The sequence below is a fragment of the Acinonyx jubatus genome, chromosome C1 (assembly GCF_027475565.1).
Source record: "Acinonyx jubatus isolate Ajub_Pintada_27869175 chromosome C1, VMU_Ajub_asm_v1.0, whole genome shotgun sequence".
NCBI classification, from domain to species: Eukaryota; Metazoa; Chordata; class Mammalia; order Carnivora; family Felidae; genus Acinonyx; species Acinonyx jubatus.
In genome coordinates, this window is record NC_069381.1 from 33,322,140 (window position 1) to 33,383,087 (window position 60,948).

Here is a 60,948-nt window from a genome sequence, read left to right on the forward strand (position 1 = left end):
TTATTTTGTGAGAGAGAAGGAGGGACAGTGTCAGCAGGGGAGATGCAGAGAGAGACAGGGACAGAGGATCCAAAGCAGGCTTCATGCTGACAGCAGAGAGCTTGATGTGGGGCTCAAACTCACAAACTGTGAGATCATGACCTGAGCCAAAGTCTGGTGCTTAACCGACTGAGCCATCCAGGTGCCCCAAACTTTATTCCTTATTATAAAATGAATTCATGTTTGTTGTGAAGACTTTATAAAGTTCAAAGAACTTTAACAAATAATATCAGCTATAAATCTAAGCACGAGAAATGACCAGTTAACATTTTGGTACATTCCTTTCCAATTTTTTGTGTATGCCTGTAAATCTTTACACTATTAGGATTGGGTCATATAGTTTCACATTCTGTTTCCTTAACTTAACAATCTATTGGAGCATTTCCCTACAACATGAAGTAGTCTCCAAACTATGATTTTAAAGGCTGTACAGTATTCAATCATATCAATGTACCATAATTTATTTAGCCCAGTCCCTTATTATAGGACATTTATGTTTCCAGTTTTCGCTGTTAGAAATAATATTGCAGTGAACACCCTTGATGAAATCTCTCCCCACATCCCTGATGTTTTTCCCTATGTGAAATTCTTAAAAGTGAAATTGCATACTGTCACATCATCCTGCAGAAAGAAAGGTATAGTAATTTATTTCCCATAACAATACATTATGAGAATTCCTGTTTTATTGTAAACTGGCCAGTGCCAGGCGTTATCATTTTAAAGTAGTTTTTGCCAATTTTATGGGTTGAAAATGTACTTCATTGAGGTCTTAAGGTGTGATCTTTAACCATTAACAACAGTTAAACTTTTCTGTGGGTTCATTGGCCACTTGATCTCTTCTTTTGTGAATTAATTTTTCACATTTCATTCTCAGTTGCTAGAGTTTTTCTTTATGTTTTAGAAGATATATTCTAATGACACTTGTTTTCCACATATATCACAAATATCATTAGTGTTTTTAACTTAAAGAAAATTATATCACCAAAAATATTTGTCTTTTCCTTTACCATTTTGTTTTTGTGTTTATGTGAAAGGAAAAAATACTGGCATTTAGGCAGGGGGAATGTGAGTAGATTGGGCATAATATGGACACAGGGAAATTGAAAGAAAGAGAGTCAACTTTCTCTGCACAGTTAGGTGGATCAGTGGTTCTCAAAGTGTGGCCGCACCAGCAGGCAGTGTGAGCATTCCCTGGGAGCTTGTTACAAATGCAAATTTTGGGGCCCCACTCCAGACCTACTGAATTTTGGGGAAACTCTGGGTGTGAAGCACAGTAGTGTGTAACAAGCCTTCCAGATGCTTCTGATACACGAAGCAGGGAGATAGGGAAGTGGGGTTTATGGCTGGCTGCTCAGGTGACAGGAATAAGGAGTCCTAGAAGGGAGACAAGGGGAGATGAGACAAGGTTCCAAGAAGGAACCCAGACCCCCGTATGACATAATGGTTGTCTCGGGACTAGAGGAAGAAAAACTGTTGCATGGAGGGTCTAGGGACTTTATGGAATTAAATATTCAATTTTAAATTGTGCTTCCTTATAACACATCTTTGTCTTACAACACCTTCAGAACAAGTCTGAGGACAACCTTGTGTTGGGGAGGTTTGGGGCATAAAGGTGAAAGAGAATAGGGATGAGCCATGGAAGAGGTCCATCCCAACCTGAGGAAGGCAGGGGGCCAAGGGTTCAGTGAGAGGAGAAATTTTGAGAACAAAGTAACCAGGGATACACAAGGAACCCTCAAAACTACTAAAAAAATAAGAAGGGGAAAGAATCTGGCTTCTCACAGCAGGTGGGATGAGGAGCTTGTTGCCTTGTGTACTTATAAAAGGAAGAGTTATCACCACGAGGCTGAACGACTCCGAACATTCAGGTTATGCTATAAAAGTCTCTCTTTGTCTCATCATAAAATAAACATTCACCCATATATTTTCCCCTAGGATGCTTTATAGTTTTTGCTTTTTGCATTTAACTGTTTCACATAGTTAGAATTTATCTTGGTAGGCGGCATAAAAGAACTTTCTCTACCCAGATCATCAACTGGTTGAGCAACATTTGTTAAATAACTTCCTGACCTCTGATTTATAATCACCTCTTCATCCCTGGCTGAGGTCCATTTCCAGGCTCTCTGTTCTGTCCCATCCATCTGTGTAGCTGTCTCTGAGCTCACACTACATTTTTGTGGTATATATACCACACACACACACACACATATACATACATACATAAATATATGGTATTATGTTTACTCCTTTGGAAGAGGGTCACAAATAAAATCCAGGATAACCAGTTAAATTTGAATTTCAGATTTATTTTTATTTGCTAAATCTGACAACTTGACTCCCTCTTCATTGTCCCTTTTTTCCTTCAGTATTTCCTTGACTATTCCCACCTATTTATTATTTTTTTGTATTTTTTAATTTATTTTTTAGTTTACATCCAAGTTAGCATATAGTGCAACAATGATTTCAGGAGAGGATTCCTTAATGCCCCTTACCCATTTAGCCCATCCCCCCTCCCAAAACCCATCCAGTAACCCTCTGTTCTCTATATTTAAGAGTCTCTTATGTTTTGTCCCCCTTCCTGTTTTTATATTATTTTTCTTCCCTTCCTTTATGTTCATCTGTTTTGTCTCTTAAATTCCTCATATGAGTGAAGTCATATGATATTTGTCTTCTTCTGACTGGCTAATTTCACTTAGCATAATACCATCTAGTGCCAGCCACGTAGTTACAAATGGCAAGATTTCATTCTTTTTGATTGCCGAGTAATACTCCATTGTATATATATACCACATCTTCTTTATCCATTCATCCATCGATGGACATTTGGGCTCTTTCCATACTTTGGCTATTGTCGATAGCACTGCTAGAAACACTGGGGTGCATATGTTCCTTCGAAACAGCATACCTGTATCCCTTGGATAGGTACCTAGTAGTGCAATTTCTGGGTCATAGGGTAGTTCTATTTTTAGTGTTTTGAGGACCTCCATACTGTTTTCCAGAGTGGCTGCACCAGTTTGCGTTCCCACTAGCAATGCAAAAGGGATCTTCTTTCTCTGCATCCTCGCCAACATCTGTTGTTGCCTGAGTTGTTAATGTCAGCCTTTCTGACACCCACCTATTTATTCTTTCATGAGCTTCTGAATCACATTATCAAGTTCTTATAAAATCATTCTATTGGTTTTAATTAGATTTGCATAACAAAATAAATTTGGAGATAAAGGTTTGGTTTTGGTTTTTGTGGTTTTGGGGGAGGTTTGTTTTGTTTTGTTTTGTTTTGTTTTGTTTTGTTTTGTTTTTAGCCAAGTTTAGTTTTTCTGTGCAGAAATATGGTATATCCCTGAACTTAATCGAAGCTTCCTTTATGTCTTTCAGAAAAGTTCTAAGGAATCTTCTGTTTGTTTTGTCATCATTCATATTGCTCTCATAGGTCCTGAACATTTCTTGTGAGGCTCATCCTTAGGTATTTGTATATTTTTGTTTATTTGCTGCTTTTATAAATCTTTTTTTCCAATATGTTTCTAAATTTTTTTCCGGTATAAAACATTTCTACGTTTTGGGGTATTTCTTAGTTTTTTAATGATTAAAAAAAATACACATACTCATTGTAGAAAAATAGCAAATAGGACAGAAATGGAAAAATAAAAAGAAAAGGAACTTCATTCATCGCTAGCTGCTCACTCACCACTATGGTAAATCTTAGTCCTCAATGATAAAAAAATCTGACAAGTCTGTGTATAACGAGCCGGCATTTTCTATGCATCTGATATGTGATGTAAAATACATTTTTTAAAAATGTGTGTGCATGCGCATCTCTGTACACATGAGATCTTACTATGCATATAGTTCTTCAAATCTTTTTTTCCCTTTTTTAAAAAATTTAATTCAGTTCCCCGGGGCTATGCCAGGACGCAGGGAGGAACTGGGCCTGGGGAGACCCACTGGGCAGCTGGCTGCTGGGCAGGGTCAGTGCCTGGGGAGACCCAGCAGGAGAGGTGTCAGGGCCCAGCTGCTGGTGTTGCACAGGCTCCAGGGTCCCCAATTTTTTTCATATTAAGCCAAATCAACCAAACTCTTTAATTAGCTCTAGAACTGTATCAGTTGGTTGTCTTGGGTTTCTACCAGAGACAAATATGATATTTCCAAATCATTATAATTTTCTGATCTTTATAATATTATTTCCTCGCCGTAAACTATTTCTTTGGCTACACCTTTCTGAATAATCTTACACACTAGCAGTAATAGTAGCAAACACTTTGCACACCACCAGAACAGGGATCATAAATTCAAATGCATGGCTGGGGTGTGGCAAGCAGGCAGTGTAACTGAGTAAAACTAGTCTATGAAAAATAATAAGGAAGGACAAGGAATATGGTGAACTGGTGGGTTCACACTCCATCCAAAGGGAAACCACATGCTCACCTCCTGCTGGTTGGAGGAACATGGGCCCATTATTGCCAAGTCTAGCTTTTGATGCTAAAAATCTACTTTTTTTATGTGTAAGCTCAACTTTTAAAAATATTGACAATTAATTCAACTTTTAAAAACTATACAAGCCAAACAAAATATATCTGTGGGTTATACTTGGCCTTCAGGTGACCATTAAGTGACCTCTATGCTATAGTTTTAGCAGTAAGCATGATGCTGGCTCTTTGTAACACATATTCTTTATAATATCAAAGGAGTTTTTGGAGAGGCCATATTAAATGTCTCTGTGAGAGTTCACAAAACAGAAAGTTGAGAGCAATCTACGAAGCCATAGGAACAAAGGGTGTACAAGTCAGAAATGGATAAGGAGGTGGGCTGGGGTACCCACGTGGGCAGAGTGCATGTGCTTAGTAAACCCTTCTCAACAAATTGTAACCACTCTCAACAAATTTCTCTTTCACAAAACTCTGGGTTTTGTGGATTTACTTCTGAACATTTTCTTATAATCACTAGAATTTTTAATATATTCAGAATAAAATAAAAGTTTTTCTGAATCATAAGACCAAACAGACAATGAATATTGAAAGATGGACCAGCCACAGGGAAAATTTTTAAATCTCAGTATGTTCACTGTCTCCAACAAAGCAAAACCAATTTATTGGCACCATATGGACAGTGTGAAGGAAGGCATCTTTGAAGAGTTTCCAATTAAGGAGGTATGATAAATGAAGAGTAATTGTACAATATACACATTGTTAAGATTATATCCTCTTTGCATGATGTGTTGGTGTTATTCTTTTTATTTTAGTAACTCTAAAAATTGTTTATGGAACTATACTCACTTTACTCATGACCTTTCCTTAACTATAAAATATCCCTTATATTTTGGAAGACAATGTTTCAGTAAGCATTTGGTAAAAATTTGTTGAATGAATGACATAATTAATGAACACTGGTGAAGTCTTATTCACCAGAAAAGGCTATATCTTAAATATTAACTCTAATTTTTATTGTGCATAGTATTGGTTTTAATCCCCAATTCTAACCCTAGTCCCAATCCTAATAGTGATTTTTTAAAAAGATAAACCTTAACCCAAATAATGAGTATAATAGTCCTACCTTGATCCTAATCTGAAACCAAGTATTAGCAACCCCTGTAGTTCCAAGAGAAAACAGAAAATAAGATGAATAGAAAAGCAAGGCTCTGGGGCACCTGCGTGGTTCAGTTGGTTAAGCATCTGACTTTGGCTCAAGTCATGATCTCAGAGTTCACGAGTTCAAGTCCCACGTTGGGCTCTGTGCTGACAGCTCAGAGCCTGGAGCCTTCTTCAGATTCTGTGTCTCCCTCTCTCTCTGCCCCTCCCCTGCTTGCACTCTCTCTCTCTCTCTCTCTCTCTCTCTCTCTCTCTCTCTCTCTCCCTCTCTCTCTCTCTCTCTTTCTCTCTCTCAAAAATAAATAAACATTAAAAAAGAAAGAAAGAAAGCAAGGCTGTGTCAGAAGGAAAAACAGATACCTATAGGCCAGAATGGAAACAGCATATAACGCTTCCCTGATTTGGTGTTCACCATTTTCATCCCCATATTCCTCAACTAAATCCTGAACCCAACCCCAATACCACCCAAGCTACTATGGGGACATATCTCACAGTGCTTCCATCTGCCAATCCAAACTGCCCATTAAGAAACATAAATGAAACAATGAGTGTGAAAATTCTTTACACACCCTTGGCATAGACACTCAATAAATTACATACCCTCAAAACTCTTTAAACAGGCAGATCACAATGCAAGAACTCAACCAGTCCTCCGTGACAGAATTCATTCTATTGGGTTTTGCTCCCAACCCTAGGACCAACCCTCTGCTCTTCACCTTCTTTCTCACCCTTTACCTGCTAATCCTCATAAGCAACAGCCTCCTCATCACCCTTATTCACCAGGATTCTCGCCTCCACACACCCATGTACTTTTTCATCAGTGTCCTCTCCACGCTGGACGTGTGCTACACAACCACTACCATGCCCCAGATGCTTGTGCATATTCTCAGTGAGAAGAGGACCATCTCTTTTGCTAGATGTGTGGCCCAGATGTACATCTTCCTCCTCTTTGGGGTCACTGAGTCCTGGCTTTTCTCTATCATGTCTGTGGACAGGTACGTGGCCATCTGCCATCCTCTCCGGTATAAGATCATCATGAGCCATTGGATGTGCCTCCTCATGGTGGGCATCTGTGCAGCCTATGGTGTGGTGGGTGGCCTGTGCTATACCTTCTTTGCTATGAATCTGCCCTACTGTGGCCCTAATGAAATTGACCACTACTTCTGTGAGTCCCTGCTGTCCTAAAGCTGGCCTGTGCAGACGCATCCCTCAATGACTTGGTGGACTTCATCACGGGCTTCAATGTCATTGTGGTCCCACTGTCCCTGGTTGTCATAGTCTATGCCAACATCTTTGCTACCATCATGAAGATCCGCTCAGCCCAGGGACGGGTCAAAGCCTTCTCCACCTGTGCCTCCCACATCACTGTGGTCACCATGTTCGCCATTCCATGCATCATTATGTACATGAGCCCTGGCTCTGACTCTTTGTCAAACAATGGCAAGAAAATGGCCCTTTTTTATAACATTGCCACAGCCTTCCTCAACCCTGTCATCTACAGTCTGAGGAACAAGGACGTGAAAAAGGCTTTCCTCAAATTGATGGGACGGAGCAGGGCCCCACAGTGAGGCCTTAAAGCTGAAGACCTGGGGAGCCAAACAAAACAGGACTCACACCCACAACCCCTCAAAGACTCTTCCATGAGACCTGGGAGGGCTGTACTCCATAAAACTAACCCTTCACCCTGGCCTAGGGAGAAGGAACTGAGTACTCAGACAACCACAGCATCTGTGGTGACCTGGTTTGGGACAGAGGTGATTGTGAAGGTAGAGCACAGTGGTCAAGAGCCAGGATGACAGACTTGATTTTAGTCATTAGCAGGACATATGAATTTTTGCAAGCCATTTAACTTCTCTAAGGTTTATATCTATCTCTTCCTCACAGGGAGGTTGTAATGATGATGTGAGATTCTATGTGAAAAGTATTTAGTACGAGACTAGCAATAGTCAGCTTTCAACAGATACTAGTTTTAATGTTTAAAATTTATTTCTTAGGGATGAACTGTCAACCTTGAACTAGCCAATGATCTTCTTCTGGGCTGTGGAAGTAACTGGAGCCCTAGAGAGTAAAGGGAAAAAGGCAGGGAGTGGGAGTATTAAAAACTCAAAAACTGAGAAGTGAAGAATCTTAGGGTGAGAGACTTGAGAATGAGGAAGTGAGCCCTTATCTCCCATCCACAAATTGTGCACCTTGAACTCATCTTCTACCTTTGTATTGTAGCCATTCGTTCTTATGCTTTTGTATCTTTACACCTCTTGATTTTCCTTTGCCCTTGTTCTAATAAAGTCCATTTTGGAAAACTACAGCCTGTCTTGGGTGATCTCAAGGAAGAGAGACTCTGTCCACTTGAGGGTGAGAGCAAAATTAGGGAGGGAGTGGGTATAATGTTCCCCCCAGATGCAAAAGTTAGGCAGTCCAGGAGAGGTTAAAATCTCCAGGGGAGTTTCTCTTCTGCTCCCTCTTGCTTAGAGAGACCTTCCCTGAAACTCTTCCTATGCCTCATAGAATCTTTACAAACATAAATTGTTTTTCCCCAAATTTCATTAATCTGCAGGGTCATGTTACTGGGCATCACTGTATTTATGGTTTTGCCTCTGTTTGCTGCTACAGGAACTCCAGCACCCAACAAAGCAATACATGTTCCATAGGCTAACAGGCAACACCTTCAGGTTGTTCTTTCCTACCCCCTTGCTGATGTACAGTGACTATGAAACTCCTTGCAAAAAAAAAAATCAGCTGGACTGGCCGGAAAATTCAACATGAATGCCTATGTCCTCCATGGGTTACCAGGGTCCATGCCAAAGGTGTAGGTCTCTATGTCCTCAAAAATATTGCCCTATGCCACCACACAGGAGCCAGAGTGTCACATAAATACTGAATCAAAATTAAAAGGCAGATAACAAAACAGGGCATATCATTGCAACATACTTACAGACATATTGATAATGACATGAACATAGAAAGCGCTCTTACAAATTGGTAAGAAAAATACAAACACCCCAGGAAACTGGCAACAGATCTGAACAGTTCATAAAAAAAGACATTCAAATCATCAATAGATGTGTGGGAAAATCCTATCACAGTAGGCACCAAAGAAATGCAAATTTAAGTATCAATGAGATATCACTTTTTCACCTTTGAAATGGCGAAGAGTTTTTAAACAATGGAGTCAGAGGTGGCTCCATTGAAACATGGACTCTCGTACATGGCCAGTGTACCCATCTTTTTGCAAGGTGATTTGGCTTTATGTATCAAGAGCCTTACATATGTCCATAATTTCCTACCCAATACTTCTATTTTCAGGACATTTTAGGAAATAGACATCAAAAGGGCAGGAAAAGTAACATAACCATTTTCATTGTGTTACTTACATAGGAAAAAATTGGAACCAACAGAATACATCTGTCATCGTGAGTGATTTAAATATATTATGGTATAATGGTGTACTCCATAGTCATTGAAAATGTATTTTATAAGAATATTCAATGATATGACTGCTCACAAGATGCTAAGTGAATAAAAGCAAGAAACAGCTGGTGAACAGCATGTTATGATCACACTGTTAATAGTCGTAAATACCCTTTCACCCTTGAAGTCACACATTAAAGCTTAGAATAGGAGAGAGTACCACTGAGTCATACTTTTGTACACACTTGTGCACGCCCACACACACACACAGCCACACTCCCCACCTTTTCAAATTAATGAATTAATAAACTGATTAAGGCAGCTTACCTTATCTGTGTTTTCACATTCGTTCTCATGCTCCTCTCTCACCCCAATTTAATTTCACCCCCAATCACAGTATGTCCAGACATCTGGCAAGTAGAGGCTTTCAATGGCCCAATCCACTCTATGAGCCTCTTCTCTTAAATTCACACAGCAGGGATGAAATCACGGACTCTCAGGAAATTCCAGTGAACACAGACACACAGTTTGCCTTGATAGAGTCTCTGACATTGTTACAGACACTTTATTTTTTTTTCCAAATAGGGCAAATCTCTTCCATTTCTGGAACAAGCTTTCCCACTGAGCCATCCCAGCTAGTTCCATTGAGAATATCTCAAACTTCTCTAACCAGAGTTCTGACCATGTCTGTCCCCTGTAGCATGTAAACTAACCCCTCTTCCAAAGAGCTTCTGGTGATTTACTATTTCCATTTCCTCCTCCTGCTTCAATCAATGTTGGCAATTTAAATTTTTCTTGAAAATTGTCCATTTTATCTTGGTGTTCAAGTTTACCGGCATCAAACTTTTTTTTTAAGTTTGTTGTATGTGTAGCTCTGTATCCCCCTTTTTAAATTCTTAATATGTATCTTAATATGTACAAATTCTTAATATGTATCCCTTTATTCTTTGATCAATCTTGCCAGAGGAGCATCTATTTTGTATTTTCAAAGAAACAGATTTTGGCTTTGTTAATTAACCTTCTACAAATTGATTTCTGCTTTTGTTTTTATTATCTCCCTCCTGCTCTCTTTATATTTACTCTAGTAAACAGAATGGGAATGACTAGCTCAGTATTTTCAGTCTTTCTTGTTTTGTAATAAATACCTATAGAGCTATAAATGTCCATCTAAACACTGCCTTCACTGCTTCCTACAAAGTTTTGTATGTGATGGTTCTTTCAGTCCTAATCTTGATCTTTTCTGCTACAGTGCACATTATCATGAGTGGGATACCTCAAATCAATCAACAAATAGGGGAGTAATGTCATTATAGTGAAAAATCCCATTGGTTCATACCCACTTTTTTTTTCCAAACACATTCATATTTTGCACAACCAAGTACTAGCGATCAGTCCTGATCCTGATTGTATGGCAGCCAGAACTTTCTCAAAGTCCATGCTGTGGCCAGAGCATTGCAGAAAAAAAAAATCTTTATTTCTATGCAGCCAGCCATGTTGATACTCTATGTTTTAACAGCTCAGTATGAACATGTGGTCAAACAGAATGTGAGTCAAGTACTCATGTTCAGAAGCAGGCTGCCAAATGAGGTAGTAGAAGTGGTCGCTTACTCTGAGCCTGGTCAGAAAGACCACAGAGATGAGGCTTGCAGAGGCCAGGAGGCCAACCCGGGTAACCTCTGACATCGCTTCCTGTTCTGAGATTTGTGATTACTAGAGATTTGCAGAGCAGGGGTGCCAGGCACATTACTCCTTCCTGCATTACTTTCCTCTTACAAGGGATCCTGATGAAATGTTCTGTCCCAGCCTGTTCCCAGAGTGGTACCTATCAGACTTGGGTTGCAGTGACAGATTCCTTGGTGTCTCTACTGGGGCTCATTTGGCTCTCCTGGCTGCTACAGCTGATGGGATGGTGACCAGAGAAGCACAAAGGTCTTTTTCTGATAGACACAAAGGATGCTGTGTCCATGCCAAAGTGCCACTAGTACTAAGTGGTGTTTCATGGCCAGTCTTTTGTGGCCTGCAGGGTCCAGCCCCAACCAGCTCCTTCATCTAATGGTCAAAGTCATTTTGCAGGATCAGAGGCATTACCGTTTTGATTAAATGTTAAATGTAAAGCTATGAAACTTATTTTAAAAAATAGGAGAAAATCTTTATGACCTAGATTTAGGCAACAATTTCTTAGATGTTTATACCAAAATGTAATCCATAAATTCAAAAACTGATAAACTGGACTTCACCAAAATGGAAAACTTTTGCTCTGCAAAAGATCCTGTTAAAAGATGAAAAGACAGGCCATATACTGGGAGAAAATATTCTCAAGTCCCATATCTGACAAAGAACTTGTATCTAGAATATATATAATACTCTCTAAGCTTGACTGTAAGAAAATAAAGAATCCTGTTAGAAAACGGACAAGATTTTGAACAAACACTTCAACAGAGGTTATACAGGTGGCAAATAAATGCAATTAAGCACATGAAAAGATTTTCAATATCATGAACTGTTAGTCAAATACAGACAACAGCCATGAGGAGGTGTCACTATACTCTCACACTATTTAGCCTGTTATACTGGCTTACATGAAAAATACTGACAACACTCAAGGCTAGGAAGCATGCAGAGCAACAGGATCATAGCTAGTGGGAATGCAAAATTGTATAGCCTCTCTGTAGAACAGTTTGGTGTATGCTTTTGTAAAACAGCTGCATTGAGATATAACTTATATACCATAAAACTCACCCACTGGCCCTGTGCAAATTCAATGGTTTTTATTATATTCACAGAATCATATAACTAACACCACAATCTAATTCTGGAACATTTCATCACCCCAAAAGGAAATTCCATACCGATTAGCAATCACTCCTTCTCCCCCACTCTTATCCCCAGGTCTACCCAACTACTACTAATTTACTTTCTGCCTATAGATTTACCTATTCTAGACATTTTCTATAAATGAAACCCTACAAAATGCAGACTTTTCTGACTGGCTTTTTTTCACTGATTTCAAGGGTCATCATTTAGCATGTATTATTACTTCATTCCTTTTTATTGCAAAGTAGCATTTCGTTGTATGGATATACCATATTTTTTTATCCATTTAGTTGATGGACATTTGAATTGATTCCACTTCTTGGCTATTATGAATAATGATGCTAGGAATATTGATATACAAGCTTTTGTGTAAACATATGTCTTCATTTCTCTTATATATCTAGGACTGAAATTGATGGCTCATATGATAACTCTATGTTTAACATTTTGAGGAACTATTATTTCCCAAAGCAGCAGTACCATTTTATGTTCTTACCACCGATGTGTAAGAGTTCCAATTTCTCCACATCCTCACCAATACTTGTTAATGTAGTATTTTAAGCTATAGCCTTCCAAGTAGGTAAAGTGGTATCTCATTGTGGTTTGGGTTAGAATATTACTATAAGCATACACATATCATACAACCCCAGCAAACACATTCCTGAGAATTTGTTCTAGAAAAAAAATAACTTGTTTTTTATCTTTACACAAATATTCATAGCAGATTTATTCATAAAAGTCAAGAACTAAAAACAATCTGAATGTACTTCAACAGGTGAATGGATAAACTGTGGTACCTTCATACAAGAGAATACTATTCAGCAATACAAAGGAACAAACCATTGATATGTACAACAATCTAGATGGATCTCAAAGACATTAGGCTGGGTTTTTTGGGGTTTTTTTTATTAGTCTCAAAAAGTTACATACTGTATGATTCCATTTATGTAACATTTTATTTTTTAATGTTTGTTTATTTTATAGAGAGAGCACAGGTCAGGGAGGAGGGGCAGAGGGGGTGAGAGAGAGAGAGAGACAAAAAGCGAGAGCGAGAGCGAGAGAGAGAGAGAGAGAGAGAGAGAGAGAGCCTTAAGTAGGCTCCATGCTCAGCGCAGAGCCCTGGGCAGGGCTTGATCCTTCAACCATGAGATCATGACCCGAGTCAGCTAAAATCAAGAGTCGGATGTTTAACCAACTAAGTTACCCACTCCTGTTTGTGTAACATTTTCAGTTAAAGTGACAAAATAGATCATAGACAATCAGTGCCAGCCCTCTTTGTGGTAATAGAACAATGTTGTATCCTTATTGTGGTTACATGAAGCTATGAATGTAAAAATTTTTCTTAAAACCATATATCCCCCCAAATGGGTACATGTAATACAGGGTGAAATTGTAATAACATCTGTAGTTTCATTAGTAGTGGTATACTGATGTCAGTTTACTGGATATGATAATGCAGGGAAGCTGGATAAAGGATACACAAGAGCTCAATTCACTATTTTTGCAACTTCTTGTGAATCGTAAATTATTTCAAAATACAATGTTTTTTTTTTTTTTCATAGATCTCATGCCCTGGTAGAAGCTGAAAATCTTACTGTGGGTCACCCACCACATGACTAGGCAAATAAAATAGCCCATCATAAACTGTGTTATCATATCCACTGAACCATCAAGTCAGACACACACAGAAATAGCTTTCAAGAGAAGTTTGCTTCCTGTCCCTACAACTTTGAGTTTGTGCTCAAAGGAGGAATTCATTCATTAGGAATGAGATCTATGGTTCTATTAGATGCTGAGATTGCCTGCTGGCCACTCTTGTAAACCAAATGGAGGAGAGGGGCACTATATTGCCTGGTTCCTGTTACCAGGGGAAATTGGTTTGCAAGGAGGGCAAGGGAATATATATCTTGTACTCCCTTGGGCAGTAGGAATTGTCACTGACAAGTGTGGTGACCCAATCAAGAAACTTGCAATGAGTAAATAGAGATCTAATGCACAGTATAGTGAATATGGACAACAGTGTTGCATTATAATAACTAAACTTACTAAGAGTCTAGATCTTAGTTATGCTAATCACAAAAAAGAAATGATAATTATGTGGTGTGATAATGGTGCAAACTATCATTACAATGGTAATCATATTACCATATATAAATATCTCAAATCAACAAGTTGCATATCTTGAATGTATACAGTATTATATGTCAAATATATTTCAATAGAAAAATAAAGTTTTTAAAACCTCTCTTTAAAAAAAGGTGTCCAGCAGTCAGGCCCTACAGGAATGCAGGCTTGAGACACCTCCCCAAGTGAAGCATCCTATCCAGATGAGGTGTTGGTCAAGGATAATAATATGGAATGGGGACACCTGGGTGTCTCAGTCAGTTAAGCATCTGACTTTGCATAAGGTCATGATCTCATGGTTTGTGAGTTCAAGCCTGGCATCAGGCTCTGCACTGACAGTGCAGAGTCTGCCTGGGATTCTCTCTCTCTCCCTCTCTCTCTCTGCCCCTCCCCTGATCATTCATTCCCTCTCTCTCTCCCTCTCTCTCTCAAAATAAATAGATAAGTTTAAAAACAAAAGATTCCACTTTAAAAAACAAAAAACAAAAAAAAGAACATGGAGGGGCGCCTGAATGGCTCAGTCAGTTAAGTATCTGACTTCAGCTCAGGTCATGATTTCGCCATTTGTGAGTTCGAGCCCCATGTGGCTCTGTGCTGACAGCTCGGAGCCTGGGGCCTGCTTCAGACTCTGTGTTTCCTTCTCTCTCTGCCCCTTCCCCACTTGTGCTCGGTCTCTCTCTATCAAAAATAAATAAACATTAAAAAATTAAAAAAAATTAAAAGGTCAAGAAGAAGAGAAACTAGAAAAAGGAGACTAAGAAGTACTGGCCATTAAATAAGGGGTGTGGAGTTCTGGAAGCAAGTCAAGTAAGTGCTTCAAGTAGGAAAGAGAGATCAAATATGTCAAATGATGCTGAAGGTTCTATACAAGGACTGAGAAGTGACCAGTGCAGTGAACAATGTGAGGGTCAACAGTTACCTTCACATAAGTGGTGGTGGAGGAAATATTAGTAGTGTCACAAGAGTGAAACCTGACAGGTGTGTTTCAGAGAAAATTGTAAGACAAGAGTTAGAGACAGAACTGTAGACAGCTTTTTCCTGGAAATTTTCTCCAAAAGCAAAGAAAGGACTGATGGCTGGCAAGGAAAATCAGGACTGAAAAAAAGGTTATTTTTCTTTGAGATTAAATAATAATAAAATATTAGTACTCTATTCCCTTTTCCTTTCTTCCAATTCAAGAGGACTGTATTGTCCTCCTTTTCATTCTCAACAAAAATAAGGTGAGAGCCTGCATATAAGGAAGCCAAGAGCTGAGTTCAGGTTTTCTTCAAGATAAGCACAGTGTTAGGAGGCTCACTAGAGATGGGAAAGGAGCTCATGATGAAGCCACAGAGCCAAGAGAATGTTATGTCAATCTTACCAGAAACCTGGAGCCACACCTGTGTCAAGGAAATTTCAGTTTCTCCCCTTGAGTTTTCCAAAAGCTTCATTCACTATTGAGCTTAACTTTTTTAAAAATTTAATTTAAAAATGCTGTAGTTTATACTACACAGGTGGTGTGATATGGTCCTTGCAGTGTTGGCTAAATTGTTGTTCTCAAACTTAGAAGTGTGTAGGAATCACCTGTAGAATCTTTTAAAATGCAAATGTTGATTCCTTAGGTGTGGAAATACCAAAATTCTGCATTTCTTAACAACTCCTGAATGATGTTGGTGATGCTAATCCCCAGACCACTCCTTGATCAGTAAGAGTCTAAGTAGTTTTGCATGAATCAATAACCCCTGCACTCAGGTATTCACACTCTTGAGTCATCCCCTCCTCTTGAGTCTGGGCAGGACCTAGTAGTTTGCTTCTCATGAATATCCCACAAGTGATGGGAAATCACTTTCAAGAGTAGGTTACAGAAGAACCTGGCTCCACCCTGCTCACAATCTCTCTGATGAAGCCAGCTGCCAGGTGGAGAGCTGCTCCGAGGAGAGGCCTACATGGAAGAAACTGATGGATGCTCTGTACAGCTGTCAGGAAAGACCCTCAGTCTAAAAGCCCACCAGAAACTGAACCCTGGTGACAATCAAGTGAGCTTGGAAGCAGATCCTTCCCCAGTCAAGTGGTAGGATTTCTGTAGCTGATTCCTTGATTACAGCCTTCTGAGACTCCCTAATCTGAGGATCCAGCTGAACTTTGCTCAGATTCCTAACCCACAGAAAAAATAAATGTTTATTGTTTTAAACCACAAAATTTGGGGGTAATTTGTCACACACCAATAGATAACTAACACAGAGGAACTGCAAAGAGTCACAAGGAAACTTTGGGCGTTGATGATAATGATCTTGATTATGGTGGTGTTTTCATAAGTATATATACACATTTCAAAACTCATCAAATTGTATACTTTCAATATCTACAGTTCCCCATATGTCAATGTATTTCAATAAAGTTAAAAATGCATTATGAAAGTGTCTGGGTGGGAGGAGATTTTCCCAATTGCTAGGAGATTCTGCTCTCCCTTGAAAATATCACTTCACTAAGACAGAGCTCCTTACTTTAGATACATGAGGGTTTATGTGCCCTAAATGAATAGTCTCCTAATAGTATTGAATGAGAAATGACCTGTGACCTATATTGCTTTCCTGAACCCTATTTTATATGATTACAATAGATTTTCTTAAATTGTTCTGTGGTTCAGACCTTGTCAAATCCCTGACTGAGCTTTAATGGTGTTACTGACCATTAGTCAGTAACTAGTAACTGACCATTAGTCAGTCACTGACCAGAAGTCATCTTATGCCCATCAATTTGAACTTATTTCATGAATCCAGAGATCAAGCACTCAGGTGCATGTTCACTCGGTAATAGGAAACATGAATATTGGTGCCAATTCTATGCCAGGTCTTGTAAACTGGTGGTACAGAAATGAATCAAATATAGGCGTGCCTTCATGGAGTTCCCTGTCAGGTGTCTTTATGCTTGAGGGACACCTATTGCCATAACCTCATGGGTGTTCTGAGATATGATCTTACTGAGACTAACCCATTAATACGTCATGTGTGCCCATTGGATGTTGGAAAGAATTTAGATGGAGAAGCCATGTAGGATGTGTCCCGGGTTTGTTGCTGGTACCCATGCTTCTGTGACTTCATTCTGTTGCTTTACCCCAGCCTGTCACTTTGAGGAAAGCTCTCTTCACATCTTTGTTCCTAAGACTATAGATGATAGGATTGAGGAAGGCAGAGATGATGTTGTAGAATAAAGCCAACTTCTTATCTTCTTCTGGGGAAGATTCAGAACCAGGTCTCATGTACATAACCATACATGGTATAGAGAACATAGTGACAACAGTAATGTGGGAGGCACAGGTGGAAAAGGCCTTGAGCTGCCCTTGGGCTGAGCGAATTCTCAAGATGGCAGCAAAAATATTGATATAGACAATGATGATGAGGGAGAGTGGGACCAACAGAAGAATGAAGCCCAAGATGAAGTCCACCTGATCATTGAGAGATGTGTCTGCACAGGCCAACTTCAAGACTGCAGGTACTTCACAGAAGAAGTGATTGATCTCATTAGGACCACAATAGGGAAGAATCATAGTAGAGACAGTGTATATCAGGGCACAGCTGATACCCCAGAATCCACAGAAGGCCACCATTGACCCACATAGCAAAGGGCTCATAATGACTTTATACCTCAGGGGATGGCAAATGGCCACATACCTGTCATAAGCCATGATTGCAAAAAGCCAAGACTCAGTGATTCCTAGCATCAGGAAGATGTACATCTGCGCCACACATCCAATGTAGGAGATGGTCTTCTCCTTGCAAACCAGGTGTACCAGCATCTGGGGCACTGTGGTGGTGACATAGCCCATATCCATAATAGATAGGACACTGAGGAAAAAGTACATGGGTGTGTGGAGGCGGGAGTCCATGCGTATCAAGGTGATAATAAGCCCATTGCCCAGAAGAGTGATGAGGTAGAGGAAGAGGAAGACACTGAATAGAATAACATTTATCTCTGTGTTACGAGAGAATCCTAAAAGAATAAACTCAGTAAGAGAGCTATGGTTTCCCCAGCGTAAGTCTTGCATCCTTCTCCTGGTATAGAGAAAGAACAGAGCCATAATCATTCATAAAATGAAGTCTTCAGATTCAAACCCTGATGCTACTCTTTTATTAGGAGGGCCAAATATAAGTAGCAAAGTACGTTCTCATTAGGACACCCACAAAGCTGGGAACCAAATTTTTTAAAAAAGAATTTCCATTTTATATGAAACAGCATGTTAATATTGTATTACTTAATCATAGTTTATTCTGAGACTACAGATAATAAATTTCACATTTCAAAATGTAGAACTTGCAAAAAGGAGTGTCCAAAACTGTGTCCTGCACTTCCTGAACTCGCCATAGTTCATGGAGCTTATAAAAGATTTCAAAGCAGTCAAAAAAATAATTGGATATTTGAGATTACAGCATCTGTTGTGAGTGTCATACCAAATGGAGATTTCTACCCCTCCTGGGAAGCTTTTATCAAAATGGGCTTCAGTGGGACTACTTGAGTAGCTTAACAGGTACTCTGGAATTTTAGAGACATAGTTATTGGATATATGACTTACTCCAGAAGACAACTATCATTTGGAAATAAATTCAGCTTCATGACAAGTCAAAGTCATGTATTTCCATGGACCAGAGGTGGGTAATACATGAGAGAGAGAGAGACAGAGAGAAAGAGAGAGAGAGAGAGAGAGAGAGAGAGAGAGAGAGAGAGAGAAGGAAGGAAGGAAGGAAGGAAGGAAGGAAGGAAGGAAGGAAGGAAGGAAGGAAGGAAGGAAGGAAGGAACAAGAGACGGAGGGAAAGAAACTACCATGCTAGGATACTATACTCAACAAATATATCCATAAGGAATGAAAGCTGTTTGCTCTCCAAAAACCTGATAATCAATTACCAAAAGACTCACAGTAAAAGAAATATTAAAGAGCTTCTTTAGGCTAAAGGCAAATGGTCCCTGATGGAAGTATGCAATTGAAAGAGAAAATTAACACCAGAAATCATAAATGTGTGTGTAAATATCATAGAATATTAATTGTTTAAAGCAACAAAAATAGCGACACCTTGTTGGAGCTTTATATATACACATAGAAGTTGAATATGTGACAAAAATGGTCTAACAAGCAGGAGGAGGAAATGGACTTAAACTGTTGTTAGATTTTGCATTGTTTGGAAAATGGCACTTTAAGTGAGACTATAAGCCAAAGATGCATATTTTAGTCTCTAGATCAGGTGTCAAGACACTTTTTCACGTAAGGAGTCAGACAATTAATAGTTTAGGCTTTGCACAGAATATACAGTCACTGTAGTATATTTTTATTTGTTTTTTAAAAACCCTTTTAAAAATATAAGGTTTACCAATCCCTGTTGTAGAATAACAAAAGAATAATTTTAAAAAATAGTAAAACTCAAAATACAGTACAGAATGTAAAGGGAATAATTAAAAGTTTTTGATTAATTCAAAAGAAGGCAGGAAAAGTGGAATAAAGAAAAAAAGAACACTTGGAACAAGTAGGAAACAAGTATTAAAATGATAGACTCAAACCTAATTAGTAACTACATTAAATGTATATTAGTAAGCAAGCCTACTGAAAGACAAAGATTATCAGACTGGATTTTCAAAAACTGATAGCAATGCTGGGGCACTTGGGCGGCTCAGTTGGTTGAGTGTCCAACTCTTGATTTTGGTTCAGGTCATTATCCCAGGGTTATGGGATTGAGCCCCATGTTGGGCTCTGTGCTGAGAGTGGAACCCGCTCAAGATCCTCTTTCCCTCTCTCTCTCTGTCTAGTCTAGTCCCTACCAGACTAAAAATAGTCTTCCCTCTCTCTAAACTAAAAATAAAAAAAATTTTTAAATAAAAAAATAAAATAGAATAAAATAAAATAAAATAAAATAAAATAAAAACTAGTGGCAATGAAAGAATTCCATAAAGAAAGGAATAATCTTTAAAAACCAGAGAAGAACAAGAATAGAATTTTTAGATTATCAAGATAGTACCAGTCAACTCAGGACTGTCTTGCCCCTCACCTCATCTCTCTCTTACTGCAAGCCTGGCAGTGGCTAAAGCCACTGGGAATTGGGATGAGGAATTGACAAACTAAAAGGTAAAGAAACATAACATACTTCCTCCTTGCTACTTGCAACTTGCTACAGCAAGCCTAACTCAATCTGAAGAATTATAGAAGACATCCTGCAGGAGGTAAGAGTCAAGCTGGTCGTTGAAGAGTGGGTAGACGCTAACTACAGGGAAAGTGCAGGAAAGAATATACCAGGGAGAGAAAGTCATCTGTGTGAAGTCATGAAGCATTAGCTAGCCAGAGAGTGATGGGAGATAGGGTAAAGAGGTAGGCAAGGACAGACCATGGAGGACCTATAAAGCCCTACAAAATGGTCTAATGAGGGTGGATTTTATAGAAAGGAACATAAGGATCCACCAAATAGGCATGACATCAGGCTTATGTCTGGCAACAATCACACTGGCTGCAGTGTGGAGACTGCAGCAATTCAGGGAGGAAAGGATGAGAGTGGGAGCAAATATTGATATGAAAGGTAGGTATTCAACAAGAGTCTTTAGGAGGTGAGTCTATGGATGTAGGTAAGTGATTAAGGAGTGGTGAGAAAGAAAGATGGGTCAAGGATGGATTCCAAGTTTGAGTAAATGGATGGGGGTGATGGTGTCATTCACTGAGGTTGGGTACATGGGAGTGGAAAGTTTGGGAAGGAGGGAAGAAGGACACATGATGAGTCTAGTTTTGGAGTCGGGGAGTTTGTGGGACTCCCAGTATCTGTTTGGCTGATGGTTGAGAGCTGAAAAGAAAGCTCTAGAGACAGGAATCTGAGCGTCCTCAGCACTTCTATAGGAACTGAAGCCATCGGAAGAGATGAGATCACCTGGGGAGAGCGTGTAGAGGGAGAAGACAGCTGAAAGTAGCACTCTGAGAAGCCACACTCTAAGGGTTGGCTTCAAGGAGAGAATCCAGAGAAGATGGTGTCAAGAGGCCAAAGATGGATGACATGTGACACAGAAACCCAAGGAGAGACAAGGTCTACAAGGAGAGGATGGTCTTTGTGGTCAAATATGGATAGATACCAAGTGAAATGAGAACCAAAAGTGTCTGAAGCCAGCCCATCTCCTGCCTTAAATACATCTCCATATTTATATCTCTTGCCTGGATGGTCCCCCTATATTCCTTGTGTCCAACTGCCTACTTGAACTCTGCCTGTTGATGTTTAACTTCTCAAACTTCTCACATCCAAGACTGAACTCCTAATTTTTACTACATGCTCTAGCTCTTGGATCTCATCTCCCATTACTGTCCCCTTGTCTCATTCCACAAAAACCACACTGTCACTGTTACCCTTTCGAGTCCAACAACTGCCAACTAGACTTTCACCTAAAGACTTTTGCCACAACATCCAGTACTTATGCTCTCTTCTACCAGATCTCTTTAGGGGGGAGTTCTTCTACTTCCTTCAGTTCCCTGCCCAACTGTCACTCATCAGAGAGCCCCTTCTTCACCATCCTGTCTGAAATGCAGCCATCCTTCACTGTCTCCTTAGTTAGCTTTACTTTCTTTATTGTACTTCTCACTTCTTAAAAAACTTACCTATTTATCTGATTATTGTCTGTTGTCCCCAAGTAGGTTGTAAAAGCAGAAACTTTGTTTTGTTCACTAGTATATCTCTAGTGTCAATCATTGTGCTGGGCACATGGTAGCAACTCAATTAATATTTATTAAATTGTTAAAGCAGGAATGCCAGTCTTAGATTCCATCCTAGAAGCTATATTGGCAGGATAAATAAAGGTGATTGGTACCTGCCCTCTCCAGTGGGGCAAACATATTTGGAATGTAGAATTTACACCTGTGACCCAAGTCTTAAGGAGATACATGGACGAGTTGTGGCTTGTAGAAAGATATATTATGATGGTACAAAAACAAATCTAAGCAACTGGTGATTTTTCTCTGCAGAAATTTAAGCTAGGGAGGATGCTGAGGTCTGTCTACAGAAGTATCTAAAGGGCTGCATTAAGGAAGATGAATAAGAATTGCCCTGCATAGTCCCAAATTTAGAATTAGTATAAATTTTACTAGGACACCAAGCTTCAGATTGACTACAGAAAAGTTCCAACATCCAGAGATATTCATAGACAGAAAAGACTGTCCTGAGAAGCAATGAGCTCCCTGTTTCTGTTGAGAGGTTCAGGCTGAATCTAGCTGACCATATGTCAGGGACACAGTGGGATCAACCCGGACTTAGAGGTGGAGCAGGAGGACTGCTGAGGTCCATTCCATCTGGAGGAGTTAAGGTCTTTTCCATCTTCTCTGTCCTCTTTACTATCTATCTTCACCTGTTTCCCAATGCCTAATACCTGGAGCACTGTAGCAGCCTCTCACTGTGACTCTCATCCCCCAGTCCCACCCACTCACTCAGTCCTACAGCATTTTCTAGGAGCATTCTAATTAAAAGAGCATTTTCAGTGTGGCCTTTGTCCGCTCATTCTACTGGTACAGAATGTATGGGGGAAGGAGCATTGGGTGGGTAGAAGAGAAGAAGAGGGAATAGAGATGGGGGACAGCTCCAGAACTCCAGAAGCACTCTCAGTCCCACAATTTTGGACAACAGTGACAGGGAGCATCACTGAACTATAAGTATCTTGGCGGGAGGCATCTGCCTTGCTCCCTGCTCCTCAACAAGAGATCCTTAGAGCAATTTCCAATGTCAGAGTGGTCCTCCAAATCCTTGCCTCCCCTGAGATCTCCTTGCAGCCTCCCTCCTCCTCTCCCATATCCTAGTGCTGTCCTGTCAACCTTCCCCACCTCTCACCTGCATCCCTTGACTTGCCCACTTCCAAGGGTCCCCCTGATTGGGACAGACACATGGGAGAGCCCCGCTGCCTCAGCCTCCCCAGCAACAGCCCCTCCTCCTTCTCTTTGTCTTCATTGGCAACTGAAGGCCAAATGTCTTAAGGGAGATGTGCATACTCAGTCAGAGGGAAAAGAAAGGTAGTTGGATAGAGAGCAAGTCAGAGTTGGGGAAGAAGAAGTGGACAAAGGATAGGACAGAGCAAAGAGCATAGGCATGAAGGGACCTGCAGATGTGCAGATTTGTAGAAAGTCGAGAGAACCAGAGCAAGCAGAGAAAGGATGCCTCAGAGGAGCAGACACCCAAGCCATGGGCCACCGTCCCCACTCCCACTGCTCTTTACCTGCTCTCAGGCTCTGTGTGAGGGATGGGCCAGAAGCCTGAGGAGCTCTCCTTTGAAACTGTGCTCACGGGGGCCCCAGTTCCCAGGAGGACAAATCCAATGACTTCCAACGAACTCTCTGTGCCTTAAATCCCCCAGGGACTGAGTATCAAGTCTGCACTCCCATCACCTAGTACTCAAGACCCCCTGACTGGAGCCCCAACTACTCCCCAGAGGTCCATGCCCTCCTGTGCCACATATTTTCTCTGGGTTAGCGCTAGACTGCATATGTTCAATCCCTAGTGTCACAGTTACCAGCTGTGACTTTGGGCAAGTTTCAGAAACCTTTCCAGGCCTCCAGGCCTTTTATCAGGAAACTAGAACCTGCTCCATAGAGTTGTAGGGAGGGTAAAAGGAGTTCACAAATAGAAAGATTTTAAGACTGTGCCAAGTGTATAGGAAGTAAGTCACCTGTACATTTATTATTCTCCCTCATTTGCACCTTCTATGCTTTCCACCTGAAGACCCTCTTCCCTTGTGTCTTTAAGTCTGCCCTAAATTTCAGGTCCACCCCCTCAGGAAGGCAGCCATGACTGACCTCCTGTTACTCTCACTCTCCATTATTGTTCCTGGGAGTCCTGCGTGATCTGTGAGGGCCCTGAGGAGGGAAGGAAGGCAGAGCAAGTGCAAAGGTTTTGTCTACTATTGGAATTAAGTTTCAACATGTGGAAATTAAATAATACACTCTAATGCAACCAATAGGTCAAAGGAGAAATCACAGGGGAAAACAGAAGATACTTGAGAGGAATGAACACAAAAAACAGAGCACTTCAAAATTCACAGAACGCAAAAAAAAAAGTTTATTTAAAAATAAGAAAGATCTCAAATCACCTCATTCACCGTAAGTTACAGAAGAGGGGGGCATCTGGCTGGCCTAGCCCAGTGGGTACAGCATGCAACTCTTGATCTCAGGGTGTGAGTTCGAACCCCACATTGGGTGTGGAGCCTACTTAAAAAGAATAAATAAAATAAAAATTAAAAAATTAAAAAGAAACTAGAAGACCTTGGTTGAACTAGAAGAGAACTAGCTTGACAGTAGTAACCACTATCAGAACATCACATTGTAGACCTTAAATATATGCAATGTTTATTTGTCAACCATACTTCAATAAAGCTGGGAGAAAAGGGGTGCCTGGGTGGCTCAGTGAGTTAAGTGTCTGACTTAGGTTCAGATCATAATTTCACGGTTTGTGGGTTCAAGCCCCGTGTGGGGCTCTGTGCTGACAGCTCAGAGTCTGGAGCCTGCTTCAGATTCTGTGTCTCCTTCTCTTTCTCTCCCTTCCCCACTCATGCTCTGTCTCTCTGTCTCTCAAAAAACTTTAAAAAATATTTTTAAAAAATTGTTTTAAATTAAAAAGCCAGGAGAAAAGAAATATTATATTAGCTTTTAGTAAATGTTTTTTCTGCAACTATTCAAGTGGCCATATATTTTTTTTTCTTTCTTCCTTTAGGGCATTTTTCAGTTCATTTACCCAATTTCCCCAAATTGTCAAAAGTCATATGATGAAATTGTTAACAATATATCTTTACCATGTATTTTGATTTTTGCAGATTTAAGGGGACTAGTCTTGAAGAGAGAATCAAAGGGAACTTCTCTTTATCTGTATTGTTTAAATGTTTATAATGAATATATCGATGTTCACTTGTATAATTAAAGTAAAAAGAAATTACAAACAGTAGCAGTAAAAGTACTTGAGAGATTCCTGATGCAATTGGGCTATCACTGTCCCCCGTAAGGCTAACAGCAGTGATCTTCGGTGACTGACTTATATGTCAAGGCTAGTTCAAGGTGGAGAGAAGCTTCTTAGGCAGCGTATGCCCGCTGAGTCTGGAGGCCTGCTTTGGGACTGTGTGTGTGACTTCCCAAACGTAATCATAGGCTCCAGACATTGAGCTACTGAGAATTCCCCACCAGCTCTGCATTAGCCTGACGTTTCCCAGGAGGATATAAGAACTGTTGGTTATACAGAGTTAAACTTTTCTCATCTCAATTAAGCCAAAAGTAATGTCTTGATTGCTCTTCCTCTTTCCCCCTCCTGCTGTGAGTCTCCAACTTTGTTCCCCAGTTCCTGGGAGCCACCCCTGGGTCCCTCTGCCCCAGGAGTCCTCCTTCCTGGTTGTGGTCTGGCTAAGCCACAGCGGAGTTGCTCTGACGTGAGAAGTCCTGGGGGAGCTTGTTAAATTCAGTGTTTACGAACATGGAAGGAACACCATTAAGAACTTCAGCTCATTAGACAGCTGGGCCAGCCACAGCAGCTACGCAGCAAGATCAGAGGTGACCCAGTGTCCCTCAGAGGCATCTGAAGAAACCTGCTTTAACTTCAACCTGACTTTATCCTGAGCGTGTACACCAGCCATCAAGCACCTGCCCAAATCACCTTCCCCTCCACCACCACCATCACCTGTTTTTTTCATCAGACATTACCTTACCACAGCCACATCGCCCTGTTAGTATTCACCTCCACATTCATTTGGCATCCCTCCCAAAATGTCACCCTTTCCCCAGTGCATCATTGCCCTCAGCATTATCACCCAACTCATCATCTCCCCACCACCAACATCAGGGTTATCATCATCCTGTTGTGGTGCAAACACCCTCATTAACTCTGCCACTCTGTCAAGTGTCAAGTCCATGAAGGCCAGCACTTTCAGGGCCAGCGCCCCAATGTGTATCTGCAGCTCATGAGAAGAGAGCAGTGGCCCAGAGCTTCAGAGGAAAAGCCTGTATTTGGAAAGGCAAATATTTTTAAATAGCTGTTCTGTGATTTCAGTCAAGTACAAAAGGACAAAGCAGACCATGTGACGATAACAGACTGAGGGAAGAATGCATTTAAGCCAACAAAGTACATTTACCACAGTAGTCAAATATAGCCTGAAGTAGAGACAGTAAATGGCACAATGGGCCTTGCATAAAAATTAAAGTATTCGCGGGACACAGGGAAGAAGAAAGAAAATTAGGATAATTACGGAATGAAGATGAGTTACAAAGATCTGTCTGCAAGTATTAAAGAGTTTCTACAGAAGAAACAGTAAAACAGAGGCAATATCCAGAAGTACAATATAAGAAACCTTTCTGGATCTCAAAAAGAAACACCCTGAAGATCAACATGCCCCCACTATATTCCAGGGAAAATTCATGAAGGAGGCCTACACCTGCACACATCCACCTGACAATTTGCTCTCCACACCACAGCCAGAATGATCCATTCAACAACCAAGGAGCAAAGTCAAGTTTCATTGCATTATCTGAATCGGTAGGATGTACATGCAGCATCCACACATATCTTTGCAACACCAAATGGGAATGCAGGCCTCGCCGCTACCCTGTCTGCTCTCCCTGCCTTCAGGGGCCTCTCTGGCCAGCCTCTTGCCTTAAGTATTCCCCAGGTGGGAAGGAGACACTAGTCTCACTCATCCCCCAAACTTGAGGGACACATGTCAATCTCCCAGTCGCTCCTGGAGCGCCTGATTGCATCCTCGGGCCAGGGCAGGGAGGCCTAGAATTGCTTCAGCTCAGCACAAATCTCTCTGTGTGGCCTCTCTGACTGTTCTCCTAGAGCTTCTTCCACTTGACAGGTGAGGGGCTAGGGAGAACCCATTCCTCTCTCCCACTGAGAGGGGAAGAGCACATTACTCTCTCCTGGCATGAAGCCTACACTAAACAATGAACTCTCCAATGTAATGAACGTCCTTTCCATGTCTCAATTCTTTTCAAACAGTCTACAAGTGCATGGTGATGGAGTGATGAACACAGGACTGGGTTGTGTCTGGCAACTCATTGAGGCTCTTGCAGAAAGTGGAGCTTTTCGCCAAACTTTTGATACAACAGGAAAAGCCTCAGTCAACATTGTGTTATGACTACATTCCTGAAAAGTTGGGAGAATATGAGAAGGGAATCAACCATAATCCCACTTCTCTAAAACCAAAGCCATCTTTTGTTAGTGTTTTTTTCTCCATTATCTTATCAACTACAAGGTTTTGTGTAAATTTGTATTTATCGTATGCTGGTCCTTTTGTAGACTGCTTTTATTGACTTCATGTTATTTTTTTAAGTTTAAAAAAATTTTTTTAAGTTTATTTGTTTCCTTTGAGAGAGAGACAGAGATAGCAAGTGGGGGAGGGGTAGTGAGAGAGGGAGAGAGAGAATCTCAAGATTCTCAGATCGTGACCTGAGCCAAAACCAAGAGTTGGACGCTTAACTGACTGAGCCACCCAGGCGCCCCATCCACTTCATGTTATAGCACATGCATTGTCCCAAGTTGTGCTACATTCAACATATCATCTTAAGTGAATGCATAATGACATACACATTTTCACAAATCCTTTTATAAGCAATACTGAAATGAATATCTTTACACATGTAGACTTCATTCTTGGACTGATTCCTTAGGAGTGATAGCTAAAATCGGTGTCATAGACTACGCTGGCACCTGATTTTTCTGGCCAGTATCCATTCTCATTGCTTCTACTGATAGTTCCCTGAAGCTTTTCTCCATAAAAGAGAAAATTTGGGTATGTTGTGTTTTCATATTCATCCAGTTCAAAATACTTTCTAATTTTCCTTGTTCATTTCTTCTTTGGTCCATGGGTTATTTAGAAGCCTGCTATTTAGTTTCCAGATATTTGTAGATTTTTTAGAAATCTTTGTTACAGGTTCCTAATTTAATTTCACTGTGACCAGAGAACACACTCTCCATGACTTGAATACTTTCTAGTTTATTGAGACTTGTTTAATAGCCCAGAACATTGACGGTATGGATCAAATAACCCCTGTAATTGAAAGAAATGTTTATTCTGCTGTCATTGGATGGAGTGTTTTATAAATGCCAATTAGGTCAAGTTGTTTGCTAGTGTTGTTGAAGTCTGCTATATCTCTGTGGATTTTGTATGTACTTGTCTTATTGATTATTGAGAAAGGGGTCTTGAGATTTCCAAAAATAATTGTGAATCTGTCTATTTCTCCTTGGAGATCTCTACATTTTTGCTTCACATATGGTGAACTCTTACCAGGATAGCTTTCCTGGCCCCTCCTAGAACAACTTCATCACCAACCCACCCACCCCTACCCCAAAACCAACAGGGGAGAGGAAGATCCAGAGTGCAGCAGGCACTCTGTGTGTACAGTTAGGAGCACTGGTAGACCAGCCTGCCAGACTCACCCTATAGCCCCAAAATTAGTAGTTTCTATTATTATTTTAGTCACATGGTGCTTGTTTAGATTTACCTATGTTTACCAGTTTCTTTGTTCATTCATTGCCATGCCAGTTACCAATTCATTGCCTGTTGCCCCAAACCCACCGAGCGCATTGTCTCATTTTGTGCTCCTGGAGCTGGACCCTGAAACATTTTTTCCTTTACCCGCTGACATGTTGTAATGTTAAACTGTGTCAAGTAGAGAGCACCAGAGATTCACTGCAGGAGGAAGGGGCTTTTCTTTCTGTTTCCAGTGTGTTTGACTTCTTGTCACTTCTACAGCCAAGGGAACTGCCAGCAATGTGCATTCAGCCTGCAACAAGTTTTGCTGTCGCTGGTGGAAAGGCTTCCTATTTACCAATCCTAGCTCATAGTCCTCTACTCTGGTGTTACTTCTTGCATTTCCTACTTCCTGGGATCAAATTTTCTTCTTATCCTTTGGCTTTTCTTTGAATAAGAGCTTATTAGTGGTAAATTCTCCTTGTTCAGCACTTGGTCTTATATGATGGACATGTCTTATATGTCTTATATGTCAGTCATGAATGATAATTTGGCTGGGTATGAAATTCTAGATTCATAGTTGTTTTCTTTTGACACTTAGAAAGTAACAACAACTTAGAAAATTCACAACATACTCAGGTAAGGAAAAAACCATGAAAGCAGCAAGGGAAAAAGTCCTTAACCTACAAGGGAAGAGAGATCAGGTGTGCAGCAGACCTATCCACAGAAACTTGGCAGGCCAGAAAAGAGTGGCAGGATATATTCAATGTGCTGAAGTGGAACAATATGCAGACAAGATGTCTTTATCCAGCAAGGCTGTCATTCAAAATTGAAGGAGAGATTAAAAGTTTCCCAGACAAACAAAAATTAAGGGAGTTAATAACCACTAAACCAGCCCTGCAAGGAATTTTAAGGAGGACTCTCTGAGGAGAGAAAAGACAAAAAATAAATAAATAAAAACCAAAAGCAGCAAAGACTACAAAGGACCAGAGAACATCACTACACATTCCAACTCTACAAGAAACATAATGACAATAAATTCATATCTTTCAGTACTCACTCTAAACGTCAATGGACTCAGTCCTCCAATCAAAAGACATACAGTAACATAAAGGATAAGAAAACAAGATCCATTTTTATGCTGTTCACAAGAGACCCACTTTGGACCTAGAGACACCTTCAGATTGAAAGTAAGGGAATGGAGAATCATCTATCATGCTAATGGTCGACAAAAGAAAGCTGGAGTAGCCATAATTATACCAGGCAATCTAGATTTTAAAATAAAGACTGTAACAAGAGATGAATAAGGGCATTATATCATAATTAAGGGGTCTATCCACCAAGAAGACCTAACAACTGTAAACATTTATGTTGAAAATGTGGTAGCACCCAAATATATAAATCAATTAATCACAAACATACAGAAACTCATTGATAATAATACCATAATACTAGGAGACTTCAATTTTTTCACCCCACTTACAGCAATGGACAGGTCATCTGATCAGAAAATCAACAAGGAAACAATGGCTTTGAATGACACACTGGACCAGATGGACTTAACAGATATATTCAGAACATTTCATCCTAAAGCAGTGGAATATACATTCTTCTCCAGTACACATGGAACATCCTCCAGAATAGATCATTTACTGGAACACAAATTAGCCCTCAACAAGTACAAAAAGATTGAGATCAGGGGTGCCTGGGTGGCTCAGTCGGTTGAATGTCTGACTTCGGCTCAGGTCATGATCTCATGGTTTGTGGTTTCAGCCCCGCATCAGGCTCTGTGCTGATAGCTCGGAGCCTGCTTCTGATTCTGTGTCTCCCTCTCTCTCTGCCCCTCCCCTGCTCACACTCTGTCTCACTCTCTCTCAAAAATAAATAAACATTAAAAAAAATTAATTAAAAAAAAGATCGAGATCATACTGTGCATATTTTCAGACCACAACTCTATGAAACTCGAAATCAACCAACCACAAGAAAAAATTTGGAAGGGTAACAAATACTTGGACACTAAAGAACATCCTACTAAAGGATGAATGGGCTAACAAATAAGTTAAAGAGGAAATTACAAAGTACATGGAAGCCAATGAAAATGATAATACCACAGCCCCAGACCTCTGGGACACAGCAAAGGTGGTCATAAGAGTAAAGAATATAGCAATCTAGGCCTTCCTAAAGAAGGAAGAAAGGTCTCAGATACACACCTACCCTTTCACCTTAAAGAGCTGATAAAAGAACAGTAAATAAAACCCTAAACCAGCAGAAGAAAGGAAATAATAAAGATTAGAGCATAAATCAATGCTATCAAAATAAAAAAAAAAAAAAACCAATAGAACAGATCAATGAAACCAGAAGCTGGTTCTTTGAAAGAATTAAAAAAATTGATAAACCACTGGCCAGTGTGATCAAAAAAAAAAAAAAAAAAAGGAAAGGACCCAAATAAATAAAATCAAGAATGAAAGAGGAGAAATCACAACCAACACAGCAGAAATACAAACAATAATAAGAGAATATTATGAGAAATTATATACCAATAAAATGTGCAATCTGGAAGAAATGGACAAATTCCTAGAAACATAAACCACCAAAACTGAAACAGAAAGGAATAGAAAATTTTAACAGACCCATACCCAGTAAAGAAATCGAATTAGTAATCAAAAATCTCCCAAAAAACAAGCGTCTAGGGCCAGATGGTTTTCCAGGGGAATTCTACCAAACATTTAAGGAAAAGTTAACACCTATTCTCTTGAAGCTGTTCCAAAAAATAGAAATGGAAGGAAAACTTCCAAACTCTTTCTATGAAGTCAGCATTACCTTGACTTCAAAACCAAAGACCCCGCTAAAAAGGAGAACTATAGACCAATTTCCCTGATGAACATGGATGCAAAAATCCTCAACAAGATATTAGCCAACTGGATCCAACAATACATTAAAAAAATTATTCACCACGACCAAGTGGGATTTATACCTGGGATGCAGGGCTTGTTCAATATCTGCAAAACAATCAATGCGATTCACCACCTCAATAAAAGAAAGGACAAGAACCAAATGACCCTCTCAATAGATGCAGAGAAAGCATTTGACAAAACACAGCATCGTTTCTTGGATTCCTACTCCCAAGAAAGTAGGGATAGGAGGATCATAACTCAAGATCATAAAAGCCATATATGAAAGACCCAACACTAATACCATCCTCAATGGGGGAAAACTGAGAGCTTTCCCCCTTAAGGTCAGGAACAAGACAAGGATGTCCACTCTCGCCACTGTTATTCAACATAGTATTGGAAGTCTTAGCCTCAGTAATCAGACAACACAAAGAAATAAAAGGCATCCAAATCAGCCAGGAGGAGGTCAAACTTCCACTCTTCGCAGGTGATATGATATTCTATATGAAAAACCCAAAAGATTCCACAAAAAAACTGCTAGAACTGATCCATGAATTCAGCAAAGTTGCAGGATATAAAATCAGTGCACAGATATTGGTTGCATTCCTACACACCAACAATGAAGCAACAGAAAGAGAAATCAAGGAATCAATCCCATTCACAATTGCACCAAAACCATAAAATACCTTGGAATAATTTTAACCAAAGAGGTGAAAAATATGTACACTGAAAACTATAGAGAGCTTATGAAAGAAATTGAAGAAGACACAAAAAAATGCAAAAAGATTCCATGCTCTTGGGTAGGAAGAACAAATATTGTTAAAATGTTGATACTACCCAAAGCAACCTACATATTCAATGTAATACCTATCAAAACAACACCATCATTCTTCACAGAGCTAGAACAATCCTAAAATTTGTATGGAACCAGAAAAGACCCCGAATAGCCAAAGCACTCTTGAAAAAGAAAACCAAAGCAGGAGGCATCAAATCCCAGACTTCAAGCTATACTACAAAGCTGTAATCATCAAGACAGTATGGTACTGGCACAAGAACAGACACTCAGATCAATGGAACAGAATAGAGAACCCAGAAATGGACTCACAAACGTATGGCCAACTAATCTTTGACAAAGCAGGAAAGAATATCCAATGGAATAAACACAGTCTCTTCAGCAAGTGGTGCTGGGAAAACTGGACAGCGACATGCAGAAGAATGAACCTGGGTCACTTTCTTACACCATACACAAAAACACACTCAAAATGGATAAAAGACCTAAATGTAAGACAGGAAGACATCAAAATCCTCGAGGAGAAAGCAGGCAAAAACCTCTTTGATCTTGACTGCAGCAACTTCTTATTCAACATGTCTCCAGAAGCAAGGGAAACAAAAGCAAAAATGAACTATTGGGACCTCATCAAAATAAAATCTGTGCAGCGAAGGGAACAATCGGCAAAATTAAAAGAAACCAATGGAATGGGAGAAGATATTTGCAGATGACATATCAGATAAAGGGTTGGTATCCAAAATCTATAAAGAACCTATCAAACTCAACACTCAAAAAACAAATAATCCAGTGAAGAAATGGGCAAAAGACACGAGTAGACACTTCCCCAAAGAAGACATCCAGATGTCTAACAGACACATGAAAAACTGCTCAACATCACTCATCATCAGGGAAATACAAATCAAAACCACAATGAGATACCACCTCACACCTGTCAGAATGGCTAATATTAACAACTCAGGCAACAACGGATGTTGGTGAGAATGTGGAGAGAGAGGATCTCTTTTGCACTGCTGGTGGGAACGCAACTGGTGCAGCCACTCTGGAAAACAGTATGGAAGCTCCTCAAAAAACTAAAAATAGAACTATCCTACGACCCAGCAATTGAACTACTTGGTATTTATCCAAGGGATACAGGTATGCTGTTTCAAAGGGGCACATGCCCCAATGTTTATAGCAGTGCTATTGACAATAGCCAAAGTATGGAAAGAGCCCAAATGTCCATTGGTGGATGAACGGATAAAGAAGATGTGGTATATATACAATGGAGTATTACTTGGCAATCAAAAAGAATGAAGTTTTGTCATTTGCAACTACGTGGATGGAACTAGAGAGTATTATGCTAAGCAAAATTAGTCAGAGAAAGACACAAATCATATGACTTCACTCATAGACGACTTTAAGACACAGAACAGACAAACATAAGGGAAGGGAAGAAAAATAATATAAAAACAGGGAGGGGCTCTTTAAGAGCCTCTTAAATATGGACTCTTTAAGAGTCTCTTAAGTTAAGAGACTCTTAAATATGGAGAACAAACAGAGGGTTACTGGAGGGTTTGTGGGAGGGGGGATGGGCTAAATGGGTAAGGGGCCTTAAAGAATCTACTCCTGAAATCATTGTTGCACTATATGGTAACTAACTTGGATTTGCAAGTAACTAACTTGGACTAACTAAATTTAAAAAATAAAATAAAATAAAATACAACATGAAAAAATAAATAAATAGATAAATAAACAAAAAAATTTTTAACAAAAAGAGAGAAAATCATTGAAATTATGAATCATAGATTCTGAAGTGTGTAAGGACAAAAATAAAGATAACATAGGAATCAGAATTAATGAAAAGAAAGAGCCAGTGGCTGTAGGCCCCAGTGAAGGGGAGCAATTGAGTGATTACACTGTAAGTTGAGGAAGTAGTGGTCAGAAAATGGAATGTCTGGGGCTCTTGGGTGGCTCAGTTGGTTGAGTGTCCAACTTCGACTTTGGCTCAGGTCATGATCTCTCAGTTCATGAGTTTGAGCCCCACATCTGGCATGCTGCTGTCAGCCTGTCAACAGAAAGCCCGCTTCAGATCCTCTGTCCACCTCTCTCTGCCCTCCCCCTTCTTATGCACTCCCCAAAATAAATAAATATTTTTTTAAAAAAAGAAAGAAGATGGAGGTGGGATAATTCTTTGGCAATAGAAAAGACCAGGTATGGCTATGGCTAAAGTAGAATGTATCAATAAAATTCCTTTATTGATAAAGGAATGAAAGAAAGGAGGTCAGACCACTGAATGGGGTCATCTATATGGGCACTGAAGTCACTCAAGATGATGTACTCAAGACTAAGACTTTGAGACAAGTGCAAAATTTTCATAGAAAAAAAATTATCCACGAGTCTGAAGGTAACAATGCCAAGGAAATGGTAAGTAGCAAAAACTTCTAAGGAGTGAGTGATTTTTCTAATAGGAAGAGAAGAATAATGGCTTGAAAGGAGACAGAAGGAACAAGGAAAATACACCACATTCTCCCTGAAGAATTGCAGAGTTTGAGAGAAGGAGACATATGCAAGGGAAGCAGTGTCCTGTAGGAAAATCCAGGTTACAGTTAAAGCCAGGGGATTCAAGGGACAGGAAATAAACAGTCTGAGGAAACAGAAGGTTTTCCAGTCATGTTGCTGGACTTCCGAAGAATACAGCTGATAGTTTTGTGAAGTATGCAAGAGCATGGATGTTAGACCAAAGGAGAAAACTGAGCATATTATGGTGTTAGGAGTACAGAAGAGAATTGGGGCACCTGGGTAGTTCAGTCCATTAAGTTTCTGACTTTAGCTCAGGTCATGATCTCATGGTTTGTGAGTTTGAGCCCTACATTGTGCTCTGTGCTGACAACTCAGAGCCTGGAGCTTGCTTTGGATTCTGTTTCCCTCTCTGCCCCTCCCCAGCTCTCTCTCTCTCTCTCTCTCTCTCTCTCTCTCTCTCTCTCAAAAATAAATAAACATTAAAAAAATTTTTAAAGAATACAGAAGAGAATAGAGGACCAAAGGAGCTTATGATTTGGGTGATGATCAAAGAAACCAAGAATGATAAGCAGACAGAATTGCTACATCAGACAAGAGGAAGAGAAGGGGAAGGGTATAGTAGCCTCCTAAATCATCTGACATGCAGCTGGACGTCTCAGGTAGTAAGCAAGAAAGTCCAAATCTAATTATTAGGCACTCAAGAGTTATTGGCTTCAGTCCTATGTTCCTGGCCCCAGGCAAGGGTCAGGCAACAAACCAAGGGACCCCAGGGACCAAGAGGAAAGCTTCACTGTAAAGTTCTGTTCTGAAACAACCCTACAAGATCCTGTGCAGAAACATGGGAGATGGTCATGCTGACTGACAGTGCTCTGTGCTATTTTGTGCCCCCGCCTGCATGCCCCCCTATGTCTCAAGTTTTGGTTCAAGTTTCAGTCACACCTGCTTTGTCACCCACTGCCTGTCCATATAGCTCCCTGCCTGGCCTACAGTATCTTTATTGGTAAAATGGACATACTATCTCTGATCACCTGTTATTCACGGAGAGATATAAATGATGTGAAAGGGCTTTGGAAAATGTAGTAAGTTAAATAGCTGGAGGCACAGTGACTTCTCCTCACTTTGCGCACTCCTGATTCAGATCCGTTCTCTTGGTCCCCAGTCCCTCGCTGTGTCATAGCCCTTTGATCCATCTTGGCGTAGTGAGGGGCAAAGCTACATGTTATCCCAAGGAACACAGACTAATGCTACAGCCCCATTTCTTCTCTCTGCTATTTCCTGTGATCAATTCTCCAACCTAGCAACTGGGGCCATTTCCCTGGCTGGTGAGCATGCTGACTTACCCAAAGGGAGGGGGACACACATGTCATAATGGGCATTGAGCCATGGGATGATGTGATGGCTGGTTTGTGAGATAAATGCTGGGGTAGGTCTGAGCTTGTGCCCAGTTGCTCATTTTGCCAAGACGAGTAGCTAGAGAAATGCCATTTGGAAAAATGACAAGAAAGCTGCCCCCGATTTCCTCATCTCAGCCCCAGCATACAACTTCCCGCTCTGTCCCCTCATACTCTCGTTTCCCAACACATCTTCCTCCCCTGCCTCCGAAAACTTCTGGCTGTCAGACTGTTCCCCAGTGCCGTCCACTTCCCTCAGTTTACAGCCCCACCTCTTTCCCACCTCTGACTAGAGTCATCCCTTCTTGCTACCCTACCTTACCAGTTTCCCTGCCCAGCTCTTCCTCTGTTCCTTCCAGACCACCCCCTCGCCGCTCTGTTCATCTCGCACCTCTTTCCTGTTACTGTTTTGTCTTGGCTCCTACTCCCCCTCCTAGCCCTTCTTTCTAGATCCTTGGAGTCGGGTTCTCCCCAGCACTCCAACCAGCCCCAACCAGACCTCCATGATTCACAAATCTCATCCTGGAGGAATGGTTTCCCAGCAAGTGGGACAGTTCTGGTACAGTCCATAGGTGCTAGGACTGTGGATCCCCAGGAGCCTGACCTGATGAACAGCGGGAATTTGAGAGAATGGCCAGCCAACATCCATTTTGGAGGGTAAGCTCAGTTATTTACAGGACCCCTTTTCCATGATGGTGTTTTTCAGCCATAACCTGAACATCTTACTACTGTCTGTATTTTGCCTTCATCCTTGTCAATCCTCTTCAGATGCCAAAGACACGTTTAATAGGATCCTTTTTCTAGAGAATCTGTTACTTTCCTCTCTTATCTGATAAGCCAGCCTGAGTGAGCTTTTACATTTGTCACTTGCTTCTCCATAGAACTTGGTCTGTGACCACGGAGCAAATAGCAAGACCAGAGACAGAAAGTAGAGAAGAGTGAGTGGAAAACATCTAATCTGATCTCTAGAAGGTAAATCCTATTGATCTGCCCTAGATTAAAGTGAATGCAAGAATGGGTGACCCCCTAAGAACTCACACACAGAACACAAGGCTCCTATTATAGATATATGGGGGATCAAGGTTTTTGGTCTGGTTCCTCCAAGACTCTATTTCTCCACATACTCGGACTGTAGAAACTTGCCAGGGACTTTGTGCCTTTGAGAAATGCCTCCTGCAAGAAGATGATGGGTGTGTCAGGTGGCGGGGCTCCATTGTGTTCTCATCCAAACTCTGAAGGCTGAACCTCTATACCCCAGAATATGGCAGGTAGCAGAGCCTAGAAGGCAAGGACACGTCCAGATCCTACCCAGATGAGAGCATCAGATGAACAGATGATATATTTTCTTAAAAGTGCTCTTTCTTCTCAAACTAATCATAGATTCAGTGCATTCGCAACCAAAATCCTAACAAACATTTTTAGGGAACTTGACAAGCTGATTATAATTTGGATGGATTATAATTTGGATGGCAAAAGGGCCAAGAATAGCCAAGACTCTCTTAAGAACTGGTAGGAACAATTTTCCTACCAGATATCAGGACTTATCACAAAAATAGTAATTAAGATAGTATAGCAGTAGTACAAGCATAAACCAATAGACAAGTGGCATAGAAAAGAATCCAGAAACGGGTTTACACATATGTGGACATTTGACTTAAGATAAAAGTATCATAGCAGAACAAGGGGGCTAGGACTATCTTTTCAATAAATTGGTTCTTGGGATATTGGATAGTCAAACGGAAAAAACTAAGCTAGATTCCTATCACACACTACGACAAAAATCAGTTTCAGGTAAAAGATGCATCTAAATATTAAAGAGTAAAAATAAATCATGTAGAATTGTTCTGTCATACATGGCCATTGAGCATGTGAGATGTGCTATTGAGTATGAAAGGTGCACTGGATTTTAAACACTTAGTATGAAAGAACAATAAAATATCTCAATAGTTTCTAAATTAAAATGTTGAAATGAGAATTTGGATATACTGGGCTAAATAAAACATCTTTGAAATTAATTGAATTCTTTTTGCTCTTTTATTAAAAAAATTTTTTTAATGTTTATTTATTTTTGAGAGAGACAGAGACAGAATGTGAGTGGGTTGGGGCAGAGAGAAAGGGAGACACAGAATCCAAAGCAGGCTTCAGGCTCCGCGCTGTCAGCACAGAGCCTGACGCAGGGCTCGAACTCACGAGCTGTGACATCATGACCTGAGTCGAAGTCGGATGCTCAACCGACTGAGCCACCCAGGCGCCCCTTTGATCTTTTATTTTTAAAAAATTTTCTTAATGTTTCTTTATTCTTGAGAGACAGTGTGAGCAGGGAAGGGACAGAGAGAGAGGGAGACACAGAATCCAAAGCAGGCTCCAGGCTCCAGGTTCCAAGCTGTCAGCACAGAGCCTGATGCAGGGCTTGAACCCACAAACCACGAGATCGTGACCTGAGCCAAAGTCGGACGCTTAACCCGCTACCCAGGTGCCCCTCTTTTTGCTCTTTTAATTAGATACAAGAAAATTTTAAATTACTTGTGTGGCTTGCCTCAGAGTTTTATTGGACAGTCCTGATTTGAAGGTTATATAAGAAAATATCTTCACAACATCAGGTAGAAAAAAATGTCTCCAATGGCACTTAGAAAGCACTAATCATAAAGGGAAAAACTGATATATTTGACCATATTTAAATTTTAAGAAGATACTACAAAGTGTCTTTCAAGTTATCAAAACAACATTATTAAGAGACTAAAAAGGCAAACGGTACAGCGGGAAAAGAATTTGTAGAACATACAACTTCCAAAAGGTTTATGTCATTAATACATGATGACCTCCAACAAACTGATAAAGAGAAGACAAACAATCCAAAAGAAAAATAGAATAAGATTTGTAACAGGAACTTCATAAAGATGATGTCCAAATGACCAATAAGCATACCAAAAAAGTTGGCCAATCTCCTTAGTCAGTAGAAAGATGCAAATTAAAACCATAATGGGATGGACTCCCAAGTATATGGCCAACAAAATGTTGGCACATGTGCACCAAGAGACATCTATAACAAATGTGCACCCAAGGGGCGCCCGGGTGGCTCAGTTGATTGAGCTTCCGACTTCGGCTCAGGTCATGATCTCACAGTCTGTGAGTTTGAGCCCCACGTCAGGCTCTGTGCTGACAGCTCAGAGCCTAGAGCCTGCTTCGGATTCTGTGTCTCCTTCTCTCTCTGACCCTCCCCCATTCATGCTCTGTCTCAAAAATAAACAATAAAAATTTTTTTTAATAAATTAAAAAATGTGCACACAGCATTATTTGTAAGAGTCCTTATTGAAACAGCACAATGTCCATCAGGAGTAGAATGAGTAAATTGTGGTATAGTCACAAAACCGAACAGTACACAGCAATGAAATCACAGCTACACACAACAGCATAGATGAATTTCACAAACATAATGTTGAGCAAAAGAAGTCAAACACAAAGGTATGTGTACCATATGATTCCATTTATATAATGTGAAAAACAGGGCAAGTAATCTTTGGTGTTCCACATCAGGATAGTGGTTACCTTTGAGGAGAACAGGGAAGACAGTGTTCAGGGGGTGGGGGGTGGTGTGAGAGAGGCCTCTGGGATGGTGTTAGTGTTCTAGTGTCAGCTTCTGAGATGGTTACACGGATGTACTTTGTGCTGAATCAGTATGAGCTGCCCCTTTCAGAGGAAAGCACTTTGCTGTGTACGTGCAATGTTTCACCATAAAAAGGTTTTGTTTTGATTTTGAAACATGAGTGCTTATCGAGAATCCCTAACTTATAACTGAGTTCTGATGTCGTGGTGTCAGGCAGGAGGTGCAAGGGGCTCCCACAAAGGACCCAGAGGCTCTCTCCTTTTGTCTTCCCTCCCCATTGCCAAATGTAGAGAGGGCATCATATGGTCTTTCTCTTTTATTTGTTAATATGGTGAATTGATATTTCCAAATACTACACCAACCTCACGTCTCTTCGACAAACCCCACTTGGCTATGGTATATTATTCTTTTCATATATTGCTGGATACAATTTTCTAATACTTAGTTAAGGATTTTTACATCTATGCTCATGAGGGTTATTTACCTTTAGTCTTGCTTTTTGTAATAATTTGCCTGGTTTCAGTGTTGATGTAATGCTGACTTCACAATGAGTTAGGAAATGGGATGCCCGGCTGGCATGCAGTTCTTGATCACAGGGTCATGAGTTCGAGCCCCACGTTGGGGGGGGGGGGTGGCGCTTACTTAACATTTTTCAGTTAAAAAAATTAAAATAGCACATAAAAAAATGAGTTGGGAAATGCTTCTTCCACTTCTGTTTTCTGAAAGAGTTTATGTAGGAATGGTATTTTCTGCATATGTTTGACAGGCTGACCAGAGAAGCCATCTAGGCCATGTGGGGAATTTTTCAATTACAAACTGAATTTTTAAAAATAGATATAAAGCAATGCAGATTTTCCATTTCTTCTCTTTTCCTTTTTTTTTTCTATGTTTGTCAGTTCTAGAAATCTATGCCTTCACAGAAGTTATCCATTTCATCTAAGTTTTCAAATTTCTGTTTGTTGCTTTTTCTCCTGGCTCTGGGTCACATTTTCCTACTTCTTAACTGTCTGCTTTTCTAATACTTTTCTATTGGTGCTGCCCCCTGGGAATGAAACATTGTTGAGTGCTGGATTTTGTTGTCTTTTTTTTTTAAGTTTTATTTACTTATTTTGAGAGAGGGAGAGCATGAGCAAGGGAGGGTAAGAAAGAGGGAGAGAGAGAATCCCAAGCAAGCTCCATGCTATCAGTGTGGAGCCCCACGCAGAGCTTGAACTCCCAAACCTTGAGATCATGACCCGAGCCAAAATCAAGAGTCAGATGCTTAACCGACTGAGCCACCCAGACACCGCTGTTATTTTCTTTAAAAGGTATTGGAAATCTTTCTGGCAGGCCACTTGGCCATATGTGGATCCATTTGGTACTTTCAGAGCTTGTTTGTGGACTTTGTTGGGGAAAGGCTAGACCAACGTTTTCTCTAAAGCTAGCTTAGTCCTATCACTAAAGTGTAAACTTTCGGGGGCCTCTACCCAACACCTTCAACTAGGACTCTCTACCCTGTGTGGCCAGAACTCACTCTTCTCTCCATCCTATATGAGCTCTGGGTGGTGTTGGGCTCACAGCTCCCCAGTCACTTCACTGAGTTTCGCCCTTCTTAGTATCAGGCAAGACTCAAGGGGTTTCCATGCACATCTTTGGCTCTCCTTCCCTCTCTCCCCCACCCCTCCAATTTCCTGCTCCACAAAATGTCAGCTGCCTCACACTCCTGAACCTCAGTCTGTGTCTCCCCAACCAGCCAGTATCACCTGCTCAGCTTGGGATTCCCTTCCCTGCATATTTCAGAAAGTGTCTCCAGAGAGAAATGTGGAGCGACTGTAGGGTTCATCTCACTTGTCCCCCTTCTCTCGAGGAATCACAGTCCAGCGCCACTCAGTGCCCAGGGTCTGCATTTGCCTAGTTGTTTGCAGCAGGAGAGCAAGCCCAGAAGGAAAAGTCTTGTTTTCTTATTTTACCCTCTGTTTTGCCTCTCCAATCTCCTACATCCACTCTGTACCATGTAGACTCCATCTTGTACCATATAGAGTTGGTCTGTTTGTAGTTTTAAGTAATAGGATTATACTTTAAACCTTAGCCTTTTTTTTTAAATATGAAATTTATTGTCAAATTGGTTTCCATACAACACCCAGTGCTCATTCCAACATGTACCCTCTTCAATACCCATCACCCGCCCTCCCCTCCCTCCCACCCCCCATCAACCCTCAGTTTGTTCTCAGTTTTTAAGAGTCTCTTATGTTTTGGCTCCCTCCCTCTCTAACCTTTATTTTTTCTTCCCCTCCCCCATGGTCTTCTGTGAAGTTTCTCAGGATCCACATAAGAGTGAAAACATACGGTATCTGTCTTTCTCTGTATGACTTATTTCACTTAGCATAACACTCTCCAATTCCATCCACGTTGCTACAAAAGGCCATATTTCATTCTTTCTCATTGCCACGTAGTATTCCATTGTGTATATAAACCACAATTTCTTTATCCATTCATCAGTTGATGGACATTTAGGCTCTTTCCATCATTTGGCTGTTGTTGAAAGTGCTGCTATAAACATTGAGGTACAAGTGCCCCTATGCATCAGCACTCTTGTATCCCTTGGGTAAATTCCTAGGAGTGCTATTGCTGGGTCATAGGGTAGATCTATTTGTAATTTTTTGAGGAACCTCCACACTTAAACCTTAGCCTTTGATAGTTTTTTCAATGAGCCCTGTTTTAAGGTCTGCCTTACCACTGCAGTGATCTAATTTGTGGTTCTAACTGGTGCATAACAGCTCACCAGCATACAACGTATAGCTCTTTATTTATTAAGACATTTTGTGTGATAGGGATACCTATTTTTACTTTTTTTCTTCATAAAAGTTTCATGCATTCTTTGTTAGGTTAACTCCTAGATAATTCAATTTGTTGCTAATGTGAATGGCATTTTCTATTATATTTTTCTAGTTGGTTTCCGTGACCTAGGCCTCTGCATCCGCTTCTAATTGAGATGGTAACACAGAGATTTCAAGAGAAATCTGCAACCTCAGACACTGGATGAGAAATTAGAGGGCCAGACCTCTTCAGCTTTTTCAGTACATAGTCGGGGAGTTTAGAAGCACACTGATGGCTTGGAATGGCCCAAGGTAAGCAGAAGGTAGCCCCAGAGAGTCACTGGGCTAGCCTGTAGTGGGCTGGTCTGTGATGTGCTCAGAATCCATATCAGGGCACCTGAGAAACATAATAATGTGGGACTGGAGTGGAGAGGAGATAAAGTTACAGTGACTCCCACCTCTCCTCCTTCTGAGCCTCTCCCTAGCCCTAGCCTTGTATGGAGGAACGGATGCTGGACCACTGGGTCCAAGCTGAAGAAAGGTCAGTTTAGCAGGGGACAAATACTTCTAGAATGATGGTTCATGTCTACTTAGCCTTAGGAAGGTAGTGAAAACTTTTTTAAAAAGTTATTTGTTTATTTTGAGAGACACAGAGATAGTGTGAGTGAAGGAGGGGCAGAGAGAGAGGGAGACAGAGACCCCCAAGCAGGCTCCCTGCTGTAGCACAGAGCCCAATGTGAGGCTCAAACCCATGAAATTGTGAGATCGCGACCAGAGCCGAAACCAAAAGCCAGATGCTTAATCAACTGAGCCACCCAGGCACCCTGGTAGTGAAATCTTTAGAAGGCTGTTTGAGCCTTTGCTAGAAAAAGGGATCCAGGGGCACCTGGGTGGCTCAGTTGGTTAAGTGTCCAACTTCAGCTCAGGTCATGATCTCATGATTCATGAGTTTGAGCCCCCCATTGGGCTCTGTGCTAGCAGCTCAGACCCCGGAGACTACTTCGGATTCTGTGTCTCCCTCTCTCTCTGCCCCTCCCCCACTGGTTCCCTCTCTCTCTCTCTCAAAAATAAGTAAAACATTAAAAGAAAAAGAAAAAGGGACCCAGGTGTGGCTCACGATGATGAGTAACAAAGGCTTCTTTGGCTCAGCCATGGTGTGATAAAGTGTGTTTGTGTTTCTTTATCATGTAAGGGTTTATGTAATGATGTTAGCAGAAGATCACAGTACTAACTGATCAGACATCCAATCAGTTAGCAAACATTTACCAAACACCTATATCTGTCCACACTATGCCAGGTACTGGCAGTACAGAGATGGCCCAGATATATTTCTTATTCTCGAGTAACTTACCTATAAACAAAGAAGCTTAGTAAAGTATTCCAGGAACTACAGATTGGGAGTAAAACATGGCACAGAAAAAAATTGGACTAGGGGCTATAGAGTCCAGAAAGGTTTCTGAAAGATTACATGTGAGCTCATTATAAACACGTGTTCTCCAGACAGACAAGGGGGAAAGAACCTTCCAGGACAAGGGCAAGGAGCAGCAGGAGCTAAAACAAGGAGCCATTAAGTAGCTGGCTGGGCTCAGGAAACTGCAGGTGTGTCATATAACTGATGTGTTCAACACTGGGTCCCAGACCTAAACACATCCTGGACCACACTGTGTCCTGAATGGATGGATGGATGGATGGATGGATGGATGGATGGATAGATCAATGCATGAAGCACTTAGCTGAAAAGTGCATGGGCTGGCAAACTGTATTATACGAGGTATCTAGAGTTGTCATATTCATAGAAAAAGAAAGTAAAATGGTAGTTGCCAGAGGCTAGGGGGAGGGGGACATGGGGAGTTGCTTAATGGCTGTGAAATAATTCTGGAAATTGGTTTCACATAATGTGAACCGCTAAACTAACACTAAACTATATCCTTGAAAATGCTTCTGGTGGTAAATTTTATGTTATGTGTATTTTATCACAATTAAATTTTTAAACGAAATAAACTATAAAGTCCCCCCAATTATTTATATTAGGAAAGAATTCTTGTCTGTATCACATGGGTGATAAGGGCCAGAATAACTTGTCAGAATTGAACTTCCTCTGTTTTGTGAGATAGACCTTTATCTGTTTTGTGAGTCTAGGCATCTGCTTTAAAAGGAGAGAGGTTTCTGACTCCTCCCAAAATCTTTTTTAGGAAATGACTGTCCAAGGTGAGGATCAATCAAGCCCATTACCTCCGGGGTCTGCCGCTGGACGGCATCCTTTCCTGACGGTATGCAGGGGCAGTCCTAGTACCCAGGGTCTTGAGAAGCTGGGGAAGGTGAGTCGAGCTTAGTGGTTCTTCGGAAGGAAGTGGGGCGAAGTATAAGATTGGGGGAAGGGAGATGGGCGGGCGGGAGGGGGTCCGAGGGAGGCGACGCCGTTGCCGGAAGGCGACGCCGTTGCCTGGAGACAGCGTGGGACGCCGTTGCCAGGAGATGGCAGTCTCCCCGCACCTGCAAGCCATCCAGGGCATTGAGAAGTAGTTGGACGGATCTGATCGGAGCCCCGCCACAGTCATGGCCGGTCGCCAAAAGGAGGTGATCATCGATGAGGTCCATCAGAACCAGATCCTGCGCGAATTGTACCTCAAAGAGCTTAGAACCCAGAAACTCTACACAGAGTACCGCGTGAATCCCCTCCTCAAGGGTGAGAGGCGCTTGGGGCAGAGGAAGGGGACAGGGGAGGGGCAGGAAGGAGGGGCCTTGAGGGTGCGGGGCAGAAGTGCGGGGTGCAGCACAGTAGGAGACGCCTTCTCTGACCTCGCCCCCCTTCCTAGATTTCAGGACTCTTGATTGTTGGGGGTGAGGGTTATCTCACTCCGCATCCCATCAAATACATTAATATGTTAAAATGCACACGCACCGCGATTAAATAGTATTTTTTGTGTTGCAAACTGGTGCAGCCACTCTGGGAAACAGTGTGGAGTTTCCTCAAAAGGTTAAAAATAGAACTACCCTACCACCCAGCAATTGCACTACTAGGTATTTATCCAAAGGATACATGAGTGCTGATTCGAAAGGGCACATACACCCCAATGTTTATAGCAGCGCTATCGATAATAGCCAAGGTATGGAAAGAGCCCAAATGTCCATCCACAGATGAATGGATAGAGAAGATGTGGTATATATATATACAATGGAGTATTACTCGGCAATCAAAAAGAATGAAATCTTGCCATTTGCAACTACGTGGATGGAACTGGAGGATATTATGCTGAGTGAAATTAGTCAGAGAAAGACAAATATCATGACTTCACTCATATGAAGACTTTAAGAGACAAAACAGCTGAACATAAGGGAAGGGAAACAAAAATAAGATAAAAACAGGGAGGCAGACAAAGCATAAGAGACTCATAAATATGGAGAACAAACAGAGGGTTACTGGAGGGGCTGTAGGATTTTATGTTTTGTCTTGCTCTGTGTTTTGGTTTGTTGTTAATAAGCTAGTTGTTTGTTTGTTTGTTTGTTTGTTTGTTTTCTCCAGGCTTCTAGTAATGTCTTAGCCCTTCAGAAAGTTCAGGGATGGTGGACTCAGGGCCCATAGCGTCCCCCGATAAAACAGCCCTGCCCCTACTCTTCTCACTTGACACATTCTTTGGGTGCTTGCATCTGGTCCGGTAACATCAGCTGCCTCTGAATGACTCTGGGTCTCAAAAGGAGCCCCAGACCCATGAACCCAACCACTGCCCAGCTCTCTTCCCCTGGACAACCCATGGGTACCTCAGACTCACCAGCTGGAAAACTGGGGGCATCCACACCTCTCCCCCACCTGCTGCTACTCCAGAATATCTTTGTTTGAGCAAAAGTTACCACAACCCACGTTAGTAGCCTAGAAGTCATCCTCAGTCTCTCTCTCCCTCACTCCAAACCCGTGGAAGTGGTCACATCTCTCTCACCTGACCCTTCCCGGTTCTTACCTCAGCAAAAGACTGTGGTGCATGTGGAGGCATTTCTACTTCACTCTAATTAGGGCCTGAGTCCACCTCTCCAGCCTCTTCCCCCCACCCCCAAGCCTCCTCACTTCTGTCTGCACTGAGAGAGAGAGAGAGAGAGAGAACTACCCTCTTCCTCCAAGCCCTCCTGACCCCACACCCCCACCCCTCCATCCTCCTGGAGCTACACTAAAAGTGAGTTCCATCCCACCATTCCCTCTGTAAAATCCTCAGTGGCCCCACAGCTTCTGAACTGAGGTTTAAACCAGTCAGTACAGAAGACCCCTGTGATTCTGGCTCTGCTGCCCACCTAGCCCCATTGGGACTCTCCTCCCCAGCCACACACTACTCCTTTAATAAATATTTTAGTGCCCACTCTGTACCAGCCACACACTCCCTTCTGTCCCACCATGTCTAAATAGAATGGATTTCCTAAATACATCACACTATTCCCCCGCCTCGGTACCATTGTTTCTTCTTCCAGAATTTCTCCCCCAACTTCCGGGCCTAATTAACAGTAGTCCACTGCAGCTCAGCTCTGCAGAGAAAATGTAATGTGATTTTCTAAACAAAAATTGCATATATTTAAGATGTACAACATGATGTTTTGATATACATATACAGAGTGAGATGATTACAACAGTCAAGCTAAACTGCATACCCATCTCCTCAGTTACCGTGTGTGTGTGTGTGTGTGTGTGTGTGGTGAGAGTACAGAAAATGTAATGTCTTCATTTTGCTCATAACTAATCTAGTTTTCCTCTGGAGCTCCCAACCACTAATTTCAGGAATGCAAATTAACTGTCCAATTCTGTTTAAACTTGTTCCATTCCCACAATTTAAATAATCCCTTCAGGCAACACTCAGGCTTTCTAGATCTCCTGACTCTTGTCCCTTGGGCACGTGATTCATATGATCCATTGGGACAAAGTCAGGAAATATTAGAACTTGTATTTGTGCTAGAACTTGTATTTATGTTTACTTTTAGGCGTAAAAAAAAATTATACTGCTCATAGTATATAGAGACTATATAAATATACATGTATTAGGCGCATGCTCGGAAGGTTTTACTGGTAGGAGTCTGAGATAAAAAATCACTTGGGAGACTACTGGTTCCTTCTGGCCTCTGCTCATTTCCTACTGCCCTCCACCTAACTCACTGCACTGCAGTACTCTGGCCTTCTTGATGTTTCTCAAACTCACCAAGCTCACTCTCAGATTCTTCCCACATGTCCTCACACAGCACATTCCCTCTCTTTGTTTGAAATTTTGCTCTAATATGTCTCCTTAGAGACGAGACACCCTCACCCCCCATCCCACCATCAACTCTTTACCCGTGTAAAATACTTTACTGTTCTACATCTCACTTATTTTGGCCCAAATATTTATTTGTTTACTGTCTGTCACCACAAATAGAAGATCAGCACAGGAACTTTCTCTGTTTATAGCCCTGTCTCCAGTGCACAGTAATTATGGGTTGAACGGATGTCTGTGGATTCTGCACCTCTGTTTTCATATAGTCTTCTGATATACCAGTGCGTGTCCAACCTTGTTTGGCTGCCTGGTATGTCTACATCCCTGTAGACCACCGCTGTTTGAGAGAACCTTCTGTAATGATGAAAACGTTCTATATCTATGCTGCCCAAAATGGTAGCCATTAGCCCCCTGTGGCCCTTGAAATGTGGCTAGTGTGCCCATGGAATGGATTTCTAATTGGTATTTAATTTCAAATATTCAAATTCAAGTAGCTACATGTGACTGGCGGCCACTATGCTGGACAGTGCCTCTCTGGATTGTGAGGTCCTTGCGGGCCTTATTCCCTGGTGCCCACACAATACCTGACATGCAGCAAACACTCAGAAAATGCTCAGCAGGTGTCTGGCCTAGGGTGGGTCGTCGAGACGGCAGGGTGTAAATGTTTTAACATGAGCTTGTGATGCTGTTTTTCTCTAGTTCACACAATCACCAGAAAGCCCATGTCTTGGCATGATAACCTGGAGGAACCTGAAGATGGTAAGTCCCAGGGCTTCTGAACACCATTGAGATAGAGCACAGATACGCAGCTGGCTAGGGAGGCCTCTTGGGATAGCGGTACCTTAGGGCAACACTTTGATCATCTGAAAATTGGGCTCACGCCCATGAAGCTCATTGGAGATTGGCATACTCAACCATACAGCAGGTTCATTAACTGCCAAGCCAAGAAAAATGCTCCTAATGGCTTTGACACTGTATCCATTCATCCGCTCACCAAACATCTTTGCTGTTACAAGCAGAGGTTCTGAAGTCATACTGAGTTCAAATCCTGATTCTGCCCCTCATTATCTGTGACTTTGGGCAGATTTGTTAACTTCTCAGAACCTATCTCTCAGGGTTGTTGTGAGTATAACAAAGTAATGCAAGTACTTAGAACAGTATCTGTGGGGTAGAGACCTCATACCATAGTGAAGGAGACAGATGAGGAAATTGAGAGTAAAAGTGAGGTGGCAACACATAGAAAACAGGTGCCCTAGTCCAACAGTGGAGTTCTAGGAAGTCTTCTTGGAGGAGGTGGTAACATGGTGAGGTGGAGTAGGTCAGGTAAAGGAGACTGAAAGTACATTCTGAGTTATATGGAAAGGCACAGAAATGAGAGACACCAGCACGGCCCAAGACCTGCGGGTAGTTTGGCATGGCTGCAATATACAAGTGGGCGGGGCCACACTCAGGAAGGATGGAAGAGAATTTGATGGAAAGCCTAATCCTTCCTGGCAAGCTCTCCTCCTCCCCTCTATCTTCTTAGAGTAGAATTTGATGGAGGAAAGACGCAAGGTTTATGTAGGAGGTCAGGGTAGGAAGGTGGGGGTGGGTAGGAGGAGGGAGGATCTCGTATCATAGTGAGACAGACAAGAGACTAATAGAGCAGCAACAGAGGAATTAAGCGTGCTATCTGTAGCCCAGCTAGAGGAAAGGAGAGGAGCTGGGGGCTTGCAGCAATAAGGAAAAGAGCAGGTGGTGAGGGGCCTGAGAGCTAAGCAGCAGTTGATCGCTAACTGCTTATATTAAGGATAAGCTCAGCCCGATGCCAGCCCTTAATTAACATTCCTTCATCCATCCTCAGTCATCTTGCTGGGGTAGATATTTGCCTTCCATCTTACAGATGAGCAAAGTGAGGCCTGGAGAAGTTAAACCACCTGTCAGGCCAGTAGTGGAAGGGCCACAGGAATGCCTGACTACGAAGCCCAGGTTCTTCCCACAGTCAAACTGCCTCTCTCAAATTGAGACTTAGTAGGGTAGAAATGGAAAAATGAAACTTTTAAAGTGCTCAAGCTGTGGAATTACAAATACGTGTGGGGGTGGTGGCCATATATATCACCGTGCGAAGGATCTGACCTTCTTACAAGCCGCCTCCTCTCTCCACCACGGCCACATTGGCCCAGCTTGCTCGTGCCCCAGTGCCTTTGTTCTTGCTGCCTGTAGTGTGGTTTTCCTCTGCCTCTCCCTCAGGGCCAGCTCCTGCTTGACATCTAGAGAGACCTCCCCTCACCATCCTGTCTAAAGTAGCCACCTGTGCCTCTGCGTGCCCCTTCGCCTCCCCCCTTCTACACAGCTAGCATCACTATAACCATCCGGTTTATTTGTCCCCTTGTGTATTGGGTCCCCTATCCCCCCACCTAGACCACAAGCTCCGGGAGAGCGCGAACCATAACTGTCACACTGCTCTACCTCTGGGGTCCAGAACAGTGCCTGGCACAGAGTTTGTGCTCAACAAATACTTGCTGAAAGATGAGTTTTGCAAGGCCTTGGCAGGCCCCTGAGGCCATGTGCCGTATCTCCAAGGAAGGATGTGGCCAGGGTAAAGAGCATGGGAGCTCTCGGACCCAAAGCCTGCCTCCTTCATAACTCATGCCTCATCTCCCAGCCAGGTTTCTAAATCTTCTTCACCATGCTGCCCTGGGGCCAAGGAAGAAATACCCAGAGACACAGACTGAAAGCCAAGAAATCGGATGGGACTCAGAGCCCTTGGTAAGTGTGGCTCTTACCAAGTTTACTTCGGGAGCCCAAAGGCAACAGAGGTGGTGGCTAAAAGAGCAGTATATGAAGCCAGACTGGCTGGGTTTCCACTCTGGCTACCACTTCCTAGCTGTGTGACCTTGGGTAAGTGACTAAACTCTTTCCTGACTCTGTTCCTTCACTGTAGAATGGAGATATTACAGACATCACCTCATAAGTTTGCTATGAGGATTAGAGGAGGTTGTATTTGTAAGGTGCCTTAAACGGTGCCTAACACATAGCAACTGCCGTGTAAGTGTTGACCAAAGTTGCCGGTGACTGCCTGAGTTTGCTGTACCAGTTTTTACTAGGGTGATCTTGGGCACGTAACATCACAGGGTTCCACTCCCTTATCTGTAAAATGGGAATGCTAGTAACACACACCTCATTTGATTGGAAGGGGACCAGGAGCTGCGAGGAGCCCAGGAAATGTAATCGTCAGCACATTGTCACCCAACATGAGCTGGGGCTTCTGTTACTGAGGAAGAAAAGCAGGGTTTCGAACAGAGAATTTGAAGAACTTCCTGCCACGTTTGTCTTTGAACTTGCTCGTGTCTTTTGTCACTTAGAAAGTTTTAGTTTTTAAGTAGTCAAATGTGCCAGCCTTTTCCCTCACAGTTTCTGGGGTTTGTGCCTTGCTTAGGAAAACACCTTCACTATCCAGAGTTGCAAAATGACTAGCTTTCCTTTTAGATTTCCCCCCAAGTTGTTGTGTCTTTTTAACACTTGGCTCTTAGTCCATCTGTATATTTCGCGCCTGATGTGAAGCTGGAGACACTGTTCCTCAGCTCTGACGGAGCTTCCTTCATTACCTCAAAGGCACCAAGGTCTTGCACACCCTGTATCCTTAGTTTACTGCTCCTGCAGCCTGCCTGCTGATCCCTAGCCTGTACTCCTTGGGGAGTTCTACTGAGCCTTCAGGACCACTCAGGAGGCACCTCATTATAAAGTCTCATTAAGGGATGTGGGCCCCCCCCCCCCACTCCTCACCAGGTAGAGTCGGGCACCTTCCTGGTACGTTTCTGTAGCACCACATGTCTCCTGCTCCTGCACCATTCAGCTCAATTCCATGCATCAATGTAACATGGTGGCTGTGGTGCCAGCGGCTGGAGTTCAAATCCCAGCTCCATCACTTTCTAGCTGTGGAAACTGAACCTCTCAACTTCCATTTACCCACCTTAAAATGGGGTTAATAATATGGACACTTGAAGGTTTGTTGTGGGAATTAACTGAGACAATGTATATAAACTGCTTAGGGCAGTACCCAGCACATAGTAAGTGTTCAATAAATGGGGGCTGCTATGATGTGGGTTAGGAAGAATAGAAAGGAGAGCTTTAGCCCAACCAAGGACCGATGGGGTGCTTCTCCTGGCCCCTTGGCTTGATCCCAGATGTCTTCCTCTACTGAGTAATTTTCTAGTGTGCACCTTCCCAAGAACTGCCTACACACTGTAGTTCTTAAATTTCTGCCGCGGGCCTGGTCTTCTCGCCTATTTATACGGCTCTAGTCTGGGACGTGTGGTTCTGCTGAGGCGCTACAATGGGGAGATTGGAGTAAACAGCTGAGTAATAATGAATGAATGAGTGAACGAATGAAGGACTTAGCAAATAGCTGCAACGGCTCCTCCTCAGAAGTGGGGCATTGCCCTAGAGAGAGGAGACTGGGAGATAAGAAGTGGGTCCAGCAGGAGCCTCCCACCTTCACAAGGGGACTGAATCCAGGAGAGCAGTGCTCAAAGGGACAGAGGACGAGGAGGGGTGGGGGACTAACATACAGTGTATAAGGACAGGGACAGAGAGTTGTGAAGGTAAACTATCCAACGTAGATAATTAAGCAACTTTAAAAATATTATGAAGCACAAGTAATTTAGCTTGTTAGTCTTCATTTTCTTAAAGACAAAAGGCCTGGCTCCCATGGGTACAAAGTATGCATGTGGAAATGCCATCTATTTTTTTTATTTCCTTTTCTAAAATGTATTTATCTATTTTTAATTTACCTCCAAGTTAGTTAGCATATAGTGCAATAATGATTTCAGGAGTAGATTCCTTAATGCCCCTTACCCATTTAGCCCATTCCCCTCCCACAGCCCCTCTGGCAACCCTCAGTTTGTTCTCTATATTTGAGTCTCTTATGTTTTGTCCCCTTCCTTGTTTTTATGTTATTTTTGCTTCCCTCCCCTTATGTTCATCTGTTTTGTATCTTAAATTCCACATATGAATGAAGTCATATAATATTTGTCTTTCTCTGACTTATTTCGCTTAGCATAATACCCTCTAGTTCCATCCACGTTGTTGCAAATGGCAAGATTTCATTCTTTTTGATTGCTGAGAAATATTCCATTACATATGTATACATATATACCACATCTTTACCCATTCATCTGTGGATGGACATTTGGGCTCTTTCCATACTTTGGCTATTGTCAATAGCACTGCTATAAACATGGGGGTGCATGTGCCCCTTCAGAACAGCACACCTGTATCCCTTGGATAAATACCTAGTAGTGCAATTGCTGGGTTGTAGTTCTATTTTTAACTTTTTGAGGAACCTCCATAACGTTTTCCAGAGTGGCTGCACCAGTTTGCATTCCCACCAGCAGTGCAAAAGAGATCCTCTTTCTCCGCATCCTCGCCAACATCTGTTGTTGCTTGAATTGTTAATGTTAGCCATTCTGACAGGTGTGAGGTGGTATCTCATTGTGGTTTTGATTTGTATTTCCCTGATGATGAGTGATGTTGAGCAGTTTTTCATGTGTCTGTTAGACATCTGGATGTCTTCTTTGGAGAAGTGTCTACTCGTGTCTTTTGCCCATTTCTTCACTGGATTATTTGTTTTTTGAGTGTTGAGTTTGATAGGTTCTTTATAGATTTTGGATACCAACCCTTTATCTGATATGTCATCTGCAAATATCTTCTCCTATTCCATTGGTTGCCTTTTAGTTTTGCTGATTGTTTCCTTCACTGCACAGAAGCTTTTTATTTTGATGAGGTCCAATAGTTCATTTTTGCTTTTGTTTCCCTTGCCTCTGGAGATATGTTGAGTAAGAAGTTGCTGTGGCCAGGGTCAAAGAGGTTTTTGCCTGCTTTCTCCTCGAGGATTTTGATGGCTTCCCATCTTACATTTAGGTCTTTCATCCATTTTGAGTTTATTTTTGTGTATGGTGTAAGAAAGTGGTCCAAGTTCATTTTTCTGCATGCCGCTGTCCAGTTTTCCCAGCACCACTTGCTGAAAAGACTGTCTTTATTCCATTGGATATTCTTTCCTGCTTTGTCAAAGATTAGCTGGCCAGACGTTTGTGAGTCCATTTCTGGGTTCTCTATTCTGTTCCATTGATCTGAGTGTCTGTTTTTGTGCCAGTACCATACTGTCTTGATGATTACAGCTTTGTAATATAGCTTGAAGTCTGGGATTTGATGCCTCCTGCTTTGGTTTTCTTTTTCAAGAGTGCTTTGGCTATTCGGGGTCTTTTCTGGTTCCATACAAATTTTAGGATTGTTTGTTCTAGCTCTGTGAAGAATGATGGTGTTGTTTTGATAGGTATTGCATTGAATATGTAGATTGCTTTGGGTAGTATTGACATTTTAACAGTATTTGTTCTTCCAAGCCAGGAACATAGAACATTTTTCCCTTTTTGTGTGTTTCCTTCAATTTCTTTCATAAGCTTTTTATAGTTTTCAGTGTATAGATTTTTCACCTCTTTGGTTAGATTTATTCCTAGGTATTTTATGGGTTTTGGTGCAATTGTGAATGGGATCAATTCCTTGATTTCTCTTTCTGTTGCTTCATTGTTGGTGTGTAGGAATGCAACTGACTTCTGTGCATTGATTTTTATATCCTGTCACTTTGCTGAATTTATGGATAAGTTCTAGCAATGTTTTGGTGGAATCTTTGGGGTTTTCCATATAGAGTATCATCATCTGTGAAGAGTAAAAGTTTGACTTCCTCCTTGCCGATTTTGGATACCTTTTATTTCTTTATGTTGTCTGATTACTAAGGCTAGGACTTCCAATACTATGTTGACTAACAGTGGCAAGAGTGGACATCCTTGTCTTGTTCCTGACCTTAAGGGGGAAAGCTCTCAGTTTTTCCCCATTGAGGATGATATGGGGTGGGTCTTTCATATATGGCTTTAATGATCTTGAGTTACGATCCTCCTATCCCTACTTTCTTGGGGTTTTTTTATATCAAGAAACGATGCTGTATTTTGTCAAATGCTTTCTCTGCATCTATTCAGAGGATCATGTGGTTCTTGTTCTTTCTTTTATTGATGTGATGAATCACATTGTTTGTTTTGCAGATATTGAACCAGATCGGCATCCCAGGTATAAATCCCACTTGATCGTGGTGAATAATTTTTTTAATGTATTGTTGAATCCGGTTGGCTAATATATTGTTGAGGATTTTTGCATCCATGTTCATCAGGGAAATTGGTGTGTAGTTCTCCTTTTTAATGGGGTCTTTGTCTGGTTTTGGAGTCAAGGTAATGCTGGCTTCATAGAAAGAGTTTGGAAGTTTTCCATTTACATTTTTTTGGAACAGCTTCAAAAGAATAGGTGCTAACTCTTCTTTGAATGTTTGGTTGAATATTTCTGGAAAGCCATCCAGCCCTGGACTCGTTTTTTGGGAGATTTTTGATTACTAATTCGATTTCTTTATTGGTATGGGTCTGTTCAAATTTTCTATTTCTTCTTGTTTCAGTTTTGGTAGTTTAAATGTTTCTAGGAATTTTTCCATTTCTTCCAGATTTACTGGCATATAATTGCTCATGATATTCTCTTATTATTGTTTATATTTCTGCAGTGTTGGTTGTGATTGCTCCTCTTTCTTTCTTGATATTATTTATTTGGGTCCTTTCCTTTTTCTTTTTGATCAAACTGGCTAGAGATTTGTCAATTTTGTTAATTCTTCCAAAGAACCAGCTTCTGGTTTCATTGATCTGTTCTACTGTTTTGTTTTGTTTTGTTTTGTTTGAATAGCACTGATTTCTGCTCCAATCTTTATTATTTCCCATCTTCTGCTGGTTTCTGGTTTTATTTGCTGTTGTTTTTCCAGCTGTTTAAGGTTTAAGGTTAGGTTGTGTATTTGAGACCTTTCTTCCTTCTTTAGGAAGGCCTGGGTTGCTATATACCTTCCTCTTATGACAACCTTTGCTGTGTCCCAGAGGTTTCAGGCTGTGGTGTTACCATTTTCACCGGCTTCCATGTACTTTTGTATTTCCTCTTTAACAATGTGGTTAGCCTTTTCATCCTTTAGTAGGATGTTCTTTAGTCTCCAAGTATTTGTTAGCTTTCCAAATCTTTTCTTGTGGTTGATTTTGAGTTTCATAGTGTTGTGGTCTGAAAATATGCACGTTATGATTTCCATCTTTTTGTACTTGTTGAGGGCTGATTTGTGTCCCAGTAGGTGATCTATTCTGGAGAATGTTCCATGTGCACTGGAGAAGAATGTATATTCTGCTGCTTTAGGATGAAATGTTCTGAATATATCTGTTAAGTCCATCTGGTCCAGTGTGTCATTTAAAGCCATTGTTTCCTTGTTGATTTTTTAATTAGATGATCTGTCCATTGCTGTGAGTGGGGTGTTGAAGACCCCTACTATTATGGTATTATTATCAATGAATTTCTGTATGTTTGTGATTAATTGATTTATATATTTCAGTGTGCCATGATGGGAGCATAGATGTTTACATTTGTTAGGTCTTCTTGGTGGATAGACCCCTTAATTATGATATAATGCCCTTATTCATCTCTTGTTACAGTCTTTATTTTAAAATCTAGGTTGTCTGATACAAGTATGGCTACTCCAGCTTTCTTTTGGTGATCATTAGCATGATAGATGGTTCTCCATTCCCTTACTTTCAATCTGAAGGTGTCTCTAGGTCCAAAGTGGGTCTCTTGTAAACAGCATAAAGATGGATCTTGTTTTCTTATCCATTCTGTTACCCTAGATCTTTTGATTGGAGTGTTTAGTCCATTGACATTTAGAGTGAGCACTGAAAGATATGAATTTATTGCCATTGTGTTGCCTGTAGAGTTGTAGTGTCTGGTGGTATTTTCTGGTCCTTTCTAGTCTTGGTTGCTTTTGGTCTTTTTTGTTTTGTTTCATCTTTTCTCCCCTAAGAGGGTCCTCCTTAAAATTTCTTGCAGGGCTGGTTTAGTGGTCATGAACTCCTTTAATTTTTGTTTGTCTGGGAAACTTTATCTCTCCTTCTATTTTGAATGACAGCCTTGCTGGATAAAGAATTCTTGGCTGCATATTCTTGCTGCACTTCAGCACATTGAATATATCCTCCCATTCCTTTCTGGCCTGCCAAGTTTCTGTGGCTAGGTTTCCTGTGAACCTGATCTGTCTTTCCTTGTAGGTTAAGGACTTTTTTTCCCTTGCTGCTTTCATAATTCTTTTCTTTGTTTTGTGAATTTGGCTATGACATGCCTTGTTGATGGTCGGCTTTTGTTTAATTTAATGGGAGTTCTCTGTGCTTCCTGGATTTTGATGTCTGTGTCTTTCCCCTGGTTAGGAAAGTTTTCCAGTATGATTTGCTCACATAAACCTTCTACCCCTTTTTCTCTCTCTTCATCTTCTAGAACCCCTATCATTTGGATGTTATCTTTTTTTTTTTTGGATGTTATTCCTTTTTAATGAGTCACTGAGTTCTCTAATTCTCATTTGAGCTCTCTAATGCTCTTTTGCCTCAGTTTCCCTCTTTTTTTTCCTGCTTCATTTTTCTCCATAAGTTTGTTCTCTATATCACTGATTCGCTGCTCTGCCTCATCTGTCCTTGCTGCTGTGGCATCTCTTTGAGATTGCATCTCAGTTATAGCATTTTTAATTTCGTCCTGACTGGATTTTCTTTTATCTTTGCTTTTCCCAACCCACGCTACTATTTTATCTTTGCTTTTTCCAACCCACGCTACATAGGGATTCTATGCTTTTTCCAACCCAAGCTACTATTCTTACTATTGTGACTCTAAATTCTGGTTCAGACATCTTGCTTGTGTCTCTGTTGATTAAGTCCCTGGTTGTCATTTCTTTCTGTTCTTTCTTCTGGGGTGAATTCCTTTGTTTCGTCATTTTGGAGGAAGAAAAAGAATTAATAAAATAAAAATTAAAAGTTAAAAACAACACAAAAAAATCAAATAAAGGATGCTAGATCCTAGGTGTGTTTTGGTCTGGTTGTTGAAAGGACCTTGATAGAATAAAGAAAAAGGGAAAGAAAAGAAAAAAAAAAGACAACACTTGAAAATTTTAAAAAATGAATACAATAAAACAGAATAAAGTGAAATGATGAAAGTAAAATATAGTAAAAAATTACAAAAAAAACCCCTGGAAAACATAGTAGAAATTTTTAAAGAAAAATCTTTTTATAAAAACAGAAAATAAAAATAATTGTTTCTCTTTCTGTATTCAAGAATAAGAAAAGAAAAAGAAAAAAGTGGAATAGATGGACAGGCAAACAGAAAGGAATATGATGGAAATTACATCCAGTTTCCCCTAAAGTCAAACTATGAAGTACTTTATAGTCTGTACCTAAGCAGGTGGAGAGACTTGTGTTCCTCTAGAGCATAGTTGGTGAGTTGGCCAGGGGTTGGTGCAACAACTCCATTTCTCCACTAGATGGTGCTGCTTAGCTTACTGGGGTGGATTGTTGTGGCACGTGTGTATATGCATGTGCAGGAGCGGTGAAAACTGTGTCACCCAGCTACCCAGTCTCTAGTATCAGAACTCTGTGCTCGCCCACTGGCAATCAAGCACCCCTCCTTTGTCTCCAGCCTCCACCCACTCCGCACTACTTCCCTGTCCTTAACCAAGTCGTCAGCCTGCCAGGCGGCACCTCCATCCTGAGTTTTATCTCTACGGGGCTGTGTTTCCAAACCCCTCACTTCTGAGGGCCCTGTGGTTTTGACCCATTCAGACCCTCTGGGGGAGGGTCTCACAGAGTAGTGGCCAAGTGCTGGCCACCCCTCGGAATGCTCACATGACTGTGCCACTGCATTTGGCCAGGGGTTGGTGCAACAACTCCATTTCTCCACTAGATGGTGCCAGCCGCCCCAGGAAAAGTTCATGCAATTGTGTAGCAGCAGCATTTCAGGGTTTATGGAAAATCACAACACACATCTGGCAGGCTTCACCACCTCAACGTCCTTGTTCCAGCACCAGCAAATGTGGCTGTTTTCTGGGGTCTGCTGGAACCTTTGCCTGTGGGGAGGCTGCACAACCTCTACCAAATGTCCTCCCAGCTGGGGAACTGCCTCTCCCCATGTGGCCCAAGGACCCCTCGGATCTCGCTGTCTGTTCCTGGGGATTCGCCCTTCCCACCAGAGGTCTATCAGGTATCGAGCTGCAGAGTTTCAGACTCTGTGCTCCCCCTGTTTATAGAGTCTTAATGAAATTTAAATCCTCTCCTTTCTCCTTTTATTGTTAATTACCTTATGGGTGTTTCCACTCTTTCTCTTTCTCTCCAGATGCTTTCAGGAGGAGTGCCTTTCCTCTATTCTACCCCATGTCTCCATCCTCTCTCTCCAAGCAAAAACAGCTCCTTGCCCTCTGAGGCTTCTCTCTCCCCCAGTTAACCTCTCTGCACCACATACCTGTCAAGTTTGTGGCTTAAGTTATGCAGCTTGTTGAGTTAATCCTCAGATCAATTTTCTAGGTGTGCAAGATGGTTTGGTGTTGATCTAGCTGCATTTCAGGGACAAGAGACACAAAAAACTTCCATATTGCTCTGCCATCTCGGACCTTCCCCCAGAAATGCATCTTTGACCAGCACATATCATGGCAGGCTCACCCGGCCATGACAGGAAGCACAAGTATGGCTGTCCCGGCCAGGGGGACCCTCCTACGCCTCGCAGATAACCAACTGTGCATGCCAGATCAGCCATCACTGTGGAGTTGCAAAGGGTCTGCAAATAGGTCAAGCCTGTTCATCATTACAATGCCATCAGATGGCACTGCTGGCATAATAAGAAAGTATTCCTACCAAAAAAGTTAGATCCAGGTGTTTTGCAACCATAAAAGGCAATTAAGCCAGAGTTCCAGAGTGATACATTTGGGGGCAGAAGAATTGATCAGGCCTAACTTACCTTAGGGCTGGCTCCCTACCCCCTAGCAGGGCCTGACCCTACACTAGCAGAGAACCCCAATCCCAATAGTAGGACACTGGGGAAGCCATACTCGAATACCTCTCAGCTTCTGCTCTCCTAGTAACATTTGATGAAAATGTATCCTTTCAGTTAATTGCATAAATTAATCTTCTAGCTTCTGTAAGATTTATGTGTCAGAGTGCTTGCTCTTAGTTCCCTGTGTGACTGCTTCAACAACATCCACTCCTTCATTCAACAGATGTGTACTGAATCCCTAGTGCATGCTGGATACTGTTCTAGGTGCTGGGGATAAGCAGTGAGTGCCCACCCTCGTGGAGCATACATTCCAGCAGTCCACAGGCGTGGCCTCCAACTCAAGCCTGGGAAGGGCAAGAGCAGCCACGTTGCATATAGGTACTCTCATTCAGTCCTACGACTGTTTTGATGCAATTGCTGTCATCTCCTTTTCCCAAACAAGGCTGAGCAAGGAGAAGCCTCCAGTGCTTTTGGGGCCCAGGTCCATCCAACTACGGACCCATGTCATCCCCCCTCTCCAGAAGCTTCCTTCTGACACCCGTGTTCTCCTCTTTAGGTCAGCCCCGAACGTGGTGACCGCAGGCTGAACCACTTCAGGGTCTACAATGACATCACTCTGTACAAGGCTAAAATGTGGAGCCTGGGAGAGGATGATCGCCACAAGTAGTGTCCCAGCGGTGACAGCAGCCCTGTCTTTAATACCCAATGTGTGTGCTGCCTGGATAACTAAAGATTATTTTGAAGCCTCAGTCTGACTTTTCCTATTTGGAGTCTCACATTTCTCCTTTCTGCCCAAGTCCACCGGTTCATATCCTTAATCTTAAAACTGGCGGCAGAATTCCAGTTTAAGATGCATACAGTATTTCCTCTGCCTCCCCGGATCCCAGTAAAGGATAATAAAAGGACAAAAAAGGTATGGATGCACAACAGAGAGAATGAGAGAGGAACATCAGCTACCAAGAAGACTAAAGACATATTTAGAAGATGGGAAGCTGATGGAGGAAGGTGAGGAAATCACAAATGGGACATGCCGAATGGGACACCTCTGACTCAGAGAGACAGGGGTGTGAGGCAGGGAACTGAAAATGGACATTGGTAGGGAGACCCTTCCCCCCCTCAACACACACACCAGCCAGACACATAACACCTCATACAGTGGAGGTCTACTCCTAGGGAAATGGGAAAAACCCAAGGATCCGGGACACAAAGTAAAACACAGGGTAGGAGTGAGGTGTGACACCACCAAGGAAAATCGGTGAAAGTAAGATTGAACCCCTAGTCCACACATATATTGCGCTTTTACCCCAGGTTTGAAGCTGGAAGTTTCCTCTCTGGAAAAATGAAATGGCTCTAAAGACCCCCACGTAGTACCACTTGAAGTCCTATGGGAAAAGTGCCGGTGGGGGAGGGGCGCCTGAGTGGCTCAGTCAGTTGAGTGTCTTTTGGCTCAGGTCCTGATCCCAAGGTTGTGG

The 60,948-nt window shown here is 41.6% G+C and overlaps 3 protein-coding genes across 8 annotated transcripts; 2 read left to right on the forward strand and 1 right to left on the reverse strand.

The window, feature by feature from the left end:
- The first annotated feature begins 6,248 nt into the window (after positions 1-6,248).
- On the forward strand, positions 6,249-7,901 carry LOC106970185 (olfactory receptor 2D2-like). Its single transcript, XM_015066761.3, is given in 2 exon segments — positions 6,249-6,786; positions 6,789-7,901. Coding segments are annotated over 2 exon segments (936 nt in total). The 3' UTR covers positions 7,187-7,901.
- Positions 7,902-16,920: 9,019 nt separating this feature from the next.
- On the reverse strand, positions 16,921-18,027 carry LOC106970186 (olfactory receptor 2A12-like). The gene has a single exon (XM_015066762.2). The coding sequence runs from the start codon at positions 18,025-18,027 to the stop codon at positions 17,041-17,043; it is 987 nt and encodes a 328-aa protein (XP_014922248.2). The 3' UTR covers positions 16,921-17,040.
- Positions 18,028-36,001: 17,974 nt separating this feature from the next.
- Positions 36,002-60,225, forward strand: CFAP144 (cilia and flagella associated protein 144). 6 transcript variants are annotated; one of them, XM_053212681.1, is made up of 9 exons: positions 36,003-36,617; positions 42,493-42,671; positions 43,860-43,958; positions 44,552-44,677; positions 44,832-45,045; positions 48,284-48,343; positions 50,229-50,332; positions 58,512-58,690; positions 60,033-60,225. In XM_053212681.1, exons 5-9 carry the CDS (start codon positions 44,916-44,918, stop codon positions 60,061-60,063), a joined length of 504 nt encoding a protein of 167 aa, XP_053068656.1. In that variant the 5' UTR covers positions 36,003-36,617; positions 42,493-42,671; positions 43,860-43,958; positions 44,552-44,677; positions 44,832-44,915; the 3' UTR covers positions 60,064-60,225. The 6 variants fall into 6 exon arrangements, with proteins under 6 accessions (XP_053068666.1, XP_053068656.1, XP_053068665.1 ...); XM_053212690.1 differs by having other exon boundaries at positions 44,552-44,629; XM_053212691.1 differs by lacking the exons at positions 43,860-43,958; positions 60,033-60,225 and adding an exon at positions 59,700-60,019 and having other exon boundaries at positions 36,002-36,617.
- Positions 60,226-60,948: the final 723 nt, after the last annotated feature.

Bases quoted from the DNA above. Each gene is read 5' to 3' on its own strand.
- CFAP144 (XM_053212681.1), top strand. From the start codon at position 44,916: ATGGCCGGTCGCCAAAAGGAGGTGATCATCGATGAGGTCCATCAGAAC. The intron at 45,046-48,283 runs GTGAGAGGCGCT...GTTTTTCTCTAG, and splicing joins CGTGAATCCCCTCCTCAAGG to TTCACACAATCACCAGAAAG. The intron at 48,344-50,228 runs GTAAGTCCCAGG...CTCATCTCCCAG, and splicing joins CCTGGAGGAACCTGAAGATG to CCAGGTTTCTAAATCTTCTT.
- LOC106970186 (XM_015066762.2), bottom strand. From the start codon at position 18,027: ATGATTATGGCTCTGTTCTTTCTCTATACCAGGAGAAGGATGCAAGAC.